This window comes from Castor canadensis, chromosome 8, assembly GCF_047511655.1.
Source record: "Castor canadensis chromosome 8, mCasCan1.hap1v2, whole genome shotgun sequence".
NCBI lineage: Eukaryota > Metazoa > Chordata > Mammalia > Rodentia > Castoridae > Castor > Castor canadensis.
In genome coordinates this window covers 67,055,809-67,127,897 of record NC_133393.1, presented here as the reverse complement: position 1 = coordinate 67,127,897, position 72,089 = coordinate 67,055,809, and positions in this window count along the sequence as shown.

Sequence of the window (72,089 nt, the reverse complement as noted above, 5' to 3'; positions counted from 1 at the left end):
AGGCCTATTTGGAGCAAACCCAGCCTATCTGCACTTTGAAACACCAAAGTTGCAGGAAGCATTCCTTTCCAAAACGGACACCATTCTCACTGGAATACAATGTGTTAGATGCTCCAGCTTCTAACATAGATGGTTTTCTTTGGAGAGATACATGGGTTTCTTCAACTCAGCTGAATATACTTTAAGGGAGCAAACAGAGTCTATCTCCACCTTCAACCACCTAAGTTCCAGGAAGTATTCCTTGAAAAACCTAACCGAATACTACAGGGAAACCATGTGGTAGAAGCTCCTGGTTCTAAGACAGATGATTTTCTTTCAAGAGATACATGTGTTTCTACAAGTTAGCTGAAGAGGCCAATTTGGAACAAAATGAGCCTTTCTCCACCGAAAAAATACTGATTCTCGGGAGTTATTCCTTTCAAAACCAAATTCAATTTGGACAGGGAAACAGTGTGCTAGATGCTCCTGCTTCAAACAGGGATTGTTTTCTTGCGAGAAATACCTGTGTTTCTTCACTGGAGCCGAGTAGGGCTATTTGGAATAAAATGAGCCTTTTCGACCTTGAAAACTGTGATTTGCAGGGATTACTCATTTCAAAAACTAATTCAGCTCTCAAAGTGAAACAATGTGCTCTGCTACAGCTTCTAGCATCCATGCTTTTCTTGGCAGAGGTACATGAATTTCTTCAACTCAGCTGGATAGCCCTAATAGACCAAACGCAGTCTATATTAACCCTTCCACACCTAAGATTCAGGAAGTTTTCCTTTACTAACTAATGCAGTTCTCACAGGAAAACAGTGTGCTTCTAACATGGATGGTTTTCCTTTGAGAGATACATGTGTTTCTTCAACTCAGCTGAAAAGGCATCTTTGGAGCAAAGAGAGACAATCTATCTTGAAATACCTTAGTTGCAGGAAGCATTGCATTGAAAACCTAAGTCAATACTCACAAGGAATCAATGATCTCGATGCTCCTGCATCTAATAGCGATGGTTTTCTTTGAGAGATACCTGTATTTCTTCCACTTGGCTGAATAGGTCTTTTTGGATCAAAATGAGCTTTTTTGCGCTTTGAAAACTATGAACTACAGGAAGCATTTCTTTCCAAACCTAACACAATTCTCATGAGGACAGAGATGCTGAATGCTGCATCTTCTAACTTAGAGGGTTTTCTTAGGAGAGATACAAGGGTTTCTTCACCTCAGCTGAATATACGTTAAGTTAACAAACAGAGTCTCTCCCCACCTTGAACCACCAAAGTTCCAGGAAGTATTCCTTTAAAAAACTAACCGAATTCTACAGGGAAACAATGTGGTAGAAGCTCCTGGTCATAAGACAGATAGATTTCTTTCCAGAGATACATGTGTTTCTTCAAGTTAGCTGAATAGGCCTATTTAGAACAACTTGAGCCTTTCTCCACCTAGAAAATTCTGATATGCAAGAGATACTCCTTTCAAAACCAAATTCAATTCTCACAGGGAAACAATGTGGTAGATGCTACATCTTTTAACACAGGTGGTTTTCTTTAAGGAGACAGATGTGTTCCTTCAACTCAATGGAAAATGCCTAGTTGCAGCCAATGGAATCGATCTCCACCTTGAAACACCTAAGTTGCGGGATGTGTCTTTTCAGAACAAACTGAATTCTCCCAGGAAAAGCATGTGCTACATTCTCCTGCATGGAACAATGAGGGATTTCCTTGAGAGACACATGTGTTGCATCACCTCACCAGAATAGGTGTATTTGAAGCACAAGGAGCCTTTCTCCCCTGTGAACATTTTTTTTTGCAGGAATTATTCCTGTCAAAACATAACACAAGCCTCACTGGAAAAAAGGTGCTACATGCTCCTGTTTCTAACACAGGTGGTTTTCTTTTGAGAGATACAAGGATTCCTTCAATTTAGCTGAATATGTCTATTTGCAACAAAATGAGCCCTTCTCCACCTGGAAAACTATCGTTCACAGGAATTATTCCTTTCAAAACTAACTCAATTGTCGGAGGGAGACAATGCAGAAGATGCTGCAGCTTCTCTCACAGATGGTTGTCTTTGGAGAGGTACATGTGTTCCCTCCCCTCAGTTGAATAGGCCTATTTGGAGCCAAAAGTGCCTATCTCCACCTTGAAGCACCTACTTTTCACGAAGTATTTCTTTCAAAAGTTAACTCAGTTATCACAGAGAAACAATGTGCTGCTAGCTTCTGTTTCTACACAGATGGAGTTCCTTCGAGAGATACATGTGTTTCTTCAAGTAAGATGAATTGGTGGATCTGCAGCCAAATGAGCCTTTTCCATCTTGAAAACTTTGGTTTGCAGGAAGTACTCCTTTCAAAACCTAACTGAGTTCTCATGGCCTAACAATGTGCTCGATGTGGCAGCCACTTTCATAGCTGGTTTTCTTTGGAGAGATGCATATGGTTCTTCAACTCAGGTGAAGAGGCCTATTTGGAGCAAAGTGAGGCTATTTCCACCTTGAAAGGCCGTGGTTGCAGGAAGTATTCTTTTCCAAAACGGACGCAATTCTCACAGGAAAACAATGTGCTACGTGCTCCTGCTTCCAACAGGGATGGTTTTCTTTCGAGAAATACCTGTGTTTCTTCAACTTAGCCAAGTCGGGCTATTTGGAATGAGATGACAGTTTTCGACCTTGAAAACTGTGAATTGCAGGAATTATTCTTCTGCAAATCCAATTCAACTCTCAAAGGGAAACATTGTGCTAGATGCTAGGGCTTCTACCATGCATACTTTTCTTTTAGAGGTACATGTACTTCCTCTACTCAGCTGAATAGCCCTAATGGACCAAACGCAGCCTATCTCCCCCTGCAAACACCTAAGATTCATGAAGAATTCCTTTCACAAACTAACACAGTTCTCACAGGAAAACATGTGCTTCTAACATGGGTGGTTTTCCTTTGAGAGATGTGTGTGTCTTCAACTTAGCTGAATAGGCCTATTTGAAATGAGGTGAGCCTCCTACTTTGAATATTGATATTTGAAGGGTGCGTTGCTTTAAAAAACTAAATGAATTCTCATAGTGAAACACTGTGCTAGATGTGGCAGTTTCTAACATTGAAGGATTTCTTTGCATACATGCATGTGTATCTGCAATTCACCCAAATAGGCCTATTTAGAGTAAGCACATGCTCTCTCCACCTTGAAACACCTAAGTGGCAGTAAGTATTCCTTTCAAAAATAACTCAAGTCTCAAAGGGAAACAACGTGCTAAACGCAAATGCTGCCATCACAGACGGTTTCCTTTGGAGAGGTACATGTGTTACATCTCCTTAGGTGAATAGGCCCATTCGGAGCAAAATGATCCTTTCTCCACTGTGAAAACGATGATTTGCAGGACGTATTCCTTTCAAAACGTAACTCAAGTCTCACAAGGAAACAAAGTGGTAGGTTCTTTGCATCTAACACAGATTTTTTTCTTTCGAGATACACACATGTTTCATCAACTTTCTTGAACTGGCCTATTTGCAAGAAAATGAGACTTTCTCCACCTTGAAAAGTAGGATTTGCAGGAGTTATTCTTCCCAAACCTATCTGAAGTCTCACAGGGAAACAATGTGCTTGAAACTCCTGCTTCTAACTCGGTGGTTTTCTTTCTAGGAATGCATGTGTTTCCTCCACTTAGTTGCCTAGGCCTATTTGGAACACAATGAGCCTATCTCCAACCTGAAAACTGTGATTAGCAGGATGTATTCCTTTCCAAAACTTCCTTAATTCTCAAAGGGAAACAATGTGCTAGAAGCTGCGGCTTCCAGCATAGGTGATTGTCTTGGCAGGGATACATGTGTTTCTTCAACTCACCTGAATAGGCCTACTTAGTGCAAAGAGAGACCTTGTGCACCTTGAAACAACTACATTGCAAGAAACAGTCCTTTCAAAAACTAATTTCATTGTCACAAGAACAAGGTGCTGAATGCTGCAGTTTCTAGCATACATGGTTTTCTTTCGGGAGGAACATGTGTTACTTCAACTCAGCTGAATAGGCCTATTTGGAGCAAACCCAGCCTATCTGCACTTTGAAACACCAAAGTTGCAGGAAGCATTCCTTTCCAAAACGGACACCATTCTCACTGGAATACAATGTGTTAGATGCTCCAGCTTCGAACATAGATGGTTTTCTTTGGAGAGATACATGGGTTTCTTCAACTCAGCTGAATATACTTTAAGGGAGCAAACAGAGTCTATCTCCACCTTCAACCACCTAAGTTCCAGGAAGTATTCCTTGAAAAACCTAACCGAATACTACAGGGAAACCATGTGGTAGAAGCTCCTGGTTCTAAGACAGATGATTTTCTTTCAAGAGATACATGTGTTTCTACAAGTTAGCTGAAGAGGCCAATTTGGAACAAAATGAGCCTTTCTCCACCGAAAAAATACTGATTCTCGGGAGTTATTCCTTTCAAAACCAAATTCAATTTGGACAGGGAAACAGTGTGCTAGATGCTCCTGCTTCAAACAGGGATTGTTTTCTTGCGAGAAATACCTGTGTTTCTTCACTGGAGCCGAGTAGGGCTATTTGGAATAAAATGAGCCTTTTCGACCTTGAAAACTGTGATTTGCAGGGATTACTCATTTCAAAAACTAATTCAGCTCTCAAAGTGAAACAATGTGCTCTGCTACAGCTTCTAGCATCCATGCTTTTCTTGGCAGAGGTACATGAATTTCTTCAACTCAGCTGGATAGCCCTAATAGACCAAACGCAGTCTATATTAACCCTTCCACACCTAAGATTCAGGAAGTTTTCCTTTACTAACTAATGCAGTTCTCACAGGAAAACAGTGTGCTTCTAACATGGATGGTTTTCCTTTGAGAGATACATGTGTTTCTTCAACTCAGCTGAAAAGGCATCTTTGGAGCAAAGAGAGACAATCTATCTTGAAATACCTTAGTTGCAGGAAGCATTGCATTGAAAACCTAAGTCAATACTCACAAGGAATCAATGATCTCGATGCTCCTGCATCTAATAGCGATGGTTTTCTTTGAGAGATACCTGTATTTCTTCCACTTGGCTGAATAGGTCTTTTTGGATCAAAATGAGCTTTTTTGCGCTTTGAAAACTATGAACTACAGGAAGCATTTCTTTCCAAACCTAACACAATTCTCATGAGGACAGAGATGCTGAATGCTGCATCTTCTAACTTAGAGGGTTTTCTTAGGAGAGATACAAGGGTTTCTTCACCTCAGCTGAATATACGTTAAGTTAACAAACAGAGTCTCTCCCCACCTTGAACCACCAAAGTTCCAGGAAGTATTCCTTTAAAAAACTAACCGAATTCTACAGGGAAACAATGTGGTAGAAGCTCCTGGTCATAAGACAGATAGATTTCTTTCCAGAGATACATGTGTTTCTTCAAGTTAGCTGAATAGGCCTATTTAGAACAACTTGAGCCTTTCTCCACCTAGAAAATTCTGATATGCAAGAGATACTCCTTTCAAAACCAAATTCAATTCTCACAGGGAAACAATGTGGTAGATGCTACATCTTTTAAAACTGGTGGTTTTCTTTAAGGAGACAGATGTGTTCCTTCAACTCAATGGAAAATGCCTAGTTGCAGCCAATGGAATCGATCTCCACCTTGAAACACCTAAGTTGCGGGATGTGTCTTTTCAGAACAAACTGAATTCTCCCAGGAAAAGCATGTGCTACATTCTCCTGCATGGAACAATGAGGGATTTCCTTGAGAGACACATGTGTTGCATCACCTCACCAGAATAGGTGTATTTGAAGCACAAGGAGCCTTTCTCCCCTGTGAACATTTTTTTTTGCAGGAATTATTCCTGTCAAAACATAACACAAGCCTCACTGGAAAAAAGGTGCTACATGCTCCTGTTTCTAACACAGGTGGTTTTCTTTTGAGGGATAGAAGGATTCCTTCAATTTAGCTGAATATGTCTATTTGCAACAAAATGAGCCCTTCTCCACCTGGAAAACTATCGTTCACAGGAATTATTCCTTTCAAAACTAACTCAATTGTCGGAGGGAGACAATGCAGAAGATGCTGCAGCTTCTCTCACAGATGGTTGTCTTTGGAGAGGTACATGTGTTCCCTCCCCTCAGTTGAATAGGCCTATTTGGAGCCAAAAGTGCCTATCTCCACCTTGAAGCACCTACTTTTCACGAAGTATTTCTTTCAAAAGTTAACTCAGTTATCACAGAGAAACAATGTGCTGCTAGCTTCTGTTTCTACACAGATGGAGTTCCTTCGAGAGATACATGTGTTTCTTCAAGTAAGATGAATTGGTGGATCTGCAGCCAAATGAGCCTTTTCCATCTTGAAAACTTTGGTTTGCAGGAAGTACTCCTTTCAAAACCTAACTGAGTTCTCATGGCCTAACAATGTGCTCGATGTGGCAGCCACTTTCATAGCTGGTTTTCTTTGGAGAGATGCATATGGTTCTTCAACTCAGGTGAAGAGGCCTATTTGGAGCAAAGTGAGGCTATTTCCACCTTGAAAGGCCGTGGTTGCAGGAAGTATTCTTTTCCAAAACGGACGCAATTCTCAAAGGAAAACAATGTGCTACGTGCTCCTGCTTCCAACAGGGATGGTTTTCTTTCGAGAAATACCTGTGTTTCTTCAACTTAGCCAAGTCGGACTATTTGGAATGAGATGACAGTTTTCGACCTTGAAAACTGTGAATTGCAGGAATTATTCTTCTGCAAATCCAATTCAACTCTCAAAGGGAAACATTGTGCTAGATGCTAGGGCTTCTACCATGCATACTTTTCTTTAGAGGTACATGTACTTCCTCTACTCAGCTGAATAGCCCTAATGGACCAAACGCAGCCTATCTCCCCCTGCAAACACCTAAGATTCATGAAGAATTCCTTTCACAAACTAACACAGTTCTCACAGGAAAACATGTGCTTCTAACATGGGTGGTTTTCCTTTGAGAGATGTGTGTGTCTTCAACTTAGCTGAATAGGCCTATTTGAAATGAGGTGAGCCTCCTACTTTGAATATTGATATTTGCAGGGTGCGTTGCTTTAAAAAACTAAATGAATTCTCATAGTGAAACACTGTGCTAGATGTGGCAGTTTCTAACATTGAAGGATTTCTTTGCATACATGCATGTGTATCTGCAATTCACCCAAATAGGCCTATTTAGAGTAAGCACATGCTCTCTCCACCTTGAAACACCTAAGTGGCAGTAAGTATTCCTTTCAAAAATAACTCAAGTCTCAAAGGGAAACAACGTGCTAAACGCAAATGCTGCCATCACAGACGGTTTCCTTTGGAGAGGTACATGTGTTACATCTCCTTAGGTGAATAGGCCCATTCGGAGCAAAATGATCCTTTCTCCACTGTGAAAACGATGATTTGCAGGACGTATTCCTTTCAAAACGTAACTCAAGTCTCACAAGGAAACAAAGTGGTAGGTTCTTTGCATCTAACACAGATTTTTTTCTTTCGAGATACACACATGTTTCATCAACTTTCTTGAACTGGCCTATTTGCAAGAAAATGAGACTTTCTCCACCTTGAAAAGTAGGATTTGCAGGAGTTATTCTTCCCAAACCTATCTGAAGTCTCACAGGGAAACAATGTGCTTGAAACTCCTGCTTCTAACTCGGTGGTTTTCTTTCTAGGAATGCATGTGTTTCCTCAACTTAGTTGCCTAGGCCTATTTGGAACACAATGAGCCTATCTCCAACCTGAAAACTGTGATTAGCAGGATGTATTCCTTTCCAAAACTTCCTTAATTCTCAAAGGGAAACAATGTGCTAGAAGCTGCGGCTTCCAGCATAGGTGATTGTCTTGGCAGGGATACATGTGTTTCTTCAACTCACCTGAATAGGCCTACTTAGTGCAAAGAGAGACCTTGTGCACCTTGAAACAACTACATTGCAAGAAACAGTCCTTTCAAAAACTAATTTCATTGTCACAAGAACAAGGTGCTGAATGCTGCAGTTTCTAGCATACATGGTTTTCTTTGGGGAGGAACATGTGTTACTTCAACTCAGCTGAATAGGCCTATTTGGAGCAAACCCAGCCTATCTGCACTTTGAAACACCAAAGTTGCAGGAAGCATTCCTTTCCAAAACGGACACCATTCTCACTGGAATACAATGTGTTAGATGCTCCAGCTTCTAACATAGATGGTTTTCTTTGGAGAGATACATGGGTTTCTTCAACTCAGCTGAATATACTTTAAGGGAGCAAACAGAGTCTATCTCCACCTTCAACCACCTAAGTTCCAGGAAGTATTCCTTGAAAAACCTAACCGAATACTACAGGGAAACCATGTGGTAGAAGCTCCTGGTTCTAAGACAGATGATTTTCTTTCAAGAGATACATGTGTTTCTACAAGTTAGCTGAAGAGGCCAATTTGGAACAAAATGAGCCTTTCTCCACCGAAAAAATACTGATTCTCGGGAGTTATTCCTTTCAAAACCAAATTCAATTTGGACAGGGAAACAGTGTGCTAGATGCTCCTGCTTCAAACAGGGATTGTTTTCTTGCGAGAAATACCTGTGTTTCTTCACTGGAGCCGAGTAGGGCTATTTGAAATAAAATGAGCCTTTTCGACCTTGAAAACTGTGATTTGCAGGGATTACTCATTTCAAAAACTAATTCAGCTCTCAAAGTGAAACAATGTGCTCTGCTACAGCTTCTAGCATCCATGCTTTTCTTGGCAGAGGTACATGAATTTCTTCAACTCAGCTGGATAGCCCTAATAGACCAAACGCAGTCTATATTAACCCTTCCACACCTAAGATTCAGGAAGTTTTCCTTTACTAACTAATGCAGTTCTCACAGGAAAACAGTGTGCTTCTAACATGGATGGTTTTCCTTTGAGAGATACATGTGTTTCTTCAACTCAGCTGAAAAGGCATCTTTGGAGCAAAGAGAGACAATCTATCTTGAAATACCTTAGTTGCAGGAAGCATTGCATTGAAAACCTAAGTCAATACTCACAAGGAATCAATGATCTCGATGCTCCTGCATCTAATAGCGATGGTTTTCTTTGAGAGATACCTGTATTTCTTCCACTTGGCTGAATAGGTCTTTTTGGATCAAAATGAGCTTTTTTGCGCTTTGAAAACTATGAACTACAGGAAGCATTTCTTTCCAAACCTAACACAATTCTCATGAGGACAGAGATGCTGAATGCTGCATCTTCTAACTTAGAGGGTTTTCTTAGGAGAGATACAAGGGTTTCTTCACCTCAGCTGAATATACGTTAAGTTAACAAACAGAGTCTCTCCCCACCTTGAACCACCAAAGTTCCAGGAAGTATTCCTTTAAAAAACTAACCGAATTCTACAGGGAAACAATGTGGTAGAAGCTCCTGGTCATAAGACAGATAGATTTCTTTCCAGAGATACATGTGTTTCTTCAAGTTAGCTGAATAGGCCTATTTAGAACAACGTGAGCCTTTCTCCACCTAGAAAATTCTGATATGCAAGAGATACTCCTTTCAAAACCAAATTCAATTCTCACAGGGAAACAATGTGGTAGATGCTACATCTTTTAACACAGGTGGTTTTCTTTAAGGAGACAGATGTGTTCCTTCAACTCAATGGAAAATGCTTAGTTGCAGCCAATGGAATCGATCTCCACCTTGAAACACCTAAGTTGCGGGATGTGTCTTTTCAGAACAAACTGAATTCTCCCAGGAAAAGCATGTGCTACATTCTCCTGCATGGAACAATGAGGGATTTCCCTGAGAGACACATGTGTTGCATCACCTCACCAGAATAGGTGTATTTGAAGCACAAGGAGCCTTTCTCCCCTGTGAACATTTTTTTTTGCAGGAATTATTCCTGTCAAAACATAACACAAGCCTCACTGGAAAAAAGGTGCTACATGCTCCTGTTTCTAACACAGGTGGTTTTCTTTTGAGGGATACAAGGATTCCTTCAATTTAGCTGAATATGTCTATTTGCAACAAAATGAGCACTTCTCCACCTGGAAAACTATCGTTCACAGGAATTATTCCTTTCAAAACTAACTCAATTGTCGGAGGGAGACAATGCAGAAGATGCTGCAGCTTCTCTCACAGATGGTTGTCTTTGGAGACGTACATGTGTTCCCTCCCCTCAGTTGAATAGGCCTATTTGGAGCCAAAAGTGCCTATCTCCACCTTGAAGCACCTACTTTTCACGAAGTATTTCTTTCAAAAGTTAACTCAGTTATCCCAGAGAAACAATGTGCTGCTAGCTTCTGTTTCTACACAGATGGAGTTCCTTCGAGAGATACATGTGTTTCTTCAAGTAAGATGAATTGGTGGATCTGCAGCCAAATGAGCCTTTTCCATCTTGAAAACTTTGGTTTGCAGGAAGTACTCCTTTCAAAACCTAACTGAGTTCTCATGGCCTGACAATGTGCTCGATGTGGCAGCCACTTTCATAGCTGGATTTCTTTGGAGAGATGCATATGGTTCTTCAACTCAGGTGAAGAGGCCTATTTGGAGCAAAGTGAGGCTATTTCCACCTTGAAAGGCCATGGTTGCAGGAAGTATTCTTTTCCAAAACGGACGCAATTCTCACAGGAAAACAATGTGCTACGTGCTCCTGCTTCCAACAGGGATGGTTTTCTTTCGAGAAATACCTGTGTTTCTTCAACTTAGCCAAGTCGGGCTATTTGGAATGAGATGACAGTTTTCGACCTTGAAAACTGTGAATTGCAGGAATTATTCTTCTGCAAATCCAATTCAACTCTCAAAGGGAAACATTGTGCTAGATGCTAGGGCTTCTACCATGCATACTTTTCTTTTAGAGGTACATGTACTTCCTCTACTCAGCTGAATAGCCCTAATGGACCAAACGCAGCCTATCTCCCCCTGCAAACACCTAAGATTCATGAAGAATTCCTTTCACAAACTAACACAGTTCTCACAGGAAAACATGTGCTTCTAACATGGGTGGTTTTCCTTTGAGAGATGTGTGTGTCTTCAACTTAGCTGAATAGGCCTATTTGAAATGAGGTGAGCCTCCTACTTTGAATATTGATATTTGCAGGGTGCGTTGCTTTAAAAAACTAAATGAATTCTCATAGTGAAACACTGTGCTAGATGTGGCAGTTTCTAACATTGAAGGATTTCTTTGCATACATGCATGTGTATCTGCAATTCACCCAAATAGGCCTATTTAGAGTAAGCACATGCTCTCTCCACCTTGAAACACCTAAGTGGCAGTAAGTATTCCTTTCAAAAATAACTCAAGTCTCAAAGGGAAACAACGTGCTAAACGCAAATGCTGCCATCACAGACGGTTTCCTTTGGAGAGGTACATGTGTTACATCTCCTTAGGTGAATAGGCCCATTCGGAGCAAAATGATCCTTTCTCCACTGTGAAAACGATGATTTGCAGGACGTATTCCTTTGAAAACGTAACTCAAGTCTCACAAGGAAACAAAGTGGTAGGTTCTTTGCATCTAACACAGATTTTTTTCTTTCGAGATACACACATGTTTCATCAACTTTCTTGAACTGGCCTATTTGCAAGAAAATGAGACTTTCTCCACCTTGAAAAGTAGGATTTGCAGGAGTTATTCTTCCCAAACCTATCTGAAGTCTCACAGGGAAACAATGTGCTTGAAACTCCTGCTTCTAACTCGGTGGTTTTCTTTCTAGGAATGCATGTGTTTCCTCCACTTAGTTGCCTAGGCCTATTTGGAACACAATGAGCCTATCTCCAACCTGAAAACTGTGATTAGCAGGATGTATTCCTTTCCAAAACTTCCTTAATTCTCAAAGGGAAACAATGTGCTAGAAGCTGCGGCTTCCACCATAGGTGATTGTCTTGGCAGGGATACATGTGTTTCTTCAACTCACCTGAATAGGCCTACTTAGTGCAAAGAGAGACCTTCTGCACCTTGAAACAACTACATTGCAAGAAACAGTCCTTTCAAAAACTAATTTCATTGTCACAAGAACAAGGTGCTGAATGCTGCAGTTTCTAGCATACATGGTTTTCTTTGGGGAGGAACATGTGTTACTTCAACTCAGCTGAATAGGCCTATTTGGAGCAAACCCAGCCTATCTGCACTTTGAAACACCAAAGTTGCAGGAAGCATTCCTTTCCAAAACGGACACCATTCTCACTGGAATACAATGTGTTAGATGCTCCAGCTTCGAACATAGATGGTTTTCTTTGGAGAGATACATGGGTTTCTTCAACTCAGCTGAATATACTTTAAGGGAGCAAACAGAGTCTATCTCCACCTTCAACCACCTAAGTTCCAGGAAGTATTCCTTGAAAAACCTAACCGAATACTACAGGGAAACCATGTGGTAGAAGCTCCTGGTTCTAAGACAGATGATTTTCTTTCAAGAGATACATGTGTTTCTACAAGTTAGCTGAAGAGGCCAATTTGGAACAAAATGAGCCTTTCTCCACCGAAAAAATACTGATTCTCGGGAGTTATTCCTTTCAAAACCAAATTCAATTTGGACAGGGAAACAGTGTGCTAGATGCTCCTGCTTCAAACAGGGATTGTTTTCTTGCGAGAAATACCTGTGTTTCTTCACTGGAGCCGAGTAGGGCTATTTGGAATAAAATGAGCCTTTTCGACCTTGAAAACTGTGATTTGCAGGGATTACTCATTTCAAAAACTAATTCAGCTCTCAAAGTGAAACAATGTGCTCTGCTACAGCTTCTAGCATCCATGCTTTTCTTGGCAGAGGTACATGAATTTCTTCAACTCAGCTGGATAGCCCTAATAAACCAAACGCAGTCTATATTAACCCTTCCACACCTAAGATTCAGGAAGTTTTCCTTTACTAACTAATGCAGTTCTCACAGGAAAACAGTGTGCTTCTAACATGGATGGTTTTCCTTTGAGAGATACATGTGTTTCTTCAACTCAGCTGAAAAGGCATCTTTGGAGCAAAGAGAGACAATCTATCTTGAAATACCTTAGTTGCAGGAAGCATTGCATTGAAAACCTAAGTCAATACTCACAAGGAATCAATGATCTCGATGCTCCTGCATCTAATAGCGATGGTTTTCTTTGAGAGATACCTGTATTTCTTCCACTTGGCTGAATAGGTCTTTTTGGATCAAAATGAGCTTTTTTGCGCTTTGAAAACTATGAACTACAGGAAGCATTTCTTTCCAAACCTAACACAATTCTCATGAGGACAGAGATGCTGAATGCTGCATCTTCTAACTTAGAGGGTTTTCTTAGGAGAGATACAAGGGTTTCTTCACCTCAGCTGAATATACGTTAAGTTAACAAACAGAGTCTCTCCCCACCTTGAACCACCAAAGTTCCAGGAAGTATTCCTTTAAAAAACTAACACAATTCTACAGGGAAACAATGTGGTAGAAGCTCCTGGTCATAAGACAGATAGATTTCTTTCCAGAGATACATGTGTTTCTTCAAGTTAGCTGAATAGGCCTATTTAGAACAACTTGAGCCTTTCTCCACCTAGAAAATTCTGATATGCAAGAGATACTCCTTTCAAAACCAAATTCAATTCTCACAGGGAAACAATGTGGTAGATGCTACATCTTTTAACACAGGTGGTTTTCTTTAAGGAGACAGATGTGTTCCTTCAACTCAATGGAAAATGCCTAGTTGCAGCCAATGGAATCGATCTCCACCTTGAAACACCTAAGTTGCGGGATGTGTCTTTTCAGAACAAACTGAATTCTCCCAGGAAAAGCATGTGCTACATTCTCCTGCATGGAACAATGAGGGATTTCCTTGAGAGACACATGTGTTGCATCACCTCACCAGAATAGGTGTATTTGAAGCACAAGGAGCCTTTCTCCCCTGTGAACATTTTTTTTTGCAGGAATTATTCCTGTCAAAACATAACACAAGCCTCACTGGAAAAAAGGTGCTACATGCTCCTGTTTCTAACACAGGTGGTTTTCTTTTGAGGGATAGAAGGATTCCTTCAATATAGCTGAATATGTCTATTTGCAACAAAATGAGCCCTTCTCCACCTGGAAAACTATCGTTCACAGGAATTATTCCTTTCAAAACTAACTCAATTGTCGGAGGGAGACAATGCAGAAGATGCTGCAGCTTCTCTCACAGATGGTTGTCTTTGGAGAGGTACATGTGTTCCCTCCCCTCAGTTGAATAGGTCTATTTGGAGCCAAAAGTGCCTATCTCCACCTTGAAGCACCTACTTTTCACGAAGTATTTCTTTCAAAAGTTAACTCAGTTATCACAGAGAAACAATGTGCTGCTAGCTTCTGTTTCTACACAGATGGAGTTCCTTCGAGAGATACATGTGTTTCTTCAAGTAAGATGAATTGCTGGATCTGCAGCCAAATGAGCCTTTTCCATCTTGAAAACTTTGGTTTGCAGGAAGTACTCCTTTCAAAACCTAACTGAGTTCTCATGGCCTAACAATGTGCTCGATGTGGCAGCCACTTTCATAGCTGGTTTTCTTTGGAGAGATGCATATGGTTCTTCAACTCAGGTGAAGAGGCCTATTTGGAGCAAAGTGAGGCTATTTCCACCTTGAAAGGCCATGGTTGCAGGAAGTATTCTTTTCCAAAACGGACGCAATTCTCACAGGAAAACAATGTGCTACGTGCTCCTGCTTCCAACAGGGATGGTTTTCTTTCGAGAAATACCTGTGTTTCTTCAACTTAGCCAAGTCGGGCTATTTGGAATGAGATGACAGTTTTCGACCTTGAAAACTGTGAATTGCAGGAATTATTCTTCTGCAAATCCAATTCAACTCTCAAAGGGAAACATTGTGCTAGATGCTAGGGCTTCTACCATGCATACTTTTCTTTTAGAGGTACATGTACTTCCTCTACTCAGCTGAATAGCCCTAATGGACCAAACGCAGCCTATCTCCCCCTGCAAACACCTAAGATTCATGAAGAATTCCTTTCACAAACTAACACAGTTCTCACAGGAAAACATGTGCTTCTAACATGGGTGGTTTTCCTTTGAGAGATGTGTGTGTCTTCAACTTAGCTGAATAGGCCTATTTGAAATGAGGTGAGCCTCCTACTTTGAATATTGATATTTGCAGGGTGCGTTGCTTTAAAAAACTAAATGAATTTTCATAGTGAAACACTGTGCTAGATGTGGCAGTTTCTAACATTGAAGGATTTCTTTGCATACATGCATGTGTACCTGCTATTCACCCAAATAGGCCTATTTAGAGTAAGCACATGCTCTCTCCACCTTGAAACACCTAAGTGGCAGTAAGTATTCCTTTCAAAAATAACTCAAGTCTCAAAGGGAAACAACGTGCTAAACGCAAATGCTGCCATCACAGACGGTTTCCTTTGGAGAGGTACATGTGTTACATCTCCTTAGGTGAATAGGCCCATTCGGAGCAAAATGATCCTTTCTCCACTGTGAAAACGATGATTTGCAGGACGTATTCCTTTCAAAACGTAACTCAAGTCTCACAAGGAAACAAAGTGGTAGGTTCTTTGCATCTAACACAGATTTTTTTCTTTCGAGATACACACATGTTTCATCAACTTTCTTGAACTGGCCTATTTGCAAGAAAATGAGACTTTCTCCACCTTGAAAAGTAGGATTTGCAGGAGTTATTCTTCCCAAACCTATCTGAAGTCTCACAGGGAAACAATGTGCTTGAAACTCCTGCTTCTAACTCGGTGGTTTTCTTTCTAGGAATGCATGTGTTTCCTCCACTTAGTTGCCTAGGCCTATTTGGAACACAATGAGCCTATCTCCAACCTGAAAACTGTGATTAGCAGGATGTATTCCTTTCCAAAACTTCCTTAATTCTCAAAGGGAAACAATGTGCTAGAAGCTGCGGCTTCCAGCATAGGTGATTGTCTTGGCAGGGATACATGTGTTTCTTCAACTCACCTGAATAGGCCTACTTAGTGCAAAGAGAGACCTTCTGCACCTTGAAACAACTACATTGCAAGAAACAGTCCTTTCAAAAACTAATTTCATTGTCACAAGAACAAGGTGCTGAATGCTGCAGTTTCTAGCATACATGGTTTTCTTTGGGGAGGAACATGTGTTACTTCAACTCAGCTGAATAGGCCTATTTGGAGCAAACCCAGCCTATCTGCACTTTGAAACACCAAAGTTGCAGGAAGCATTCCTTTCCAAAACGGACACCATTCTCACTGGAATACAATGTGTTAGATGCTCCAGCTTCTAACATAGATGGTTTTCTTTGGAGAGATACATGGGTTTCTTCAACTCAGCTGAATATACTTTAAGGGAGCAAACAGAGTCTATCTCCACCTTCAACCACCTAAGTTCCAGGAAGTATTCCTTGAAAAACCTAACCGAATACTACAGGGAAACCATGTGGTAGAAGCTCCTGGTTCTAAGACAGATGATTTTCTTTCAAGAGATACATGTGTTTCTACAAGTTAGCTGAAGAGGCCAATTTGGAACAAAATGAGCCTTTCTCCACCGAAAAAATACTGATTCTCGGGAGTTATTCCTTTCAAAACCAAATTCAATTTGGACAGGGAAACAGTGTGCTAGATGCTCCTGCTTCAAACAGGGATTGTTTTCTTGCGAGAAATACCTGTGTTTCTTCACTGGAGCCGAGTAGGGCTATTTGGAATAAAATGAGCCTTTTCGACCTTGAAAACTGTGATTTGCAGGGATTACTCATTTCAAAAACTAATTCAGCTGTCAAAGTGAAACAATGTGCTCTGCTACAGCTTCTAGCATCCATGCTTTTCTTGGCAGAGGTACATGAATTTCTTCAACTCAGCTGGATAGCCCTAATAGACCAAACGCAGTCTATATTAACCCTTCCACACCTAAGATTCAGGAAGTTTTCCTTTACTAACTAATGCAGTTCTCACAGGAAAACAGTGTGCTTCTAACATGGATGGTTTTCCTTTGAGAGATACATGTGTTTCTTCAACTCAGCTGAAAAGGCATCTTTGGAGCAAAGAGAGACAATCTATCTTGAAATACCTTAGTTGCAGGAAGCATTGCATTGAGAACCTAAGTCAATACTCACAAGGAATCAATGATCTCGATGCTCCTGCATCTAATAGCGATGGTTTTCTTTGAGAGATACCTGTATTTCTTCCACTTGGCTGAATAGGTCTTTTTGGATCAAAATGAGCTTTTTTGCGCTTTGAAAACTATGAACTACAGGAAGCATTTCTTTCCAAACCTAACACAATTCTCATGAGGACAGAGATGCTGAATGCTGCATCTTCTAACTTAGAGGGTTTTCTTAGGAGAGATACAAGGGTTTCTTCACCTCAGCTGAATATACGTTAAGTTAACAAACAGAGTCTCTCCCCACCTTGAACCACCAAAGTTCCAGGAAGTATTCCTTTAAAAAACTAACCGAATTCTACAGGGAAACAATGTGGTAGAAGCTCCTGGTCATAAGACAGATAGATTTCTTTCCAGAGATACATGTGTTTCTTCAAGTTAGCTGAATAGGCCTATTTAGAACAACTTGAGCCTTTCTCCACCTAGAAAATTCTGATATGCAAGAGATACTCCTTTCAAAACCAAATTCAATTCTCACAGGGAAACAATGTGGTAGATGCTACATCTTTTAACACAGGTGGTTTTCTTTAAGGAGACAGATGTGTTCCTTCAACTCAATGGAAAATGCCTAGTTGCAGCCAATGGAATCGATCTCCACCTTGAAACACCTAAGTTGCGGGATGTGTCTTTTCAGAACAAACTGAATTCTCCCAGGAAAAGCATGTGCTACATTCTCCTGCATGGAACAATGAGGGATTTCCTTGAGAGACACATGTGTTGCATCACCTCACCAGAATAGGTGTATTTGAAGCACAAGGAGCCTTTCTCCCCTGTGAACATTTTTTTTTGCAGGAATTATTCCTGTCAAAACATAACACAAGCCTCACTGGAAAAAAGGTGCTACATGCTCCTGTTTCTAACACAGGTGGTTTTCTTTTGAGGGATAGAAGGATTCCTTCAATTTAGCTGAATATGTCTATTTGCAACAAAATGAGCCCTTCTCCACCTGGAAAACTATCGTTCACAGGAATTATTCCTTTCAAAACTAACTCAATTGTCGGAGGGAGACAATGCAGAAGATGCTGCAGCTTCTCTCACAGATGGTTGTCTTTGGAGAGGTACATGTGTTCCCTCCCCTCAGTTGAATAGGCCTATTTGGAGCCAAAAGTGCCTATCTCCACCTTGAAGCACCTACTTTTCACGAAGTATTTCTTTCAAAAGTTAACTCAGTTATCACAGAGAAACAATGTGCTGCTAGCTTCTGTTTCTACACAGATGGAGTTCCTTCGAGAGATACATGTGTTTCTTCAAGTAAGATGAATTGGTGGATCTGCAGCCAAATGAGCCTTTTCCATCTTGAAAACTTTGGTTTGCAGGAAGTACTCCTTTCAAAACCTAACTGAGTTCTCATGGCCTAACAATGTGCTCGATGTGGCAGCCACTTTCATAGCTGGTTTTCTTTGGAGAGATGCATATGGTTCTTCAACTCAGGTGAAGAGGCCTATTTGGAGCAAAGTGAGGCTATTTCCACCTTGAAAGGCCGTGGTTGCAGGAAGTATTCTTTTCCAAAACGGACGCAATTCTCAAAGGAAAACAATGTGCTATGTGCTCCTGCTTCCAACAGGGATGGTTTTCTTTCGAGAAATACCTGTGTTTCTTCAACTTAGCCAAGTCGGACTATTTGGAATGAGATGACAGTTTTCGACCTTGAAAACTGTGAATTGCAGGAATTATTCTTCTGCAAATCCAATTCAACTCTCAAAGGGAAACATTGTGCTAGATGCTAGGGCTTCTACCATGCATACTTTTCTTTTAGAGGTACATGTACTTCCTCTACTCAGCTGAATAGCCCTAATGGACCAAACGCAGCCTATCTCCCCCTGCAAACACCTAAGATTCATGAAGAATTCCTTTCACAAACTAACACAGTTCTCACAGGAAAACATGTGCTTCTAACATGGGTGGTTTTCCTTTGAGAGATGTGTGTGTCTTCAACTTAGCTGAATAGGCCTATTTGAAATGAGGTGAGCCTCCTACTTTGAATATTGATATTTGCAGGGTGCGTTGCTTTAAAAAACTAAATGAATTCTCATAGTGAAACACTGTGCTAGATGTGGCAGTTTCTAACATTGAAGGATTTCTTTGCATACATGCATGTGTATCTGCAATTCACCCAAATAGGCCTATTTAGAGTAAGCACATGCTCTCTCCACCTTGAAACACCTAAGTGGCAGTAAGTATTCCTTTCAAAAATAACTCAAGTCTCAAAGGGAAACAACGTGCTAAACGCAAATGCTGCCATCACAGACGGTTTCCTTTGGAGAGGTACATGTGTTACATCTCCTTAGGTGAATAGGCCCATTCGGAGCAAAATGATCCTTTCTCCACTGTGAAAACGATGATTTGCAGGACGTATTCCTTTCAAAACGTAACTCAAGTCTCACAAGGAAACAAAGTGGTAGGTTCTTTGCATCTAACACAGATTTTTTTCTTTCGAGATACACACATGTTTCATCAACTTTCTTGAACTGGCCTATTTGCAAGAAAATGAGACTTTCTCCACCTTGAAAAGTAGGATTTGCAGGAGTTATTCTTCCCAAACCTATCTGAAGTCTCACAGGGAAACAATGTGCTTGAAACTCCTGCTTCTAACTCGGTGGTTTTCTTTCTAGGAATGCATGTGTTTCCTCAACTTAGTTGCCTAGGCCTATTTGGAACACAATGAGCCTATCTCCAACCTGAAAACTGTGATTAGCAGGATGTATTCCTTTCCAAAACTTCCTTAATTCTCAAAGGGAAACAATGTGCTAGAAGCTGCGGCTTCCAGCATAGGTGATTGTCTTGGCAGGGATACATGTGTTTCTTCAACTCACCTGAATAGGCCTACTTAGTGCAAAGAGAGACCTTGTGCACCTTGAAACAACTACATTGCAAGAAACAGTCCTTTCAAAAACTAATTTCATTGTCACAAGAACAAGGTGCTGAATGCTGCAGTTTCTAGCATACATGGTTTTCTTTGGGGAGGAACATGTGTTACTTCAACTCAGCTGAATAGGCCTATTTGGAGCAAACCCAGCCTATCTGCACTTTGAAACACCAAAGTTGCAGGAAGCATTCCTTTCCAAAACGGACACCATTCTCACTGGAATACAATGTGTTAGATGCTCCAGCTTCTAACATAGATGGTTTTCTTTGGAGAGATACATGGGTTTCTTCAACTCAGCTGAATATACTTTAAGGGAGCAAACAGAGTCTATCTCCACCTTCAACCACCTAAGTTCCAGGAAGTATTCCTTGAAAAACCTAACCGAATACTACAGGGAAACCATGTGGTAGAAGCTCCTGGTTCTAAGACAGATGATTTTCTTTCAAGAGATACATGTGTTTCTACAAGTTAGCTGAAGAGGCCAATTTGGAACAAAATGAGCCTTTCTCCACCGAAAAAATACTGATTCTCGGGAGTTATTCCTTTCAAAACCAAATTCAATTTGGACAGGGAAACAGTGTGCTAGATGCTCCTGCTTCAAACAGGGATTGTTTTCTTGCGAGAAATACCTGTGTTTCTTCACTGGAGCCGAGTAGGGCTATTTGGAATAAAATGAGCCTTTTCGACCTTGAAAACTGTGATTTGCAGGGATTACTCATTTCAAAAACTAATTCAGCTGTCAAAGTGAAACAATGTGCTCTGCTACAGCTTCTAGCATCCATGCTTTTCTTGGCAGAGGTACATGAATTTCTTCAACTCAGCTGGATAGCCCTAATAGACCAAACGCAGTCTATATTAACCCTTCCACACCTAAGATTCAGGAAGTTTTCCTTTACTAACTAATGCAGTTCTCACAGGAAAACAGTGTGCTTCTAACATGGATGGTTTTCCTTTGAGAGATACATGTGTTTCTTCAACTCAGCTGAAAAGGCATCTTTGGAGCAAAGAGAGACAATCTATCTTGAAATACCTTAGTTGCAGGAAGCATTGCATTGAAAACCTAAGTCAATACTCACAAGGAATCAATGATCTCGATGCTCCTGCATCTAATAGCGATGGTTTTCTTTGAGAGATACCTGTATTTCTTCCACTTGGCTGAATAGGTCTTTTTGGATCAAAATGAGCTTTTTTGCGCTTTGAAAACTATGAACTACAGGAAGCATTTCTTTCCAAACCTAACACAATTCTCATGAGGACAGAGATGCTGAATGCTGCATCTTCTAACTTAGAGGGTTTTCTTAGGAGAGATACAAGGGTTTCTTCACCTCAGCTGAATATACGTTAAGTTAACAAACAGAGTCTCTCCCCACCTTGAACCACCAAAGTTCCAGGAAGTATTCCTTTAAAAAACTAACCGAATTCTACAGGGAAACAATGTGGTAGAAGCTCCTGGTCATAAGACAGATAGATTTCTTTCCAGAGATACATGTGTTTCTTCAAGTTAGCTGAATAGGCCTATTTAGAACAACTTGAGCCTTTCTCCACCTAGAAAATTCTGATATGCAAGAGATACTCCTTTCAAAACCAAATTCAATTCTCACAGGGAAACAATGTGGTAGATGCTACATCTTTTAACACAGGTGGTTTTCTTTAAGGAGACAGATGTGTTCCTTCAACTCAATGGAAAATGCCTAGTTGCAGCCAATGGAATCGATCTCCACCTTGAAACACCTAAGTTGCGGGATGTGTCTTTTCAGAACAAACTGAATTCTCCCAGGAAAAGCATGTGCTACATTCTCCTGCATGGAACAATGAGGGATTTCCCTGAGAGACACATGTGTTGCATCACCTCACCAGAATAGGTGTATTTGAAGCACAAGGAGCCTTTCTCCCCTGTGAACATTTTTTTTTGCAGGAATTATTCCTGTCAAAACATAACACAAGCCTCACTGGAAAAAAGGTGCTACATGCTCCTGTTTCTAACACAGGTGGTTTTCTTTTGAGGGATACAAGGATTCCTTCAATTTAGCTGAATATGTCTATTTGCAACAAAATGAGCACTTCTCCACCTGGAAAACTATCGTTCACAGGAATTATTCCTTTCAAAACTAACTCAATTGTCGGAGGGAGACAATGCAGAAGATGCTGCAGCTTCTCTCACAGATGGTTGTCTTTGGAGACGTACATGTGTTCCCTCCCCTCAGTTGAATAGGCCTATTTGGAGCCAAAAGTGCCTATCTCCACCTTGAAGCACCTACTTTTCACGAAGTATTTCTTTCAAAAGTTAACTCAGTTATCCCAGAGAAACAATGTGCTGCTAGCTTCTGTTTCTACACAAATGGAGTTCCTTCGAGAGATACATGTGTTTCTTCAAGTAAGATGAATTGGTGGATCTGCAGCCAAATGAGCCTTTTCCATCTTGAAAACTTTGGTTTGCAGGAAGTACTCCTTTCAAAACCTAACTGAGTTCTCATGGCCTAACAATGTGCTCGATGTGGCAGCCACTTTCATAGCTGGATTTCTTTGGAGAGATGCATATGGTTCTTCAACTCAGGTGAAGAGGCCTATTTGGAGCAAAGTGAGGCTATTTCCACCTTGAAAGGCCGTGGTTGCAGGAAGTATTCTTTTCCAAAACGGACGCAATTCTCACAGGAAAACAATGTGCTACGTGCTCCTGCTTCCAACAGGGATGGTTTTCTTTCGAGAAATACCTGTGTTTCTTCAACTTAGCCAAGTCGGGCTATTTGGAATGAGATGACAGTTTTCGACCTTGAAAACTGTGAATTGCAGGAATTATTCTTCTGCAAATCCAATTCAACTCTCAAAGGGAAACATTGTGCTAGATGCTAGGGCTTCTACCATGCATACTTTTCTTTTAGAGGTACATGTACTTCCTCTACTCAGCTGAATAGCCCTAATGGACCAAACGCAGCCTATCTCCCCCTGCAAACACCTAAGATTCATGAAGAATTCCTTTCACAAACTAACACAGTTCTCACAGGAAAACATGTGCTTCTAACATGGGTGGTTTTCCTTTGAGAGATGTGTGTGTCTTCAACTTAGCTGAATAGGCCTATTTGAAATGAGGTGAGCCTCCTACTTTGAATATTGATATTTGCAGGGTGCGTTGCTTTAAAAAACTAAATGAATTCTCATAGTGAAACACTGTGCTAGATGTGGCAGTTTCTAACATTGAAGGATTTCTTTGCATACATGCATGTGTATCTGCAATTCACCCAAATAGGCCTATTTAGAGTAAGCACATGCTCTCTCCACCTTGAAACACCTAAGTGGCAGTAAGTATTCCTTTCAAAAATAACTCAAGTCTCAAAGGGAAACAACGTGCTAAACGCAAATGCTGCCATCACAGACGGTTTCCTTTGGAGAGGTACATGTGTTACATCTCCTTAGGTGAATAGGCCCATTCGGAGCAAAATGATCCTTTCTCCACTGTGAAAACGATGATTTGCAGGACGTATTCCTTTGAAAACGTAACTCAAGTCTCACAAGGAAACAAAGTGGTAGGTTCTTTGCATCTAACACAGATTTTTTTCTTTCGAGATACACACATGTTTCATCAACTTTCTTGAACTGGCCTATTTGCAAGAAAATGAGACTTTCTCCACCTTGAAAAGTAGGATTTGCAGGAGTTATTCTTCCCAAACCTATCTGAAGTCTCACAGGGAAACAATGTGCTTGAAACTCCTGCTTCTAACTCGGTGGTTTTCTTTCTAGGAATGCATGTGTTTCCTCCACTTAGTTGCCTAGGCCTATTTGGAACACAATGAGCCTATCTCCAACCTGAAAACTGTGATTAGCAGGATGTATTCCTTTCCAAAACTTCCTTAATTCTCAAAGGGAAACAATGTGCTAGAAGCTGCGGCTTCCAGCATAGGTGATTGTCTTGGCAGGGATACATGTGTTTCTTCAACTCACCTGAATAGGCCTACTTAGTGCAAAGAGAGACCTTCTGCACCTTGAAACAACTACATTGCAAGAAACAGTCCTTTCAAAAACTAATTTCATTGTCACAAGAACAAGGTGCTGAATGCTGCAGTTTCTAGCATACATGGTTTTCTTTGGGGAGGAACATGTGTTACTTCAACTCAGCTGAATAGGCCTATTTGGAGCAAACCCAGCCTATCTGCACTTTGAAACACCAAAGTTGCAGGAAGCATTCCTTTCCAAAACGGACACCATTCTCACTGGAATACAATGTGTTAGATGCTCCAGCTTCTAACATAGATGGTTTTCTTTGGAGAGATACATGGGTTTCTTCAACTCAGCTGAATATACTTTAAGGGAGCAAACAGAGTCTATCTCCACCTTCAACCACCTAAGTTCCAGGAAGTATTCCTTGAAAAACCTAACCGAATACTACAGGGAAACCATGTGGTAGAAGCTCCTGGTTCTAAGACAGATGATTTTCTTTCAAGAGATACATGTGTTTCTACAAGTTAGCTGAAGAGGCCAATTTGGAACAAAATGAGCCTTTCTCCACCGAAAAAATACTGATTCTCGGGAGTTATTCCTTTCAAAACCAAATTCAATTTGGACAGGGAAACAGTGTGCTAGATGCTCCTGCTTCAAACAGGGATTGTTTTCTTGCGAGAAATACCTGTGTTTCTTCACTGGAGCCGAGTAGGGCTATTTGGAATAAAATGAGCCTTTTCGACCTTGAAAACTGTGATTTGCAAGGATTACTCATTTCAAAAACTAATTCAGCTGTCAAAATGAAACAATGTGCTCTGCTACAGCTTCTAGCATCCATGCTTTTCTTGGCAGAGGTACATGAATTTCTTCAACTCAGCTGGATAGCCCTAATAGACCAAACGCAGTCTATATTAACCCTTCCACACCTAAGATTCAGGAAGTTTTCCTTTACTAACTAATGCAGTTCTCACAGGAAAACAGTGTGCTTCTAACATGGATGGTTTTCCTTTGAGAGATACATGTGTTTCTTCAACTCAGCTGAAAAGGCATCTTTGGAGCAAAGAGAGACAATCTATCTTGAAATACCTTAGTTGCAGGAAGCATTGCATTGAAAACCTAAGTCAATACTCACAAGGAATCAATGATCTCGATGCTCCTGCATCTAATAGCGATGGTTTTCTTTGAGAGATACCTGTATTTCTTCCACTTGGCTGAATAGGTCTTTTTGGATCAAAATGAGCTTTTTTGCGCTTTGAAAACTATGAACTACAGGAAGCATTTCTTTCCAAACCTAACACAATTCTCATGAGGACAGAGATGCTGAATGCTGCATCTTCTAACTTAGAGGGTTTTCTTAGGAGAGATACAAGGGTTTCTTCACCTCAGCTGAATATACGTTAAGTTAACAAACAGAGTCTCTCCCCACCTTGAACCACCAAAGTTCCAGGAAGTATTCCTTTAAAAAACTAACCGAATTCTACAGGGAAACAATGTGGTAGAAGCTCCTGGTCATAAGACAGATAGATTTCTTTCCAGAGATACATGTGTTTCTTCAAGTTAGCTGAATAGGCCTATTTAGAACAACTTGAGCCTTTCTCCACCTAGAAAATTCTGATATGCAAGAGATACTCCTTTCAAAACCAAATTCAATTCTCACAGGGAAACAATGTGGTAGATGCTACATCTTTTAACACAGGTGGTTTTCTTTAAGGAGACAGATGTGTTCCTTCAACTCAATGGAAAATGCCTAGTTGCAGCCAATGGAATCGATCTCCACCTTGAAACACCTAAGTTGCGGGATGTGTCTTTTCAGAACAAACTGAATTCTCCCAGGAAAAGCATGTGCTACATTCTCCTGCATGGAACAATGAGGGATTTCCTTGAGAGACACATGTGTTGCATCACCTCACCAGAATAGGTGTATTTGAAGCACAAGGAGCCTTTCTCCCCTGTGAACATTTTTTTTTGCAGGAATTATTCCTGTCAAAACATAACACAAGCCTCACTGGAAAAAAGGTGCTACATGCTCCTGTTTCTAACACAGGTGGTTTTCTTTTGAGGGATAGAAGTTTTCCTTCAATTTAGCTGAATATGTCTATTTGCAACAAAATGAGCCCTTCTCCACCTGGAAAACTATCGTTCACAGGAATTATTCCTTTCAAAACTAACTCAATTGTCGGAGGGAGACAATGCAGAAGATGCTGCAGCTTCTCTCACAGATGGTTGTCTTTGGAGAGGTACATGTGTTCCCTCCCCTCAGTTGAATAGGCCTATTTGGAGCCAAAAGTGCCTATCTCCACCTTGAAGCACCTACTTTTCACGAAGTATTTCTTTCAAAAGTTAACTCAGTTATCACAGAGAAACAATGTGCTGCTAGCTTCTGTTTCTACACAGATGGAGTTCCTTCGAGAGATACATGTGTTTCTTCAAGTAAGATGAATTGGTGGATCTGCAGCCAAATGAGCCTTTTCCATCTTGAAAACTTTGGTTTGCAGGAAGTACTCCTTTCAAAACCTAACTGAGTTCTCATGGCCTAACAATGTGCTCGATGTGGCAGCCACTTTCATAGCTGGTTTTCTTTGGAGAGATGCATATGGTTCTTCAACTCAGGTGAAGAGGCCTATTTGGAGCAAAGTGAGGCTATTTCCACCTTGAAAGGCCGTGGTTGCAGGAAGTATTCTTTTCCAAAACGGACGCAATTCTCACAGGAAAACAATGTGCTATGTGCTCCTGCTTCCAACAGGGATGGTTTTCTTTCGAGAAATACCTGTGTTTCTTCAACTTAGCCAAGTCGGACTATTTGGAATGAGATGACAGTTTTCGACCTTGAAAACTGTGAATTGCAGGAATTATTCTTCTGCAAATCTTCTTCAACTCTCAAAGGGAAACATTGTGCTAGATGCTAGGGCTTCTACCATGCATACTTTTCTTTTAGAGGTACATGTACTTCCTCTATTCAGCTGAATAGCCGTAATGGACCAAACGCAGCCTATCTCCCCCTGCAAACACCTAAGATTCATGAAGAATTCCTTTCACAAACTAACACAGTTCTCACAGGAAAACATGTGCTTCTAACATGGGTGGTTTTCCTTTGAGAGATGTGTGTGTCTTCAACTTAGCTGAATAGGCCTATTTGAAATGAGGTGAGCCTCCTACTTTGAATATTGATATTTGCAGGGTGCGTTGCTTTAAAAAACTAAATGAATTCTCATAGTGAAACACTGTGCTAGATGTGGCAGTTTCTAACATTGAAGGATTTCTTTGCATACATGCATGTGTATCTGCAATTCACCCAAATAGGCCTATTTAGAGTAAGCACATGCTCTCTCCACCTTGAAACACCTAAGTGGCAGTAAGTATTCCTTTCAAAAATAACTCAAGTCTCAAAGGGAAACAACGTGCTAAACGCAAATGCTGCCATCACAGACGGTTTCCTTTGGAGAGGTACATGTGTTACATCTCCTTAGGTGAATAGGCCCATTCGGAGCAAAATGATCCTTTCTCCACTGTGAAAACGATGATTTGCAGGACGTATTCCTTTGAAAACGTAACTCAAGTCTCACAAGGAAACAAAGTGGTAGGTTCTTTGCATCTAACACAGATTTTTTTCTTTCGAGATACACACATGTTTCATCAACTTTCTTGAACTGGCCTATTTGCAAGAAAATGAGACTTTCTCCACCTTGAAAAGTAGGATTTGCAGGAGTTATTCTTCCCAAACCTATCTGAAGTCTCACAGGGAAACAATGTGCTTGAAACTCCTGCTTCTAACTCGGTGGTTTTCTTTCTAGGAATGCATGTGTTTCCTCCACTTAGTTGCCTAGGCCTATTTGGAACACAATGAGCCTATCTCCAACCTGAAAACTGTGATTAGCAGGATGTATTCCTTTCCAAAACTTCCTTAATTCTCAAAGGGAAACAATGTGCTAGAAGCTGCGGCTTCCAGCATAGGTGATTGTCTTGGCAGGGATACATGTGTTTCTTCAACTCACCTGAATAGGCCTACTTAGTGCAAAGAGAGACCTTCTGCACCTTGAAACAACTACATTGCAAGAAACAGTCCTTTCAAAAACTAATTTCATTGTCACAAGAACAAGGTGCTGAATGCTGCAGTTTCTAGCATACATGGTTTTCTTTGGGGAGGAACATGTGTTACTTCAACTCAGCTGAATAGGCCTATTTGGAGCAAACCCAGCCTATCTGCACTTTGAAACACCAAAGTTGCAGGAAGCATTCCTTTCCAAAACGGACACGATTCTCACTGGAATACAATGTGTTAGATGCTCCAGCTTCGAACATAGATGGTTTTCTTTGGAGAGATACATGGGTTTCTTCAACTCAGCTGAATATACTTTAAGGGAGCAAACAGAGTCTATCTCCACCTTCAACCACCTAAGTTCCAGGAAGTATTCCTTGAAAAACCTAACCGAATACTACAGGGAAACCATGTGGTAGAAGCTCCTGGTTCTAAGACAGATGATTTTCTTTCAAGAGATACATGTGTTTCTACAAGTTAGCTGAAGAGGCCAATTTGGAACAAAATGAGCCTTTCTCCACCGAAAAAATACTGATTCTCGGGAGTTATTCCTTTCAAAACCAAATTCAATTTGGACAGGGAAACAGTGTGCTAGATGCTCCTGCTTCAAACAGGGATTGTTTTCTTGCGAGAAATACCTGTGTTTCTTCACTGGAGCCGAGTAGGGCTATTTGGAATAAAATGAGCCTTTTCGACCTTGAAAACTGTGATTTGCAGGGATTACTCATTTCAAAAACTAATTCAGCTCTCAAAGTGAAACAATGTGCTCTGCTACAGCTTCTAGCATCCATGCTTTTCTTGGCAGAGGTACATGAATTTCTTCAACTCAGCTGGATAGCCCTAATAGACCAAACGCAGTCTATATTAACCCTTCCACACCTAAGATTCAGGAAGTTTTCCTTTACTAACTAATGCAGTTCTCACAGGAAAACAGTGTGCTTCTAACATGGATGGTTTTCCTTTGAGAGATACATGTGTTTCTTCAACTCAGCTGAAAAGGCATCTTTGGAGCAAAGAGAGACAATCTATCTTGAAATACCTTAGTTGCAGGAAGCATTGCATTGAAAACCTAAGTCAATACTCACAAGGAATCAATGATCTCGATGCTCCTGCATCTAATAGCGATGGTTTTCTTTGAGAGATACCTGTATTTCTTCCACTTGGCTGAATAGGTCTTTTTGGATCAAAATGAGCTTTTTTGCGCTTTGAAAACTATGAACTACAGGAAGCATTTCTTTCCAAACCTAACACAATTCTCATGAGGACAGAGATGCTGAATGCTGCATCTTCTAACTTAGAGGGTTTTCTTAGGAGAGATACAAGGGTTTCTTCACCTCAGCTGAATATACGTTAAGTTAACAAACAGAGTCTCTCCCCACCTTGAACCACCAAAGTTCCAGGAAGTATTCCTTTAAAAAACTAACCGAATTCTACAGGGAAACAATGTGGTAGAAGCTCCTGGTCATAAGACAGATAGATTTCTTTCCAGAGATACATGTGTTTCTTCAAGTTAGCTGAATAGGCCTATTTAGAACAACTTGAGCCTTTCTCCACCTAGAAAATTCTGATATGCAAGAGATACTCCTTTCAAAACCAAATTCAATTCTCACAGGGAAACAATTTGGTAGATGCTACATCTTTTAACACAGGTGGTTTTCTTTAAGGAGACAGATGTGTTCCTTCAACTCAATGGAAAATGCCTAGTTGCAGCCAATGGAATCGATCTCCACCTTGAAACACCTAAGTTGCGGGATGTGTCTTTTCAGAACAAACTGAATTCTCCCAGGAAAAGCATGTGCTACATTCTCCTGCATGGAACAATGAGGGATTTCCCTGAGAGACACATGTGTTGCATCACCTCACCAGAATAGGTGTATTTGAAGCACAAGGAGCCTTTCTCCCCTGTGAACATTTTTTTTTGCAGGAATTATTCCTGTCAAAACATAACACAAGCCTCACTGGAAAAAAGGTGCTACATGCTCCTGTTTCTAACACAGGTGGTTTTCTTTTGAGGGATACAAGGATTCCTTCAATTTAGCTGAATATGTCTATTTGCAACAAAATGAGCACTTCTCCACCTGGAAAACTATCGTTCACAGGAATTATTCCTTTCAAAACTAACTCAATTGTCGGAGGGAGACAATGCAGAAGATGCTGCAGCTTCTCTCACAGATGGTTGTCTTTGGAGACGTACATGTGTTCCCTCCCCTCAGTTGAATAGGCCTATTTGGAGCCAAAAGTGCCTATCTCCACCTTGAAGCACCTACTTTTCACGAAGTATTTCTTTCAAAAGTTAACTCAGTTATCCCAGAGAAACAATGTGCTGCTAGCTTCTGTTTCTACACAGATGGAGTTCCTTCGAGAGATACATGTGTTTCTTCAAGTAAGATGAATTGGTGGATCTGCAGCCAAATGAGCCTTTTCCATCTTGAAAACTTTGGTTTGCAGGAAGTACTCCTTTCAAAACCTAACTGAGTTCTCATGGCCTAACAATGTGCTCGATGTGGCAGCCACTTTCATAGCTGGATTTCTTTGGAGAGATGCATATGGTTCTTCAACTCAGGTGAAGAGGCCTATTTGGAGCAAAGTGAGGCTATTTCCACCTTGAAAGGCCGTGGTTGCAGGAAGTATTCTTTTCCAAAACGGACGCAATTCTCACAGGAAAACAATGTGCTACGTGCTCCTGCTTCCAACAGGGATGGTTTTCTTTCGAGAAATACCTGTGTTTCTTCAACTTAGCCAAGTCGGGCTATTTGGAATGAGATGACAGTTTTCGACCTTGAAAACTGTGAATTGCAGGAATTATTCTTCTGCAAATCCAATTCAACTCTCAAAGGGAAACATTGTGCTAGATGCTAGGGCTTCTACCATGCATACTTTTCTTTTAGAGGTACATGTACTTCCTCTACTCAGCTGAATAGCCCTAATGGACCAAACGCAGCCTATCTCCCCCTGCAAACACCTAAGATTCATGAAGAATTCCTTTCACAAACTAACACAGTTCTCACAGGAAAACATGTGCTTCTAACATGGGTGGTTTTCCTTTGAGAGATGTGTGTGTCTTCAACTTAGCTGAATAGGCCTATTTGAAATGAGGTGAGCCTCCTACTTTGAATATTGATATTTGCAGGGTGCGTTGCTTTAAAAAACTAAATGAATTCTCATAGTGAAACACTGTGCTAGATGTGGCAGTTTCTAACATTGAAGGATTTCTTTGCATACATGCATGTGTATCTGCAATTCACCCAAATAGGCCTATTTAGAGTAAGCACATGCTCTCTCCACCTTGAAACACCTAAGTGGCAGTAAGTATTCCTTTCAAAAATAACTCAAGTCTCAAAGGGAAACAACGTGCTAAACGCAAATGCTGCCATCACAGACGGTTTCCTTTGGAGAGGTACATGTGTTACATCTCCTTAGGTGAATAGGCCCATTCGGAGCAAAATGATCCTTTCTCCACTGTGAAAACGATGATTTGCAGGACGTATTCCTTTGAAAACGTAACTCAAGTCTCACAAGGAAACAAAGTGGTAGGTTCTTTGCATCTAACACAGATTTTTTTCTTTCGAGATACACACATGTTTCATCAACTTTCTTGAACTGGCCTATTTGCAAGAAAATGAGACTTTCTCCACCTTGAAAAGTAGGATTTGCAGGAGTTATTCTTCCCAAACCTATCTGAAGTCTCACAGGGAAACAATGTGCTTGAAACTCCTGCTTCTAACTCGGTGGTTTTCTTTCTAGGAATGCATGTGTTTCCTCCACTTAGTTGCCTAGGCCTATTTGGAACACAATGAGCCTATCTCCAACCTGAAAACTGTGATTAGCAGGATGTATTCCTTTCCAAAACTTCCTTAATTCTCAAAGGGAAACAATGTGCTAGAAGCTGCGGCTTCCAGCATAGGTGATTGTCTTGGCAGGGATACATGTGTTTCTTCAACTCACCTGAATAGGCCTACTTAGTGCAAAGAGAGACCTTCTGCACCTTGAAACAACTACATTGCAAGAAACAGTCCTTTCAAAAACTAATTTCATTGTCACAAGAACAAGGTGCTGAATGCTGCAGTTTCTAGCATACATGGTTTTCTTTGGGGAGGAACATGTGTTACTTCAACTCAGCTGAATAGGCCTATTTGGAGCAAACCCAGCCTATCTGCACTTTGAAACACCAAAGTTGCAGGAAGCATTCCTTTCCAAAACGGACACGATTCTCACTGGAATACAATGTGTTAGATGCTCCAGCTTCGAACATAGATGGTTTTCTTTGGAGAGATACATGGGTTTCTGCAACTCAGCTGAATATACTTTAAGGGAGCAAACAGAGTCTATCTCCACCTTCAACCACCTAAGTTCCAGGAAGTATTCCTTGAAAAACCTAACCGAATACTACAGGGAAACCATGTGGTAGAAGCTCCTGGTTCTAAGACAGATGATTTTCTTTCAAGAGATACATGTGTTTCTACAAGTTAGCTGAAGAGGCCAATTTGGAACAAAATGAGCCTTTCTCCACCGAAAAAATACTGATTCTCGGGAGTTATTCCTTTCAAAACCAAATTCAATTTGGACAGGGAAACAGTGTGCTAGATGCTCCTGCTTCAAACAGGGATTGTTTTCTTGCGAGAAATACCTGTGTTTCTTCACTGGAGCCGAGTAGGGCTATTTGGAATAAAATGAGCCTTTTCGACCTTGAAAACTGTGATTTGCAGGGATTACTCATTTCAAAAACTAATTCAGCTCTCAAAGTGAAACAATGTGCTCTGCTACAGCTTCTAGCATCCATGCTTTTCTTGGCAGAGGTACATGAATTTCTTCAACTCAGCTGGATAGCCCTAATAGACCAAACGCAGTCTATATTAACCCTTCCACACCTAAGATTCAGGAAGTTTTCCTTTACTAACTAATGCAGTTCTCACAGGAAAACAGTGTGCTTCTAACATGGATGGTTTTCCTTTGAGAGATACATGTGTTTCTTCAACTCAGCTGAAAAGGCATCTTTGGAGCAAAGAGAGACAATCTATCTTGAAATACCTTAGTTGCAGGAAGCATTGCATTGAAAACCTAAGTCAATACTCACAAGGAATCAATGATCTCGATGCTCCTGCATCTAATAGCGATGGTTTTCTTTGAGAGATACCTGTATTTCTTCCACTTGGCTGAATAGGTCTTTTTGGATCAAAATGAGCTTTTTTGCGCTTTGAAAACTATGAACTACAGGAAGCATTTCTTTCCAAACCTAACACAATTCTCATGAGGACAGAGATGCTGAATGCTGCATCTTCTAACTTAGAGGGTTTTCTTAGGAGAGATACAAGGGTTTCTTCACCTCAGCTGAATATACGTTAAGTTAACAAACAGAGTCTCTCCCCACCTTGAACCACCAAAGTTCCAGGAAGTATTCCTTTAAAAAACTAACCGAATTCTACAGGGAAACAATGTGGTAGAAGCTCCTGGTCATAAGACAGATAGATTTCTTTCCAGAGATACATGTGTTTCTTCAAGTTAGCTGAATAGGCCTATTTAGAACAACTTGAGCCTTTCTCCACCTAGAAAATTCTGATATGCAAGAGATACTCCTTTCAAAACCAAATTCAATTCTCACAGGGAAACAATTTGGTAGATGCTACATCTTTTAACACAGGTGGTTTTCTTTAAGGAGACAGATGTGTTCCTTCAACTCAATGGAAAATGCCTAGTTGCAGCCAATGGAATCGATCTCCACCTTGAAACACCTAAGTTGCGGGATGTGTCTTTTCAGAACAAACTGAATTCTCCCAGGAAAAGCATGTGCTACATTCTCCTGCATGGAACAATGAGGGATTTCCCTGAGAGACACATGTGTTGCATCACCTCACCAGAATAGGTGTATTTGAAGCACAAGGAGCCTTTCTCCCCTGTGAACATTTTTTTTTGCAGGAATTATTCCTGTCAAAACATAACACAAGCCTCACTGGAAAAAAGGTGCTACATGCTCCTGTTTCTAACACAGGTGGTTTTCTTTTGAGGGATACAAGGATTCCTTCAATTTAGCTGAATATGTCTATTTGCAACAAAATGAGCACTTCTCCACCTGGAAAACTATCGTTCACAGGAATTATTCCTTTCAAAACTAACTCAATTGTCGGAGGGAGACAATGCAGAAGATGCTGCAGCTTCTCTCACAGATGGTTGTCTTTGGAGACGTACATGTGTTCCCTCCCCTCAGTTGAATAGGCCTATTTGGAGCCAAAAGTGCCTATCTCCACCTTGAAGCACCTACTTTTCACGAAGTATTTCTTTCAAAAGTTAACTCAGTTATCCCAGAGAAACAATGTGCTGCTAGCTTCTGTTTCTACACAGATGGAGTTCCTTCGAGAGATACATGTGTTTCTTCAAGTAAGATGAATTGGTGGATCTGCAGCCAAATGAGCCTTTTCCATCTTGAAAACTTTGGTTTGCAGGAAGTACTCCTTTCAAAACCTAACTGAGTTCTCATGGCCTAACAATGTGCTCGATGTGGCAGCCACTTTCATAGCTGGATTTCTTTGGAGAGATGCATATGGTTCTTCAACTCAGGTGAAGAGGCCTATTTGGAGCAAAGTGAGGCTATTTCCACCTTGAAAGGCCGTGGTTGCAGGAAGTATTCTTTTCCAAAACGGACGCAATTCTCACAGGAAAACAATGTGCTACGTGCTCCTGCTTCCAACAGGGATGGTTTTCTTTCGAGAAATACCTGTGTTTCTTCAACTTAGCCAAGTCGGGCTATTTGGAATGAGATGACAGTTTTCGACCTTGAAAACTGTGAATTGCAGGAATTATTCTTCTGCAAATCCAATTCAACTCTCAAAGGGAAACATTGTGCTAGATGCTAGGGCTTCTACCATGCATACTTTTCTTTTAGAGGTACATGTACTTCCTCTACTCAGCTGAATAGCCCTAATGGACCAAACGCAGCCTATCTCCCCCTGCAAACACCTAAGATTCATGAAGAATTCCTTTCACAAACTAACACAGTTCTCACAGGAAAACATGTGCTTCTAACATGGGTGGTTTTCCTTTGAGAGATGTGTGTGTCTTCAACTTAGCTGAATAGGCCTATTTGAAATGAGGTGAGCCTCCTACTTTGAATATTGATATTTGCAGGGTGCGTTGCTTTAAAAAACTAAATGAATTCTCATAGTGAAACACTGTGCTAGATGTGGCAGTTTCTAACATTGAAGGATTTCTTTGCATACATGCATGTGTATCTGCAATTCACCCAAATAGGCCTATTTAGAGTAAGCACATGCTCTCTCCACCTTGAAACACCTAAGTGGCAGTAAGTATTCCTTTCAAAAATAACTCAAGTCTCAAAGGGAAACAACGTGCTAAACGCAAATGCTGCCATCACAGACGGTTTCCTTTGGAGAGGTACATGTGTTACATCTCCTTAGGTGAATAGGCCCATTCGGAGCAAAATGATCCTTTCTCCACTGTGAAAACGATGATTTGCAGGACGTATTCCTTTGAAAACGTAACTCAAGTCTCACAAGGAAACAAAGTGGTAGGTTCTTTGCATCTAACACAGATTTTTTTCTTTCGAGATACACACATGTTTCATCAACTTTCTTGAACTGGCCTATTTGCAAGAAAATGAGACTTTCTCCACCTTGAAAAGTAGGATTTGCAGGAGTTATTCTTCCCAAACCTATCTGAAGTCTCACAGGGAAACAATGTGCTTGAAACTCCTGCTTCTAACTCGGTGGTTTTCTTTCTAGGAATGCATGTGTTTCCTCCACTTAGTTGCCTAGGCCTATTTGGAACACAATGAGCCTATCTCCAACCTGAAAACTGTGATTAGCAGGATGTATTCCTTTCCAAAACTTCCTTAATTCTCAAAGGGAAACAATGTGCTAGAAGCTGCGGCTTCCAGCATAGGTGATTGTCTTGGCAGGGATACATGTGTTTCTTCAACTCACCTGAATAGGCCTACTTAGTGCAAAGAGAGACCTTCTGCACCTTGAAACAACTACATTGCAAGAAACAGTCCTTTCAAAAACTAATTTCATTGTCACAAGAACAAGGTGCTGAATGCTGCAGTTTCTAGCATACATGGTTTTCTTTGGGGAGGAACATGTGTTACTTCAACTCAGCTGAATAGGCCTATTTGGAGCAAACCCAGCCTATCTGCACTTTGAAACACCAAAGTTGCAGGAAGCATTCCTTTCCAAAACGGACACGATTCTCACTGGAATACAATGTGTTAGATGCTCCAGCTTCGAACATAGATGGTTTTCTTTGGAGAGATACATGGGTTTCTTCAACTCAGCTGAATATACTTTAAGGGAGCAAACAGAGTCTATCTCCACCTTCAACCACCTAAGTTCCAGGAAGTATTCCTTGAAAAACCTAACCGAATACTACAGGGAAACCATGTGGTAGAAGCTCCTGGTTCTAAGACAGATGATTTTCTTTCAAGAGATACATGTGTTTCTACAAGTTAGCTGAAGAGGCCAATTTGGAACAAAATGAGCCTTTCTCCACCGAAAAAATACTGATTCTCGGGAGTTATTCCTTTCAAAACCAAATTCAATTTGGACAGGGAAACAGTGTGCTAGATGCTCCTGCTTCAAACAGGGATTGTTTTCTTGCGAGAAATACCTGTGTTTCTTCACTGGAGCCGAGTAGGGCTATTTGGAATAAAATGAGCCTTTTCGACCTTGAAAACTGTGATTTGCAGGGATTACTCATTTCAAAAACTAATTCAGCTCTCAAAGTGAAACAATGTGCTCTGCTACAGCTTCTAGCATACATGCTTTTCTTTGAAGAAGTACATGAATTTCTTCAACTCAGCTGGATAGCCCTAATAGACCAAACGCAGTCTATATTAACCCTTCCACACCTAAGATTCAGGAAGTTTTCCTTTACTAACTAATGCAGTTCTCACAGGAAAACAGTGTGCTTCTAACATGGGTGGTTTTCCTTTGAGAGATACATGTGTTTCTTCAACTCAGCTGAAAAGGCATCTTTGGAGCAAAGAGAGACAATCTATCTTGAAATACCTTAGTTGCAGGAAGCATTGCATTGAGAACCTAAGTCAATACTCACAAGGAATCAATGATCTCGATGCTCCTGCATCTAATAGCGATGGTTTTCTTTGAGAGATACCTGTATTTCTTCCACTTGGCTGAATAGGTCTTTTTGGATCAAAATGAGCTTTTTTGCGCTTTGAAAACTATGAACTACAGGAAGCATTTCTTTCCAAACCTAACACAATTCTCATTAGGACAGAGATGCTGAATGCTGCATCTTCTAACTTAGAGGGTTTTCTTAGGAGAGATACAAGGGTTTCTTCTCCTCAGCTGAATATACGTTAAGTTAACAAACAGAGTCTCTCCCCACCTTGAACCACCAAAGTTCCAGGAAGTATTCCTTTAAAAAACTAACCGAATTCTACAGGGAAACAATGTGGTAGAAACTCCTGGTCATAAGACAGATAGATTTCTTTCCAGAGATACATGTGTTTCTTCAAGTTAGCTGAATAGGCCTATTTAGAACAACTTGAGCCTTTCTCCACCTAGAAAATTCTGATATGCAAGAGATATTCCTTTCAAAACCAAATTCAATTCTCACAGGGAAACAATGTGGTAGATGCTACATCTTTTAAAACAGGAGATTTTCTTTAAGGAGACAGATGTGTTCCTTCAACTCAATGGAAAATGCCTAGTTGCAGCCAATGGAATCGATCTCCACCTTGAAACACCTAAGTTGCGGGATGTGTCTTTTCAGAACAAACTGAATTCTCCCAGGAAAAGCATGTGCTACATTCTCCTGCATGGAACAATGAGGGATTTCCTTGAGAGACACATGTGTTGCATCACCTCACCAGAATAGGTGTATTTGAAGCAAAAGGAGCCTTTCTCCCCTGTGAACATTTTTTTTTGCAGGAATTATTCCTGTCAAAACATAACACAACCCTCACTGGAAAAAAGGTGCTACATGCTCCTGTTTCTAACACAGGTGGTTTTCTTTTGAGGGATACAAGGATTCCTTCAATTTAGCTGAATAGGTCTACTTGCAACAAAATGAGCCCTTCTCCACCTGGAAAACTATCGTTCACAGGAATTATTCCTTTCAAAACTAACTCAATTGTCGGAGGGAGACAATGCAGAAGATGCTGCAGCTTCTCTCACAGATGGTTGTCTTTGGAGAGGTACATGTGTTCCCTCCCCTCAGTTGAATAGGCCTATTTGGAGCCAAAAGTGCCTATCTCCACCTTGAAGCACCTACTTTTCACGAAGTATTTCTTTCAAAAGTTAACTCAGTTATCACAGAGAAACAATGTGCTGCTAGCTTCTGTTTCTACACAGATGGAGTTCCTTCGAGAGATACATGGGTTTCTTCAAGTAAGATGAATTGCTGGATCTGCAGCCAAATGAGCCTTTTCCATCTTGAAAACTTTGGTTTGCAGGAAGTACTCCTTTCAAAACCTAACTGAGTTCTCATGGCCTAACAATGTGCTCGATGTGGCAGCCACTTTCATAGCTGGTTTTCTTTGGAGAGATGCATATGGTTCTTCAACTCAGGTGAAGAGGCCTATTTGGAGCAAAGTGAGGCTATTTCCACCTTGAAAGGCCGTGGTTGCAGGAAGTATTCTTTTCCAAAACGGACGCAATTCTCACAGGAAAACAATGTGCTAGGTGCTCCTGCTTCCAACAGGGATGGTTTTCTTTCGAGAAATACCTGTGTTTCTTCAACTTAGCCAAGTCGGGCTATTTGGAATGAGATGACACTTTTCGACCTTGAAAACTGTGAATTGCAGGAATTATTCTTCTGCAAATCCAATTCAACTCTCAAAGGGAAACATTGTGCTAGATGCTAGGGCTTCTACCATGCATACTTTTCTTTTAGAGGTACATGTACTTCCTCTACTCAGCTGAATAGCCCTAATGGACCAAACGCAGCCTATCTCCCCCTGCAAACACCTAAGATTCATGAAGAATTCCTTTCACAAACTAACACAGTTCTCACAGGAAAACATGTGCTTCTAACATGGGTGGTTTTCCTTTGAGAGATGTGTGTGTCTTCAACTTAGCTGAATAGGCCTATTTGAAATGAGGTGAGCCTCCTACTTTGAATATTGATATTTGCAGGGTGCGTTGCTTTAAAAAACTAAATGAATTCTCATAGTGAAACACTGTGCTAGATGTGGCAGTTTCTAACATTGAAGGATTTCTTTGCATACATGCATGTGTATCTGCAATTCACCCAAATAGGCCTATTTAGAGTAAGCACATGCTCTCTCCACCTTGAAACACCTAAGTGGCAGTAAGTATTCCTTTCAAAAATAACTCAAGTCTCAAAGGGAAACAACGTGCTAAACGCAAATGCTGCCATCACAGACGGTTTCCTTTGGAGAGGTACATGTGTTACATCTCCTTAGGTGAGTAGGCCCATTCGGAGCAAAATGATCCTTTCTCCACTGTGAAAACGATGATTTGCAGGACGTATTCCTTTCAAAACGTAACTCAAGTCTCACAAGGAAACAAAGTGGTAGGTTCTTTGCATCTAACACAGATTTTTTTCTTTCGAGATACACACATGTTTCATCAACTTTCTTGAACTGGCCTATTTGCAAGAAAATGAGACTTTCTCCACCTTGAAAAGTAGGATTTGCAGGAGTTATTCTTCCCAAACCTATCTGAAGTCTCACAGGGAAACAATGTGCTTGAAACTCCTGCTTCTAACTCGGTGGTTTTCTTTCTAGGAATGCATGTGTTTCCTCCACTTAGTTGCCTAGGCCTATTTGGAACACAATGAGCCTATCTCCAACCTGAAAACTGTGATTAGCAGGATGTATTCCTTTCCAAAACTTCCTTAATTCTCAAAGGGAAACAATGTGCTAGAAGCTGCGGCTTCCAGCATAGGTGATTGTCTTGGCAGGGATACATGTGTTTCTTCAACTCACCTGAATAGGCCTACTTAGTGCAAAGAGAGACCTTGTGCACCTTGAAACAACTACATTGCAAGAAACAGTCCTTTCAAAAACTAATTTCATTGTCACAAGAACAAGGTGCTGAATGCTGCAGTTTCTAGCATACATGGTTTTCTTTGGGGAGGAACATGTGTTACTTCAACTCAGCTGAATAGGCCTATTTGGAGCAAACCCAGCCTATCTGCACTTTGAAACACCAAAGTTGCAGGAAGCATTCCTTTCCAAAACGGACACCATTCTCACTGGAATACAATGTGTTAGATGCTCCAGCTTCTAACATAGATGGTTTTCTTTGGAGAGATACATGGGTTTCTTCAACTCAGCTGAATATACTTTAAGGGAGCAAACAGAGTCTATCTCCACCTTCAACCACCTAAGTTCCAGGAAGTATTCCTTGAAAAACCTAACCGAATACTACAGGGAAACCATGTGGTAGAAGCTCCTGGTTCTAAGACAGATGATTTTCTTTCAAGAGATACATGTGTTTCTACAAGTTAGCTGAAGAGGCCAATTTGGAACAAAATGAGCCTTTCTCCACCGAAAAAATACTGATTCTCGGAAGTTATTCCTTTCAAAACCAAATTCAATTTGGACAGGGAAACAGTGTGCTAGATGCTCCTGCTTCAAACAGGGATTGTTTTCTTGCGAGAAATACCTGTGTTTCTTCACTGGAGCCGAGTAGGGCTATTTGGAATAAAATGAGCCTTTTCGACCTTGAAAACTGTGATTTGCAGGGATTACTCATTTCAAAAACTAATTCAGCTCTCAAAGTGAAACAATGTGCTCTGCTACAGCTTCTAGCATACATGCTTTTCTTTGAAGAAGTACATGAATTTCTTCAACTCAGCTGGATAGCCCTAATAGACCAAACGCAGTCTATATTAACCCTTCCACACCTAAGATTCAGGAAGTTTTCCTTTACTAACTAATGCAGTTCTCACAGGAAAACAGTGTGCTTCTAACATGGATGGTTTTCCTTTGAGAGATACAAGTGTTTCTTAAACTCAGCTGAAAAGGCATCTTTGGAGCAAAGAGAGACAATCTATCTTGAAATACCTTAGTTGCAGGAAGCATTGCATTGAGAACCTAAGTCAATACTCACAAGGAATCAATGATCTCGATGCTCCTGCATCTAATAGCGATGGTTTTCTTTGAGAGATACCTGTATTTCTTCCATTTGGCTGAATAGGTCTTTTTGGATCAAAATGAGCTTTTTTGCGCTTTGAAAACTATGAACTACAGGAAGCATTTCTTTCCAAACCTAACACAATTCTCATTAGGACAGAGATGCTGAATGCTGCATCTTCTAACTTAGAGGGTTTTCTTAGGAGAGATACAAGGGTTTCTTCACCTCAGCTGAATATACGTTAAGTTAACAAACAGAGTCTCTCCCCACCTTGAACCACCAAAGTTCCAGGAAGTATTCCTTTAAAAAACTAACCGAATTCTACAGGGAAACAATGTGGTAGAAGCTCCTGGTCATAAGACAGATAGATTTCTTTCCAGAGATACATGTGTTTCTTCAAGTTAGCTGAATAGGCCTATTTAGAACAACTTGAGCCTTTCTCCACCTAGAAAATTCTGATATGCAAGAGATATTCCTTTCAAAACCAAATTCAATTCTCACAGGGAAACAATGTGGTAGATGCTACATCTTTTAAAACAGGAGATTTTCTTTAAGGAGACAGATGTGTTCCTTCAACTCAATGGAAAATGCCTAGTTGCAGCCAATGGAATCGATCTCCACCTTGAAACACCTAAGTTGCGGGATGTGTCTTTTCAGAACAAACTGAATTCTCCCAGGAAAAGCATGTGCTACATTCTCCTGCATGGAACAATGAGGGATTTCCTTGAGAGACACATGTGTTGCATCACCTCACCAGAATAGGTGTATTTGAAGCACAAGGAGCCTTTCTCCCCTGTGAACATTTTTTTTTGCAGGAATTATTCCTGTCAAAACATAACACATGCCTCACTGGAAAAAAGGTGCTACATGCTCCTGTTTCTAACACAGGTGGTTTTCTTTTGAGGGATACAAGGATTCCTTCAATTTAGCTGAATAGGTCTACTTGCAACAAAATGAGCCCTTCTCCACCTGGAAAACTATCGTTCACAGGAATTATTCCTTTCAAAACTAACTCAATTGTCGGAGGGAGACAATGCAGAAGATGCTGCAGCTTCTCTCACAGATGGTTGTCTTTGGAGAGGTACATGTGTTCCCTCCCCTCAGTTGAATAGGCCTATTTGGAGTCAAAAGTGCCTATCTCCACCTTGAAGCACCTACTTTTCACGAAGTATTTCTTTCAAAAGTTAACTCAGTTATCACAGAGAAACAATGTGCTGCTAGCTTCTGTTTCTACACAGATGGAGTTCCTTCGAGAGATACATGTGTTTCTTCAAGTAAGATGAATTGCTGGATCTGCAGCCAAATGAGCCTTTTCCATCTTGAAAACTTTGGTTTGCAGGAAGTACTCCTTTCAAAACCTAACTGAGTTCTCATGGCCTAACAATGTGCTCGATGTGGCAGCCACTTTCATAGCTGGTTTTCTTTGGAGAGATGCATATGGTTCTTCAACTCAGGTGAAGAGGCCTATTTGGAGCAAAGTGAGGCTATTTCCACCTTGAAAGGCCGTGGTTGCAGGAAGTATTCTTTTCCAAAACTTAGCAATTCTCACAGGAAAACAATGTGCTAGGTGCTCCTGCTTCCAACAGGGATGGTTTTCTTTCGAGAAATACCTGTGTTTCTTCAACTTAGCCAAGTCGGGCTATTTGGAATGAGATGACAGTTTTCGACCTTGAAAACTGTGAATTGCAGGAATTATTCTTCTGCAAATCCAATTCAACTCTCAAAGGGAAACATTGTGCTAGATGCTAGGGCTTCTACCATGCATACTTTTCTTTTAGAGGTACATGTACTTCCTCTACTCAGCTGAATAGCCCTAATGGACCAAACGCAGCCTATCTCCCCCTGCAAACACCTAAGATTCATGAAGAATTCCTTTCACAAACTAACACAGTTCTCACAGGAACACATGTGCTTCTAACATGGGTGGTTTTCCTTTGAGAGATGTGTGTGTCTTCAACTTAGCTGAATAGGCCTATTTGAAATGAGGTGAGCCTCCTACTTTGAATATTGATATTTGCAGGGTGCGTTGCTTTAAAAAACTAAATGAATTCTCATAGTGAAACACTGTGCTAGATGTGGCAGTTTCTAACATTGAAGGATTTCTTTGCATACATGCATGTGTATCTGCAATTCACCCAAATAGGCCTATTTAGAGTAAGCACATGCTCTCTCCACCTTGAAACACCTAAGTGGCAGTAAGTATTCCTTTCAAAAATAACTCAAGTCTCAAAGGGAAACAACGTGCTAAACGCAAATGCTGCCATCACAGACGGTTTCCTTTGGAGAGGTACATGTGTTACATCTCCTTAGGTGAATAGGCCCATTCGGAGCAAAATGATCCTTTCTCCACTGTGAAAACGATGATTTGCAGGACGTATTCCTTTCAAAACGTAACTCAAGTCTCACAAGGAAACAAAGTGGTAGGTTCTTTGCATCTAACACAGATTTTTTTCTTTCGAGATACACACATGTTTCATCAACTTTCTTGAACTGGCCTATTTGCAAGAAAATGAGACTTTCTCCACCTTGAAAAGTAGGATTTGCAGGAGTTATTCTTCCCAAACCTATCTGAAGTCTCACAGGGAAACAATGTGCTTGAAACTCCTGCTTCTAACTCGGTGGTTTTCTTTCTAGGAATGCATGTGTTTCCTCCACTTAGTTGCCTAGGCCTATTTGGAACACAATGAGCCTATCTCCAACCTGAAAACTGTGATTAGCAGGATGTATTCCTTTCCAAAACTTCCTTAATTCTCAAAGGGAAACAATGTGCTAGAAGCTGCGGCTTCCAGCATAGGTGATTGTCTTGGCAGGGATACATGTGTTTCTTCAACTCACCTGAATAGGCCTACTTAGTGCAAAGAGAGACCTTGTGCACCTTGAAACAACTACATTGCAAGAAACAGTCCTTTCAAAAACTAATTTCATTGTCACAAGAACAAGGTGCTGAATGCTGCAGTTTCTAGCATACATGGTTTTCTTTGGGGAGGAACATGTGTTACTTCAACTCAGCTGAATAGGCCTATTTGGAGCAAACCCAGCCTATCTGCACTTTGAAACACCAAAGTTGCAGGAAGCATTCCTTTCCAAAACGGACACCATTCTCACTGGAATACAATGTGTTAGATGCTCCAGCTTCTAACATAGATGGTTTTCTTTGGAGAGATACATGGGTTTCTTCAACTCAGCTGAATATACTTTAAGGGAGCAAACAGAGTCTATCTCCACCTTCAACCACCTAAGTTCCAGGAAGTATTCCTTGAAAAACCTAACCGAATACTACAGGGAAACCATGTGGTAGAAGCTCCTGGTTCTAAGACGATGATTTTCTTTCAAGAGATACATGTGTTTCTACAAGTTAGCTGAAGAGGCCAATTTGGAACAAAATGAGCCTTTCTCCACCGAAAAAATACTGATTCTCGGGAGTTATTCCTTTCAAAACCAAATTCAATTTGGACAGGGAAACAGTGTGCTAGATGCTCCTGCTTCAAACAGGGATTGTTTTCTTGCGAGAAATACCTGTGTTTCTTCACTGGAGCCGAGTAGGGCTATTTGGAATAAAATGCGCCTTTTCGACCTTGAAAACTGTGATTTGCAGGGATTACTCATTTCAAAAACTAATTCAGCTCTCAAAGTGAAACAATGTGCTCTGCTACAGCTTCTAGCATCCATGCTTTTCTTGGCAGAGGTACATGAATTTCTTCAACTCAGCTGGATAGCCCTAATAGACCAAACGCAGTCTATATTAACCCTTCCACACCTAAGATTCAGGAAGTTTTCCTTTACTAACTAATGCAGTTCTCACAGGAAAACAGTGTGCTTCTAACATGGATGGTTTTCCTTTGAGAGATACATGTGTTTCTTCAACTCAGCTGAAAAGGCATCTTTGGAGCAAAGAGAGACAATCTATCTTGAAATACCTTAGTTGCAGGAAGCATTGCATTGAAAACCTAAGTCAATACTCACAAGGAATCAATGAACGATGCTCCTGCATCTAATAGCGATGGTTTTCTTTGAGAGATACCTGTATTTCTTCCATTTGGCTGAATAGGTCTTTTTGGATCAAAATGAGCTTTTTTGCGCTTTGAAAACTATGAACTACAGGAAGCATTTCTTTCCAAACCTAACACAATTCTCATGAGGACAGAGATGCTGAATGCTGCATCTTCTAACTTAGAGGGTTTTCTTAGGAGAGATACAAGGGTTTCTTCACCTCAGCTGAATATACGTTAAGTTAACAAACAGAGTCTCTCCCCACCTTGAACCACCAAAGTTCCAGGAAGTAATCCTTTAAAAAACTAACCGAATTCTACAGGGAAACAATGTGGTAGAAGCTCCTGGTCATAAGACAGATAGATTTCTTTCCAGAGATACATGTGTTTCTTCAAGTTAGCTGAATAGGCCTATTTAGAACAACTTGAGCCTTTCTCCACCTAGAAAATTCTGATATGCAAGAGATACTCCTTTCAAAACCAAATTCAATTCTCACAGGGAAACAATGTGGTAGATGCTACATCTTTTAACACAGGTGGTTTTCTTTAAGGAGACAGATGTGTTCCTTCAACTCAATGGAAAATGCCTAGTTGCAGCCAATGGAATCGATCTCCACCTTGAAACACCTAAGTTGCGGGATGTGTCTTTTCAGAACAAACTGAATTCTCCCAGGAAAAGCAGGTGCTACATTCTCCTCCATGGAACAATGAGGGATTTCCTTGAGAGACACATGTGTTGCATCACCTCACCAGAATAGGTGTATTTGAAGCACAAGGAGCCTTTCTCCCCTGTGAACATTTTTTTTTGTAGGAATTATTCCTGTCAAAACATAACACAAGCCTCACTGGAAAAAAGGTGCTACATGCTCCTGTTTCTAACACAGGTGGTTTTCTTTTGAGGGATACAAGGATTCCTTCAATTTAGCTGAATATGTCTATTTGCAACAAAATGAGCCCTTCTCCACCTGGAAAACTATCGTTCACAGGAATTATTCCTTTCAAAACTAACTCAATTGTCGGAGGGAGACAATGCAGAAGATGCTGCAGCTTCTCTCACAGATGGTTGTCTTTGGAGAGGTACATGTGTTCCCTCCCCTCAGTTGAATAGGCCTATTTGGAGCCAAAAGTGCCTATCTCCACCTTGAAGCACCTACTTTTCACGAAGTATTTCTTTCAAAAGTTAACTCAGTTATCACAGAGAAACAATGTGCTGCTAGCTTCTGTTTCTACACAGATGGAGTTCCTTCGAGAGATACATGTGTTTCTTCAAGTAAGATGAATTGCTGGATCTGCAGCCAAATGAGCCTTTTCCATCTTGAAAACTTTGGTTTGCAGGAAGTACTCCTTTCAAAACCTAACTGAGTTCTCATGGCCTAACAATGTGCTCGATGTGGCAGCCACTTTCATAGCTGGTTTTCTTTGGAGAGATGCATATGGTTCTTCAACTCAGGTGAAGAGGCCTATTTGGAGCAAAGTGAGGCTATTTCCACCTTGAAAGGCCGTGGTTGCAGGAAGTATTCTTTTCCAAAACGGACACAATTCTCACAGGAAAACAATGTGCTAGGTGCTCCTGCTTCCAACAGGGATGGTTTTCTTTCGAGAAATACCTGTGTTTCTTCAACTTAGCCAAGTCGGGCTATTTGGAATGAGATGACAGTTTTCGACCTTGAAAACTGTGAATTGCAGGAATTATTCTTCTGCAAATCCAATTCAACTCTCAAAGGGAAACATTGTGCTAGATGCTAGGGCTTCTACCATGCATACTTTTCTTTTAGAGGTACATGTACTTCCTCTACTCAGCTGAATAGCCCTAATGGACCAAACGCAGCCTATCTCCCCCTGCAAACACCTAAGATTCATGAAGAATTCCTTTCAAAAACTAACACAGTTCTCACAGGAAAACATGTGCTTCTAACATGGGTGGTTTTCCTTTGAGAGATGTGTGTGTCTTCAACTTAGCTGAATAGGCCTATTTGAAATGAGGTGAGCCTCCTACTTTGAATATTGATATTTGCAGGGAGCGTTGCTTTAAAAAACTAAATGAATTCTCATAGTGAAACACTGTGCTAGATGTGGCAGTTTCTAACATGGAAGGATTTCTTTGCATACATGCATGTGTATCTGCAATTCACCCAAATAGGCCTATTTAGAGTAAGCACATGCTCTCTCCACCTTGAAACACCTAAGTGGCAGTAAGTATTCCTTTCAAAAATAACTCAAGTCTCAAAGGGAAACAACGTGCTAAACGCAAATGCTGCCATCACAGACGGTTTCCTTTGGAGAGGTACATGTGTTACATCTCCTTAGGTGAATAGGCCCATTCGGAGCAAAATGATCCTTTCTCCACTGTGAAAACGATGATTTGCAGGACGTATTCCTTTCAAAACGTAACTCAAGTCTCACAAGGAAACAAAGTGGTAGGTTCTTTGCATCTAACACAGATTTTTTTCTTTCGAGATACACACATGTTTCATCAACTTTCTTGAACTGGCCTATTTGCAAGAAAATGAGACTTTCTCCACCTTGAAAAGTAGGATTTGCAGGAGTTATTCTTCCCAAACCTATCTGAAGTCTCACAGGGAAACAATGTGCTTGAAACTCCTGCTTCTAACTCGGTGGTTTTCTTTCTAGGAATGCATGTGTTTCCTCAACTTAGTTGCCTAGGCCTATTTGGAACACAATGAGCCTATCTCCAACCTGAAAACTGTGATTAGCAGGATGTATTCCTTTCCAAAACTTCCTTAATTCTCAAAGGGAAACATTGTGCTAGAAGCTGCGGCTTCCAGCATAGGTGATTGTCTTGGCAGGGATACATGTGTTTCTTCAACTCACCTGAATAGGCCTACTTAGTGCAAAGAGAGACCTTGTGCACCTTGAAACAACTACATTGCAAGAAACAGTCCTTTCAAAAACTAATTTCATTGTCACAAGAACAAGGTGCTGAATGCTGCAGTTTCTACCATACATGGTTTTCTTTGGGGAGGAACATGTGTTACTTCAACTCAGCTGAATAGGCCTATTTGGAGCAAACCCAGCCTATCTGCACTTTGAAACACCAAAGTTGCAGGAAGCATTCCTTTCCAAAACGGACACCATTCTCACTGGAATACAATGTGTTAGATGCTCCAGCTTCTAACATAGATGGTTTTCTTTGGAGAGATACATGGGTTTCTTCAACTCAGCTGAATATACTTTAAGGGAGCAAACAGAGTCTATCTCCACCTTCAACCACCTAAGTTCCAGGAAGTATTCCTTGAAAAACCTAACCGAATACTACAGGGAAACCATGTGGTAGAAGCTCCTGGTTCTAAGACAGATGATTTTCTTTCAAGAGATACATGTGTTTCTACAAGTTAGCTGAAGAGGCCAATTTGGAACAAAATGAGCCTTTCTCCACCGAAAAAATACTGATTCTCGGGAGTTATTCCTTTCAAAACCAAATTCAATTTGGACAGGGAAACAGTGTGCTAGATGCTCCTGCTTCAAACAGGGATTGTTTTCTTGCGAGAAATACCTGTGTTTCTTCACTGGAGCCGAGTAGGGCTATTTGGAATAAAATGAGCCTTTTCGACCTTGAAAACTGTGATTTGCAGGGATTACTCATTTCAAAAACTAATTCAGCTCTCAAAGTGAAACAATGTGCTCTGCTACAGCTTCTAGCATCCATGCTTTTCTTGGCAGAGGTACATGAATTTCTTCAACTCAGCTGGATAGCCCTAATAGACCAAACGCAGTCTATATTAACCCTTCCACACCTAAGATTCAGGAAGTTTTCCTTTACTAACTAATGCAGTTCTCACAGGAAAACAGTGTGCTTCTAACATGGATGGTTTTCCTTTGAGAGATACATGTGTTTCTTCAACTCAGCTGAAAAGGCATCTTTGGAGCAAAGAGAGACAATCTATCTTGAAATACCTTAGTTGCAGGAAGCATTGCATTGAAAACCTAAGTCAATACTCACAAGGAATCAATGATCTCGATGCTCCTGCATCTAATAGCGATGGTTTTCTTTGAGAGATACCTGTATTTCTTCCACTTGGCTGAATAGGTCTTTTTGGATCAAAATGAGCTTTTTTGCGCTTTGAAAACTATGAACTACAGGAAGCATTTCTTTCCAAACCTAACACAATTCTCATGAGGACAGAGATGCTGAATGCTGCATCTTCTAACTTAGAGGGTTTTCTTAGGAGAGATACAAGGGTTTCTTCACCTCAGCTGAATATACGTTAAGTTAACAAACAGAGTCTCTCCCCACCTTGAACCACCAAAGTTCCAGGAAGTATTCCTTTAAAAAACTAACCGAATTCTACAGGGAAACAATGTGGTAGAAGCTCCTGGTCATAAGACAGATAGATTTCTTTCCAGAGATACATGTGTTTCTTCAAGTTAGCTGAATAGGCCTATTTAGAACAACTTGAGCCTTTCTCTACCTAGAAAATTCTGATATGCAAGAGATACTCCTTTCAAAACCAAATTCCATTCTCACAGGGAAACAATGTGGTAGATGCTACATCTTTTAACACAGGTGGTTTTCTTTAAGGAGACAGATGTGTTCCTTCAACTCAATGGAAAATGCCGAGTTGCAGCCAATGGAATCGATCTCCACCTTGAAACACCTAAGTTGCAGGATGTGTCTTTTCAGAACAAACTGAATTCTCCCAGGAAAAGCATGTGCTACATTCTCCTGCATGGAACAATGAGGGATTTCCTTGAGAGACACATGTGTTGCATCACCTCACCAGAATAGGTGTATTTGAAGCACAAGGAGCCTTTCTCCCCTGTGAACATTTTGTTTTGCAGGAATTATTCCTGTCAAAACATAACACAAGCCTCACTGGAAAAAAGGTGCTACATGCTCCTGTTTCTAACACAGGTGGTTTTCTTTTGAGGGATACAAGGATTCCTTCAATTTAGCTGAATAGGTCTATTTGCAACAAAATGAGCCCTTCCCCACCTGGAAAACTATCGTTCACAGGAATTATTCCTTTCAAAACTAACTCAATTGTCGGAGGGAGACAATGCAGAGATGCTGCAGCTTCTCTCACAGATGGTTGTCTTTGGAGAGGTACATGTGTTCCCTCCCCTCAGTTGAATAGGCCTATTTGGAGCAAAAAGTGCCTATCTCCACCTTGAAGCACCTACTTTTCACGAAGTATTTCTTTCAAAAGTTAACTCAGTTATCACAGAGAAACAATGTGCTGCTAGCTTCTGTTTCTACACAGATGGAGTTCCTTCGAGAGATACATGTGTTTCTTCAAGTAAGATGAATTGGTGGATCTGCAGCCAAATGAGCCTTTTCCATCTTGAAAACTGTGGTTTGCAGGAAGTACTCCTTTCAAAACCTAACTGAGTTCTCATGGCCTAACAATGTGCTCGATGTGGCAGCCACTTTCATAGCTGGTTTTCTTTGGAGAGATGCATATGGTTCTTCAACTCAGGTGAAGAGGCCTATTTGGAGCAAAGTGAGGCTATTTCCACCTTGAAAGGCCGTGGTTGCAGGAAGTATTCTTTTCCAAAACGGACGCAATTCTCACAGGAAAACAATGTGCTAGGTGCTCCTGCTTCCAACAGGGATGGTTTTCTTTCGAGAAATACCTGTGTTTCTTCAACTTAGCCAAGTCGGGCTATTTGGAATGAGATGACACTTTTCGACCTTGAAAACTGTGAATTGCAGGAATTATTCTTCTGCAAATCCAATTCAACTCTCAAAGGGAAACATTGTGCTAGATGCTAGGGCTTCTACCATGCATACCTTTCTTTTAGAGGTACATGTACTTCCTCTACTCAGCTGAATAGCCCTAATGGACCAAACGCAGCCTATCTCCCCCTGCAAACACCTAAGATTCATGAAGAATTCCTTTCGCAAACTAACACAGTTCTCACAGGAAAACATGTGCTTCTAACATGGGTGGTTTTCCTTTGAGAGATGTGTGTGTCTTCAACTTAGCTGAATAGGCCTATTTGAAATGAGGTGAGCCTCCTACTTTGAATATTGATATTTGCAGGGAGCGTTGCTTTAAAAAACTAAATGAATTCTCATAGTGAAACACTGTGCTAGATGTGGCAGTTTCTAACATTGAAGGATTTCTTTGCATACATGCATGTGTATCTGCAATTCACCCAAATAGGCCTATTTAGAGTAAGCACATGCTCTCTCCACCTTGAAACACCTAAGTGGCAGTAAGTATTCCTTTCAAAAATAACTCAAGTCTCAAAGGGAAACAACGTGCTAAACGCAAATGCTGCCATCACAGACGGTTTCCTTTGGAGAGGTACATGTGTTACATCTCCTTAGGTGAATAGGCCCATTCGGAGCAAAATGATCCTTTCTCCACTGTGAAAACGATGATTTGCAGGACGTATTCCTTTCAAAACGTAACTCAAGTCTCACAAGGAAACAAAGTGGTAGGTTCTTTGCCTCTAACACAGATTTTTTTCTTTCGAGATACACACATGTTTCATCAACTTTCTTGAACTGGCCTATTTGCAAGAAAATGAGACTTGCTCCACCTTGAAAAGTAGGATTTGCAGGAGTTATTCTTCCCAAACCTATCTGAAGTCTCACAGGGAAACAATGTGCTTGAAACTCCTGCTTCTAACTCGGTGGTTTTCTTTCTAGGAATGCATGTGTTTCCTCAACTTAGTTGCCTAGGCCTATTTGGAACACAATGAGCCTATCTCCAACCTGAAAACTGTGATTAGCAGGATGTATTCCTTTCCAAAACTTCCTTAATTCTCAAAGGGAAACAATGTGCTAGAAGCTGCGGCTTCCAGCATAGGTGATTGTCTTGGCAGGGATACATGTGTTTCTTCAACTCACCTGAATAGGCCTACTTAGTGCAAAGAGAGACCTTGTGCACCTTGAAACAACTACATTGCAAGAAACAGTCCTTTCAAAAACTAATTTCATTGTCACAAGAACAAGGTGCTGAATGCTGCAGTTTCTAGCATACATGGTTTTCTTTGGGGAGGAACATGTGTTACTTCAACTCAGCTGAATAGGCCTATTTGGAGCAAACCCAGCCTATCTGCACTTTGAAACACCAAAGTTGCAGGAAGCATTCCTTTCCAAAACGGACACCATTCTCACTGGAATACAATGTGTTAGATGCTCCAGCTTCTAACATAGATGGTTTTCTTTGGAGAGATACATGGGTTTCTTCAACTCAGCTGAATATACTTTAAGGGAGCAAACAGAGTCTATCTCCACCTTCAACCACCTAAGTTCCAGGAAGTATTCCTTGAAAAACCTAACCGAATACTACAGGGAAACCATGTGGTAGAAGCTCCTGGTTCTAAGACAGATGATTTTCTTTCAAGAGATACATGTGTTTCTACAAGTTAGCTGAAGAGGCCAATTTGGAACAAAATGAGCCTTTCTCCACCGAAAAAATACTGATTCTCGGGAGTTATTCCTTTCAAAACCAAATTCAATTTGGACAGGGAAACAGTGTGCTAGATGCTCCTGCTTCAAACAGGGATTGTTTTCTTGCGAGAAATACCTGTGTTTCTTCACTGGAGCCGAGTAGGGCTATTTGGAATAAAATGAGCCTTTTCGACCTTGAAAACTGTGATTTGCAGGGATTACTCATTTCAAAAACTAATTCAGCTCTCAAAGTGAAACAATGTGCTCTGCTACAGCTTCTAGCATCCATGCTTTTCTTGGCAGAGGTACATGAATTTCTTCAACTCAGCTGGATAGCCCTAATAGACCAAACGCAGTCTATATTAACCCTTCCACACCTAAGATTCAGGAAGTTTTCCTTTACTAACTAATGCAGTTCTCACAGGAAAACAGTGTGCTTCTAACATGGATGGTTTTCCTTTGAGAGATACATGTGTTTCTTCAACTCAGCTGAAAAGGCATCTTTGGAGCAAAGAGAGACAATCTATCTTGAAATACCTTAGTTGCAGGAAGCATTGCATTGAAAACCTAAGTCAATACTCACAAGGAATCAATGATCTCGATGCTCCTGCATCTAATAGCGATGGTTTTCTTTGAGAGATACCTGTATTTCTTCCACTTGGCTGAATAGGTCTTTTTGGATCAAAATGAGCTTCTTTGCGCTTTGAAAACTATGAACTACAGGAAGCATTTCTTTCCAAACCTAACACAATTCTCATGAGGACAGAGATGCTGAATGCTGCATCTTCTAACTTAGAGGGTTTTCTTAGGAGAGATACAAGGGTTTCTTCACCTCAGCTGAATATACGTTAAGTTAACAAACAGAGTCTCTCCCCACCTTGAACCACCAAAGTTCCAGGAAGTATTCCTTTAAAAAACTAACCGAATTCTACAGGGAAACAATGTGGTAGAAGCTCCTGGTCATAAGACAGATAGATTTCTTTCCAGAGATACATGTGTTTCTTCAAGTTAGCTGAATAGGCCTATTTAGAACAACTTGAGCCTTTCTCCACCTAGAAAATTCTGATATGCAAGAGATACTCCTTTCAAAACCAAATTCCATTCTCACAGGGAAACAATGTGGTAGATGCTACATCTTTTAACACAGGTGGTTTTCTTTAAGGAGACAGATGTGTTCCTTCAACTCAATGGAAAATGCCGAGTTGCAGCCAATGGAATCGATCTCCACCTTGAAACACCTAAGTTGCAGGATGTGTCTTTTCAGAACAAACTGAATTCTCCCAGGAAAAGCATGTGCTACATTCTCCTGCATGGAACAATGAGGGATTTCCTTGAGAGACACATGTGTTGCATCACCTCACCAGAATAGGTGTATTTGAAGCACAAGGAGCCTTTCTCCCCTGTGAACATTTTGTTTTGCAGGAATTATTCCTGTCAAAACATAACACAAGCCTCACTGGAAAAAAGGTGCTACATGCTCCTGTTTCTAACACAGGTGGTTTTCTTTTGAGGGATACAAGGATTCCTTCAATTTAGCTGAATAGGTCTATTTGCAACAAAATGAGCCCTTCCCCACCTGGAAAACTATCGTTCACAGGAATTATTCCTTTCAAAACTAACTCAATTGTCGGAGGGAGACAATGCAGAGATGCTGCAGCTTCTCTCACAGATGGTTGTCTTTGGAGAGGTACATGTGTTCCCTCCCCTCAGTTGAATAGGCCTATTTGGAGCAAAAAGTGCCTATCTCCACCTTGAAGCACCTACTTTTCACGAAGTATTTCTTTCAAAAGTTAACTCAGTTATCACAGAGAAACAATGTGCTGCTAGCTTCTGTTTCTACACAGATGGAGTTCCTTCGAGAGATACATGTGTTTCTTCAAGTAAGATGAATTGGTGGATCTGCAGCCAAATGAGCCTTTTCCATCTTGAAAACTTTGGTTTGCAGGAAGTACTCCTTTCAAAACCTAACTGAGTTCTCATGGCCTAACAATGTGCTCGATGTGGCAGCCACTTTCATAGCTGGTTTTCTTTGGAGAGATGCATATGGTTCTTCAACTCAGGTGAAGAGGCCTATTTGGAGCAAAGTGAGGCTATTTCCACCTTGAAAGGCCGTGGTTGCAGGAAGTATTCTTTTCCAAAACTTAGCAATTCTCACAGGAAAACAATGTGCTAGGTGCTCCTGCTTCCAACAGGGATGGTTTTCTTTCGAGAAATACCTGTGTTTCTTCAACTTAGCCAAGTAGGGCTATTTGGAATGAGATGACAGTTTTCGACCTTGAAAACTGTGAATTGCAGGAATTATTCTTCTGCAAATCCAATTCAACTCTCAAAGGGAAACATTGTGCTAGATGCTAGGGCTTCTACCATGCATACTTTTCTTTTAGAGGTACATGTACTTCCTCTACTCAGCTGAATAGCCCTAATGGACCAAACGCAGCCTATCTCCCCCTGCAAACACCTAAGATTCATGAAGAATTCCTTTCACAAACTAACACAGTTCTCACAGGAAAACATGTGCTTCTAACATGGGTGGTTTTCCTTTGAGAGATGTGTGTGTCTTCAACTTAGCTGAATAGGCCTATTTGAAATGAGGTGAGCCTCCTACTTTGAATATTGATATTTGCAGGGTGCGTTGCTTTAAAAAACTAAATGAATTCTCATAGTGAAAACACTGTGCTAGATGTGGCAGTTTCTAACATTGAAGGACTTCTTTGCATACATGCATGTGTATCTGCAATTCACCCAAATAGGCCTATTTAGAGTAAGCACATGCTCTCTCCACCTTGAAACACCTAAGTGGCAGTAAGTATTCCTTTCAAAAATAACTCAAGTCTCAAAGGGAAACAACGTGCTAAACGCAAATGCTGCCATCACAGACGGTTTCCTTTGGAGAGGTACATGTGTTACATCTCCTTAGGTGAATAGGCCCATTCGGAGCAAAATGATCCTTTCTCCACTGTGAAAACGATGATTTGCAGGACGTATTCCTTTCAAAACGTAACTCAAGTCTCACAAGGAAACAAAGTGGTAGGTTCTTTGCCTCTAACACAGATTTTTTTCTTTCGAGATACACACATGTTTCATCAACTTTCTTGAACTGGCCTATTTGCAAGAAAATGAGACTTTCTCCACCTTGAAAAGTAGGATTTGCAGGAGTTATTCTTCCCAAACCTATCTGAAGTCTCACAGGGAAACAATGTGCTTGAAACTCCTGCTTCTAACTCGGTGGTTTTCTTTCTAGGAATGCATGTGTTTCCTCCACTTAGTTGCCTAGGCCTATTTGGAACACAATGAGCCTATCTCCAACCTGAAAACTGTGATTAGCAGGATGTATTCCTTTCCAAAACTTCCTTAATTCTCAAAGGGAAACAATGTGCTAGAAGCTGCGGCTTCCACCATAGGTGATTGTCTTGGCAGGGATACATGTGTTTCTTCAACTCACCTGAATAGGCCTACTTAGTGCAAAGAGAGACCTTCTGCACCTTGAAACAACTACATTGCAAGAAACAGTCCTTTCAAAAACTAATTTCATTGTCACAAGAACAAGGTGCTGAATGCTGCAGTTTCTAGCATACATGGTTTTCTTTGGGGAGGAACATGTGTTACTTCAACTCAGCTGAATAGGCCTATTTGGAGCAAACCCAGCCTATCTGCACTTTGAAACACCCAAGTTGCAGGAAGCATTCCTTTCCAAAACGGACACCATTCTCACTGGAATACAATGTGTTAGATGCTCCAGCTTCTAACATAGATGGTTTTCTTTGGAGAGATACATGGGTTTCTTCAACTCAGCTGAATATACTTTAAGGGAGCAAACAGAGTCTATCTCCACCTTCAACCACCTAAGTTCCAGGAAGTATTCCTTGAAAAACCTAACCGAATACTACAGGGAAACCATGTGGTAGAAGCTCCTGGTTCTAAGACAGATGATTTTCTTTCAAGAGATACATGTGTTTCTACAAGTTAGCTGAAGAGGCCAATTTGGAACAAAATGAGCCTTTCTCCACCGAAAAAATACTGATTCTCGGGAGTTATTCCTTTCAAAACCAAATTCAATTTGGACAGGGAAACAGTGTGCTAGATGCTCCTGCTTCAAACAGGGATTGTTTTCTTGCGAGAAATACCTGTGTTTCTTCACTGGAGCCGAGTAGGGCTATTTGGAATAAAATGAGCCTTTTCGACCTTGAAAACTGTGATTTGCAGGGATTACTCATTTCAAAAACTAATTCAGCTCTCAAAGTGAAACAATGTGCTCTGCTACAGCTTCTAGCATCCATGCTTTTCTTTGAAGAAGTACATGAATTTCTTCAACTCAGCTGGATAGCCCTAATAGACCAAACGCAGTCTATATTAACCCTTCCACACCTAAGTTTCAGGAAGTTTTCCTTTACTAACTAATGCAGTTCTCACAGGAAAACAGTGTGCTTCTAACATGGATGGTTTTCCTTTGAGAGATACATGTGTTTCTTCAACTCAGCTGAAAAGGCATCTTTGGAGCAAAGAGAGACAATCTATCTTGAAATACCTTAGTTGCAGGAAGCATTGCATTGAGAACCTAAGTCAATACTCACAAGGAATCAATGATCTCGATGCTCCTGCATCTAATAGCGATGGTTTTCTTTGAGAGATACCTGTATTTCTTCCATTTGGCTGAATAGGTCTTTTTGGATCAAAATGAGCTTTTTTGCGCTTTGAAAACTATGAACTATAGGAAGCATTTCTTTCCAAACCTAACACAATTCTCATTAGGACAGAGATGCTGAATGCTGCATCTTCTAACTTAGAGGGTTTTCTTAGGAGAGATACAAGGGTTTCTTCACCTCAGCTGAATATACCTTAAGTTAACAAACAGAGTCTCTCCCCACCTTGAACCACCAAAGTTCCAGGAAGTATTCCTTTAAAAAACTAACCGAATTCTACAGGGAAACAATGTGGTAGAAGCTCCTGGTCATAAGACAGATAGATTTCTTTCCAGAGATACATGTGTTTCTTCAAGTTAGCTGAATAGGCCTATTTAGAACAACTTGAGCCTTTCTCCACCTAGAAAATTCTGATATGCAAGGGATACTCCTTTCAAAACCAAATTCAATTCTCACCGGGAAACAATGTGGTAGATGCTACATCTTTTAAAACAGGTGGTTTTCTTTAAGGAGACAGATGTGTTCCTTCAACTCAATGGAAAATGCCTAGTTGCAGCCAATGGAATCGATCTCCACCTTGAAACACCTAAGTTGCGGGATGTGTCTTTGCAGAACAAACTGAATTCTCCCAGGAAAAGCATGTGCTACATTCTCCTGCATGGAACAATGAGGGATTTCCTTGAGAGACACATGTGTTGCATCACCTCACCAGAATAGGTGTATTTGAAGCAAAAGGAGCCTTTCTCCCCTGTGAACATTTTTTTTGCAGGAATTATTCCTGTCAAAACATAACACATGCCTCACTGGAAAAAAGGTGCTACATGCTCCTGTTTCTAACACAGGTGGTTTTCTTTTGAGGGATACAAGGATTCCTTCAATTTAGCTGAATAGGTCTACTTGCAACAAAATGAGCCCTTCTCCACCTGGAAAACTATCGTTCACAGGAATTATTCCTTTCAAAACTAACTCAATTGTCGGAGGGAGACAATGCAGAAGATGCTGCAGCTTCTCTCACAGATGGTTGTCTTTGGAGAGGTACATGTGTTCCCTCCCCTCAGTTGAATAGGCCTATTTGGAGCCAAAAGTGCCTATCTCCACCTTGAAGCACCTACTTTTCACGAAGTATTTCTTTCAAAAGTTAACTCAGTTATCACAGAGAAACAATGTGCTGCTAGCTTCTGTTTCTACACAGATGGAGTTCCTTCGAGAGATACATGTGTTTCTTCAAGTAAGATGAATTGGTGGATCTGCAGCCAAATGAGCCTTTTCCATCTTGAAAACTTTGGTTTGCAGGAAGTACTCCTTTCAAAACCTAACTGAGTTCTCATGGCCTAACAATGTGCTCGATGTGGCAGCCACTTTCATAGCTGGTTTTCTTTGGAGAGATGCATATGGTTCTTCAACTCAGGTGAAGAGGCCTATTTGGAGCAAAGTGAGGCTATTTCCACCTTGAAAGGCCGTGGTTGCAGGAAGTATTCTTTTCCAAAACTTAGCAATTCTCACAGGAAAACAATGTGCTAGGTGCTCCTGCTTCCAACAGGGATGGTTTTCTTTCGAGAAATACCTGTGTTTCTTCAACTTAGCCAAGTAGGGCTATTTGGAATGAGATGACAGTTTTCGACCTTGAAAACTGTGAATTGCAGGAATTATTCTTCTGCAAATCCAATTCAACTCTCAAAGGGAAACATTGTGCTAGATGCTAGGGCTTCTACCATGCATACTTTTCTTTTAGAGGTACATGTACTTCCTCTACTCAGCTGAATAGCCCTAATGGACCAAACGCAGCCTATCTCCCCCTGCAAACACCTAAGATTCATGAAGAATTCCTTTCAAAAACTAACACAGTTCTCACAGGAAAACATGTGCTTCTAACATGGGTGGTTTTCCTTTGAGAGATGTGTGTGTCTTCAACTTAGCTGAATAGGCCTATTTGAAATGAGGTGAGCCTCCTACTTTGAATATTGATATTTGCAGGGTGCGTTGCTTTAAAAAACTAAATGAATTCTCATAGTGAAACACTGTGCTAGATGTGGCAGTTTCTAACATTGAAGGATTTCTTTGCATACATGCATGTGTATCTGCAATTCACCCAAATAGGCCTATTTAGAGTAAGCACATGCTCTCTCCACCTTGAAACACCTAAGTGGCAGTAAGTATTCCTTTCAAAAATAACTCAAGTCTCAAAGGGAAACAACGTGCTAAACGCAAATGCTGCCATCACAGACGGTTTCCTTTGGAGAGGTACATGTGTTACATCTCCTTAGGTGAGTAGGCCCATTCGGAGCAAAATGATCCTTTCTCCACTGTGAAAACGATGATTTGCAGGACGTATTCCTTTCAAAACGTAACTCAAGTCTCACAAGGAAACAAAGTGGTAGGTTCTTTGCATCTAACACAGATTTTTTTCTTTCGAGATACACACATGTTTCATCAACTTTCTTGAACTGGCCTATTTGCAAGAAAATGAGACTTTCTCCACCTTGAAAAGTAGGATTTGCAGGAGTTATTCTTCCCAAACCTATCTGAAGTCTCACAGGGAAACAATGTGCTTGAAACTCCTGCTTCTAACTCGGTGGTTTTCTTTCTAGGAATGCATGTGTTTCCTCAACTTAGTTGCCTAGGCCTATTTGGAACACAATGAGCCTATCTCCAACCTGAAAACTGTGATTAGCAGGATGTATTCCTTTCCAAAACTTCCTTAATTCTCAAAGGGAAACAATGTGCTAGAAGCTGCGGCTTCCAGCATAGGTGATTGTCTTGGCAGGGATACATGTGTTTCTTCAACTCACCTGAATAGGCCTACTTAGTGCAAAGAGAGACCTGCTGCACCTTGAAACAACTACATTGCAAGAAACAGTCCTTTCAAAAACTAATTTCATTGTCACAAGAACAAGGTGCTGAATGCTGCAGTTTCTAGCATACATGGTTTTCTTTGGGGAGGAACATGTGTTACTTCAACTCAGCTGAATAGGCCTATTTGGAGCAAACCCAGCCTATCTGCACTTTGAAACACCAAAGTTGCAGGAAGCATTCCTTTCCAAAACGGACACCATTCTCACTGGAATACAATGTGTTAGATGCTCCAGCTTCTAACATAGATGGTTTTCTTTGGAGAGATACATGGGTTTCTTCAACTCAGCTGAATATACTTTAAGGGAGCAAACAGAGTCTATCTCCACCTTCAACCACCTAAGTTCCAGGAAGTATTCCTTGAAAAACCTAACCGAATACTACAGGGAAACCATGTGGTAGAAGCTCCTGGTTCTAAGACAGATGATTTTCTTTCAAGAGATACATGTGTTTCTACAAGTTAGCTGAAGAGGCCAATTTGGAACAAAATGAGCCTTTGTCCACCGAAAAAATACTGATTCTCGGAAGTTATTCCTTTCAAAACCAAATTCAATTTGGACAGGGAAACAGTGTGCTAGATGCTCCTGCTTCAAACAGGGATTGTTTTCTTGCGAGAAATACCTGTGTTTCTTCACTGGAGCCGAGTAGGGCTATTTGGAATAAAATGAGCCTTTTCGACCTTGAAAACTGTGATTTGCAAGGATTACTCATTTCAACAACTAATTCAGCTCTCAAAGTGAAACAATGTGCTCTGCTACAGCTTCTAGCATACATGCTTTTCTTTGAAGAAGTACATGAATTTCTTCAACTCAGCTGGATAGCCCTAATAGACCAAACGCAGTCTATATTAACCCTTCCACACCTAAGATTCAGGAAGTTTTCCTTTACTAACTAATGCAGTTCTCACAGGAAAACAGTGTGCTTCTAACATGGATGGTTCTTCTTTGAGAGATACATGTGTTTCTTCAACTCAGCTGAAAAGGCATCTTTGGAGCAAAGAGAGACAATCTATCTTGAAATACCTTAGTTGCAGGAAGCATTGCATTGAAAACCTAAGTCAATACTCACAAGGAATCAATGATCTCGATGCTCCTGCATCTAATAGCGATGGTTTTCTTGGAGAGATACCTGTATTTCTTCCACTTGGCTGAATAGGTCTTTTTGGATCAAAATGAGCTTTTTTGCGCTTTGAAAACTATGAACTACAGGAAGCATTTCTTTCCAAACCTAACACAATTCTCATTAGGACAGAGATGCTGAATGCTGCATCTTCTAACTTAGAGGGTTTTCTTAGGAGAGATACAAGGGTTTCTTCACCTCAGCTGAATATACGTTAAGTTAACAAACAGAGTCTCTCCCCACCTTGAACCACCAAAGTTCCAGGAAGTATTCCTTTAAAAAACTAACCGAATTCTACAGGGAAACAATGTGGTAGAAGCTCCTGGTCATAAGACAGATAGATTTCTTTCCAGAGATACATTTGTTTCTTCAAGTTAGCTGAATAGGCCTATTTAGAACAACTTGAGCCTTTCTCCACCTAGAAAATTCTGATATGCAAGAGATATTCCTTTCAAAACCAAATTCAATTCTCACAGGGAAACAATGTGGTAGATGCTACATCTTTTAAAACAGGAGATTTTCTTTAAGGAGACAGATGTGTTCCTTCAACTCAATGGAAAATGTCTAGTTGCAGCCAATGGAATCGATCTCCACCTTGAAACACCTAAGTTGCGGGATGTGTCTTTTCAGAACAAACTGAATTCTCCCAGGAAAAGCATGTGCTACATTCTCCTGCATGGAACAATGAGGGATTTCCTTGAGAGACACATGTGTTGCATCACCTCACCAGAATAGGTGTATTTGAAGCAAAAGGAGCCTTTCTCCCCTGTGAACATTTTTTTTGCAGGAATTATTCCTGTCAAAACATAACACAAGCCTCACTGGAAAAAAGGTGCTACATGCTCCTGTTTCTAACACAGGTGGTTTTCTTTTGAGGGATACAAGGATTCCTTCAATTTAGCTGAATAGGTCTACTTGCAACAAAATGAGCCCTTCTCCACCTGGAAAACTATCGTTCACAGGAATTATTCCTTTCAAAACTAACTCAATTGTCGGAGGGAGACAATGCAGATGATGCTGCAGCTTCTCTCACAGATGGTTGTCTTTGGAGAGGTACATGTGTTCCCTCCCCTCAGTTGAATAGGCCTATTTGGAGCCAAAAGTGCCTATCTCCACCTTGAAGCACCTACTTTTCACGAAGTATTTCTTTCAAAAGTTAACTCAGTTATCACAGAGAAACAATGTGCTGCTAGCTTCTGTTTCTACACAGATGGAGTTCCTTCGAGAGATACATGTGTTTCTTCAAGTAAGATGAATTGGTGGATCTGCAGCCAAATGAGCCTTTTCCATCTTGAAAACTTTGGTTTGCAGGAAGTACTCCTTTCAAAACCTAACTGAGTTCTCATGGCCTAACAATGTGCTCGATGTGGCAGCCACTTTCATAGCTGGTTTTCTTTGGAGAGATGCATATGGTTCTTCAACTCAGGTGAAGAGGCCTATTTGGAGCAAAGTGAGGCTATTTCCACCTTGAAAGGCCGTGGTTGCATGAAGTATTCTTTTCCAAAACTTAGCAATTCTCACAGGAAAACAATGTGCTAGCTGCTCCTGCTTCCAACAGGGATGGTTTTCTTTCGAGAAATACCTGTGTTTCTTCAACTTAGCCAAGTCGGGCTATTTGGAATGAGATGACAGTTTTCGAAATTGAAAACTGTGAATTGCAGGAGTTATTCTTCTGCAAATCCAATTCAACTCTCGAAGGGAAACATTGTGCTAGATGCTAGGGCTTCTACCATGCATACTTTTCTTTTAGAGGTACATGTACTTCCTCTACTCAGCTGAATAGCCCTAATGGACCAAACGCAGCCTATCTCCCCCTGCAAACACCTAAGATTCATGAAGAATTCCTTTCAAAAACTAACACAGTTCTCACAGGAAAACATGTGCTTCTAACATGGGTGGTTTTCCTTTGAGAGATGTGTGTGTCTTCAACTTAGCTGAATAGGCCTATTTGAAATGAGGTGAGCCTCCTACTTTGAATATTGATATTTGCAGGGTGCGTTGCTTTAAAAAACTAAATGAATTCTCATAGTGAAACACTGTGTTAGATGTGGCAGTTTCTAACATTGAAGGATTTCTTTGCATACATGCATGTGTATCTGCAATTCACAGAAATAGGCCTATTTAGAGTAAGCACATGCTCTCTCCACCTTGAAACACCTAAGTGGCAGTAAGTATTCCTTTCAAAAATAACTCAAGTCTCAAAGGGAAACAACGTGCTAAACGCAAATGCTGCCATCACACACGGTTTCCTTTGGAGAGGTACATGTGTTACATCTCCTTAGGTGAATAGGCCCATTCGGAGCAAAATGATCCTTTCTCCACTGTGAAAACGATGATTTGCAGGACGTATTCCTTTCAAAACGTAACTCAAGTCTCACAAGGAAACAAAGTGGTAGGTTCTTTGCATCTAACACAGATTTTTTCTTTCGAGATACACACATGTTTCATCAACTTTCTTGAACTGGCGTATTTGCAAGAAAAAGAGACTTTCTCCACCTTGAAAAGTAGGATTTGCAGGAGTTATTCTTCCCAAACCTATCTGAAGTCTCACAGGGAAACAATGTGCTTGAAACTCTTGCTTCTAACTCGGTGGTTTTCTTTCTAGGAATGCATGTGTTTCCTCCACTTAGTTGCCTAGGCCTATTTGGAACACAATGAGCCTATCTCCAACCTGAAAACTGTGATTAGCAGGATGTATTCCTTTCCAAAACTTCCTTAATTCTCAAAGGGAAACAATGTGCTAGAAGCTGCGGCTTCCAGCATAGGTGATTGTCTTGGCAGGGATACATGTGTTTCTTCAACTCACCTGAATAGGCCTACTTAGTGCAAAGAGAGACCTTCTGCACCTTGAAACAACTACATTGCAAGAAACAGTCCTTTCAAAAACTAATTTCATTGTCACAAGAACAAGGTGCTGAATGCTGCAGTTTCTAGCATACATGGTTTTCTTTGGGGAGGAACATGTGTTACTTCAACTCAGCTGAATAGGCCTATTTGGAGCAAACCCAGCCTATCTGCACTTTGAAACACCAAAGTTGCAGGAAGCATTCCTTTCCAAAACGGACACCATTCTCACTGGAATACAATGTGTTAGATGCTCCAGCTTCTAACATAGATGGTTTTCTTTGGAGAGATACATGGGTTTCTTCAACTCAGCTGAATATACTTTAAGGGAGCAAACAGAGTCTATCTCCACCTTCAACCACCTAAGTTCCAGGAAGTATTCCTTGAAAAACCTAACCGAATACTACAGGGAAACCATGTGGTAGAAGCTCCTGGTTCTAAGACAGATGATTTTCTTTCAAGAGATACATGTGTTTCTACAAGTTAGCTGAAGAGGCCAATTTGGAACAAAATGAGCCTTTCTCCACCGAAAAAATACTGATTCTCGGGAGTTATTCCTTTCAAAACCAAATTCAATTTGGACAGGGAAACAGTGTGCTAGATGCTCCTGCTTCAAACAGGGATTGTTTTCTTGCGAGAAATACCTGTGTTTCTTCACTGGAGCCGAGTAGGGCTATTTGGAATAAAATGAGCCTTTTCGACCTTAAAAACTGTGATTTGCAGGGATTACTCATTTCAAAAACTAATTCAGCTCTCAAAGTGAAACAATGTGCTCTGCTACAGCTTCTAGCATACATGCTTTTCTTTGAAGAAGTACATGAATTTCTCCAACTCAGCCGGATAGCCCTAATAGACCAAACGCAGTCTATATTAACCCTTCCACACCTAAGATTCAGGAAGTTTTCCTTTACTAACTAATGCAGTTCTCACAGGAAAACAGTGTGCTTCTAAGTTGGATGGTTTTCCTTTGAGAGATACATGTGTTTCTTCAACTCAGCTGAAAAGGCATCTTTGGAGCAAAGAGAGACAATCTATCTTGAAATACCGTAGTTGCAGGAAGCATTGCATTGAGAACCTAAGTCAATACTCACAGGGAATCAATGATCTCGATGCTCCTGCATCTAATAGCGATGGTTTTCTTTGAGAGATACCTGAATTTCTTCCACTTGGCTGAATAGGTCTTTTTGGATCAAAATGAGCTTTTTTGCGCTTTGAAAACTATGAACGACAGGAAGCATTTCTTTCCAAACCTAACACAATTCTCATTAGGACAGAGATGCTGAATGCTGCATCTTCTAACTTAGAGGGTTTTCTTAGGAGGGATACAAGGGTTTCTTCACCTCAGCTGAATATACGTTAAGTTAACAAAAAGAGTCTCTCCCCACCTTGAACCACCAAAGTTCCAGGAAGTATTCCTTTAAAAAACTAACCCAATTCTACAGGGAAACAATGTGGTAGAAGCTCCTGGTCATAAGACAGATAGATTTCTTTCCAGAGATACATGTGTTTCTTCAAGTTAGCTGAATAGGCCTATTTAGAACAACTTGAGCCTTTCTCCACCTAGAAAATTCTGATATGCAAGGGATACTCCTTTCAAAACCAAATTCAATTCTCACCGGGAAACAATGTGGTAGATGCTACATCTTTTAAAACAGGTGGTTTTCTTTAAGGAGACAGATGTGTTCCTTCAACTCAATGGAAAATGCCTAGTTGCAGCCAATGGAATCGATCTCCACCTTGAAACACCTAAGTTGCAGGATGTGTCTTTTCAGAACAAATTGAATTCTCCCAGGAAAAGCATGTGCTACATTCTCCTGCATGGAACAATGAGGGATTTCCTTGAGAGACACATGTGTTGCATCACCTCACCAGAATAGGTGTATTTGAAGCACAAGGAGCCTTTCTCGCCTGTGAACATTTTGTTTTGCAGGAATTATTCCTGTCAAAACATAACACAAGCCTCACTGGAAAAAAGGTGCTACATGCTCCTGTTTCTAACACAGGTGGTTTTCTTTTGAGGGATACAAGGATTCCTTCAATTTAGCTGAATAGGTCTATTTGCAACAAAATGAGCCCTTCTCCACCTGGAAAACTATCGTTCACAGGAATTATTCCTTTCAAAACTAACTCAATTGTCGGAGGGAGACAATGCAGAAGATGCTGCAGCTTCTCTCACAGATGGTTGTCTTTGGAGAGGTACATGTGTTCCCTCCCCTCAGTTGAATAGGCCTATTTGGAGCCAAAAGTGCCTATCTCCACCTTGAAGCACCTACTTTTCACGAAGTATTTCTTTCAAAAGTTAACTCAGTTATCACAGAGAAACAATGTGCTGCTAGCTTCTGTTTCTACACAGATGGAGTTCCTTCGAGAGATACATGTGTTTCTTCAAGTAAGATGAATTGCTGGATCTGCAGCCAAATGAGCCTTTTCCATCTTGAAAACTTTGGTTTGCAGGAAGTACTCCTTTCAAAACCTAACTGAGTTCTCATGGCCTAACAATGTGCTCGATGTGGCAGCCACTTTCATAGCTGGTTTTCTTTGGAGAGATGCGTATGGTTCTTCAACTCAGGTGAAGAGGCCTATTTGGAGCAAAGTGAGGCTATTTCCACCTTGAAAGGCCGTGGTTGCAGGAAGTATTCTTTTCCAAAACTTAGCAATTCTCACAGGAAAACAATGTGCTACGTGCTCCTGCTTCCAACAGGGATGGTTTTCTTTCGAGAAATAGCTGTGTTTCTTCAACTTAGCCAAGTCGGGCTATTTGGAATGAGATGACAATTTTCGACCTTGAAAACTGTGAATTGCAGGAATTATTCTTCTGCAAATCCAATTCAACTCTCGAAGGGAAACATTGTGCTAGATGCTAGGGCTTCTACCATGCATACTTTTCTTTTAGAGGTACATGTACTTCCTCTACTCAGCTGAATAGCCCTAATGGACCAAACGCAGCCTATCTCCCCCTGCAAACACCTAAGATTCATGAAGAATTCCTTTCAAAAACTAACACAGTTCTCACAGGCAAACATGTGCTTCTAACATGGGTGGTTTTCCTTTGAGAGATGTGTGTGTCTTCAACTTAGCTGAATAGGCCTATTTGAAATGAGGTGAGCCTCCTACTTTGAATATTGATATTTGCAGGGTGCGTTGCTTTAAAAAACTAAATGAATTCTCATAGTGAAACACTGTGCTAGATGTGGCAGTTTCTAACATTGAAGGATTTCTTTGCATACATGCATGTGTATCTGCAATTCACCCAAATAGGCCTATTTAGAGTAAGCACATGCTCTCTCCACCTTGAAACACCTAAGTGGCAGTAAGTATTCCTTTCAAAATTAACTCAAGTCTCAAAGGGAAACAACGTGCTAAACGCAAATGCTGCCATCACAGACGGTTTCCTTTGGAGAGGTACATGTGTTACATCTCCTTAGGTGAATAGGCCCATTCGGAGCAAAATGATCCTTTCTCCACTGTGAAAACGATTTGCAGGATGTATTCCTTTCAAAACGTAACTCAAGTCTCACAAGGAAACAAAGTGGTAGGTTCTTTGCATCTAACACAGATTTTTTTCTCTCGAGATATACACATGTTTCATCAACTTTCTTGAACTGGCCTATTTGCAAGAAAATGAGACTTTCTCCACCTTGAAAAGTAGGATTTGCAGGAGTTATTCTTCCCAAACCTATCTGAAGTCTCACAGGGAAACAATGTGCTTGAAACTCCTGCTTCTAACTCGGTGGTTTTCTTTCTAGGAATGCATGTGTTTCCTCCACTTAGTTGCCTAGGCCTATTTGGAACACAATGAGCCTATCTCCAACCTGAAAACTGTGATTAGCAGGATGTATTCCTTTCCAAAACTTCCTTAATTCTCAAAGGGAAACAATGTGCTAGAAGCTGCGGCTTCCACCATAGGTGATTGTCTTGGCAGGGATACATGTGTTTCTTCAACTCACCTGAATAGGCCTACTTAGTGCAAAGAGAGACCTTCTGCACCTTGAAACAACTACATTGCAAGAAGCAGTCCTTTCAAAAACTAATTTCATTGTCACAAGAACAAGGTGCTGAATGCTGCAGTTTCTAGCATACATGGTTTTCTTTGGGGAGGAACATGTGTTACTTCAACTCAGCTGAATAGGCCTATTTGGAGCAAACCCAGCCTATCTGCACTTTGAAACACCCAAGTTGCAGGAAGCATTCCTTTCCAAAACGGACACCATTCTCACTGGAATACAATGTGTTAGATGCTCCAGCTTCTAACATAGATGGTTTTCTTTGGAGAGATACATGGGTTTCTTCAACTCAGCTGAATATACTTTAAGGGAGCAAACAGAGTCTATCTCCACCTTCAACCACCTAAGTTCCAGGAAGTATTCCTTGAAAAACCTAACCGAATACTACAGGGAAACCATGTGGTAGAAGCTCCTGGTTCTAAGACGGATGATTTTCTTTCAAGAGATACATGTGTTTCTACAAGTTAGCTGAAGAGGCCAATTTGGAACAAAATGAGCCTTTCTCCACCGAAAAAATACTGATTCTCGGGAGTTATTCCTTTCAAAACCAAATTCAATTTGGACAGGGAAACAGTGTGCTAGATGCTCCTGCTTCAAACAGGGATTGTTTTCTTGCGAGAAATACCTGTGTTTCTTCACTGGAGCCGAGTAGGGCTATTTGGAATAAAATGAGCCTTTTCGACCTTGAAAACTGTGATTTGCAGGGATTACTCATTTCAAAAACTAATTCAGCTCTCAAAGTGAAACAATGTGCTCTGCTACAGCTTCTAGCATCCATGCTTTTCTTGGCAGAGGTACATGAATTTCTTCAACTCAGCTGGATAGCCCTAATAGACCAAACGCAGTCTATATTAACCCTTCTACACCTAAGATTCAGGAAGTTTTCCTTTACTAACTAATGCAGTTCTCACAGGAAAACAGTGTGCTTCTAAGATGGATGGTTTTCCTTTGATAGATACATGTGTTTCTTCAACTCAGCTGAAAAGGCATCTTTGGAGCAAAGAGAGACAATCTATCTTGAAATACCGTAGTTGCAGGAAGCATTGCATTGAGAACCTAAGTCAATACTCACAGGGAATCAATGATCTCGATGCTCCTGCATCTAATAGCGATGGTTTTCTTTGAGAGATACCTGTATTTCTTCCACTTGGCTGAATAGGTCTTTTTGGATCAAAATGAGCTTTTTTGCGCTTTGAAAACTATGAACGACAGGAAGCATTTCTTTCCAAACCTAACACAATTCTCATTAGGACAGAGATGCTGAATGCTGCATCTTCTAACTTAGAGGGTTTTCTTAGGAGAGATACAAGGGTTTCCTCACCTCAGCTGAATATACGTTAAGTTAACAAACAGAGTCTCTCCCCACCTTGAACCACCAAAGTTCCAGGAAGTATTCCTTTAAAAAACTAACCGAATTCTACAGGGAAACAATGTGGTAGAAGCTCCTGGTCATAAGACAGATAGATTTCTTTCCAGAGATACATTTGTTTCTTCAAGTTAGCTGAATAGGCCTATTTAGAACAACTTGAGCCTTTCTCCACCTAGAAAATTCTGATATGCAAGAGATATTCCTTTCAAAACCAAATTCAATTCTCACAGGGAAACAATGTGGTAGATGCTACATCTTTTAAAACAGGAGATTTTCTTTAAGGAGACAGATGTGTTCCTTCAACTCAATGGAAAATGTCTAGTTGCAGCCAATGGAATCGATCTCCACCTTGAAACACCTAAGTTGCGGGATGTGTCTTTTCAGAACAAACTGAATTCTCCCAGGAAAAGCATGTGCTACATTCTCCTGCATGGAACAATGAGGGATTTCCTTGAGAGACACATGTGTTGCATCACCTCACCAGAATAGGTGTATTTGAAGCAAAAGGAGCCTTTCTCCCCTGTGAACATTTTTTTTGCAGGAATTATTCCTGTCAAAACATAACACAAGCCTCACTGGAAAAAAGGTGCTACATGCTCCTGTTTCTAACACAGGTGGTTTTCTTTTGAGGGATACAAGGATTCCTTCAATTTAGCTGAATAGGTCTACTTGCAACAAAATGAGCCCTTCTCCACCTGGAAAACTATCGTTCACAGGAATTATTCCTTTCAAAACTAACTCAATTGTCGGAGGGAGACAATGCAGATGATGCTGCAGCTTCTCTCACAGATGGTTGTCTTTGGAGAGGTACATGTGTTCCCTCCCCTCAGTTGAATAGGCCTATTTGGAGCCAAAAGTGCCTATCTCCACCTTGAAGCACCTACTTTTCACGAAGTATTTCTTTCAAAAGTTAACTCAGTTATCACAGAGAAACAATGTGCTGCTAGCTTCTGTTTCTACACAGATGGAGTTCCTTCGAGAGATACATGTGTTTCTTCAAGTAAGATGAATTGGTGGATCTGCAGCCAAATGAGCCTTTTCCATCTTGAAAACTTTGGTTTGCAGGAAGTACTCCTTTCAAAACCTAACTGAGTTCTCATGGCCTAACAATGTGCTCGATGTGGCAGCCACTTTCATAGCTGGTTTTCTTTGGAGAGATGCATATGGTTCTTCAACTCAGGTGAAGAGGCCTATTTGGAGCAAAGTGAGGCTATTTCCACCTTGAAAGGCCGTGGTTGCATGAAGTATTCTTTTCCAAAACTTAGCAATTCTCACAGGAAAACAATGTGCTAGCTGCTCCTGCTTCCAACAGGGATGGTTTTCTTTCGAGAAATACCTGTGTTTCTTCAACTTAGCCAAGTCGGGCTATTTGGAATGAGATGACAGTTTTCGAAATTGAAAACTGTGAATTGCAGGAGTTATTCTTCTGCAAATCCAATTCAACTCTCGAAGGGAAACATTGTGCTAGATGCTAGGGCTTCTACCATGCATACTTTTCTTTTAGAGGTACATGTACTTCCTCTACTCAGCTGAATAGCCCTAATGGACCAAACGCAGCCTATCTCCCCCTGCAAACACCTAAGATTCATGAAGAATTCCTTTCAAAAACTAACACAGTTCTCACAGGAAAACATGTGCTTCTAACATGGGTGGTTTTCCTTTGAGAGATGTGTGTGTCTTCAACTTAGCTGAATAGGCCTATTTGAAATGAGGTGAGCCTCCTACTTTGAATATTGATATTTGCAGGGTGCGTTGCTTTAAAAAACTAAATGAATTCTCATAGTGAAACACTGTGTTAGATGTGGCAGTTTCTAACATTGAAGGATTTCTTTGCATACATGCATGTGTATCTGCAATTCACAGAAATAGGCCTATTTAGAGTAAGCACATGCTCTCTCCACCTTGAAACACCTAAGTGGCAGTAAGTATTCCTTTCAAAAATAACTCAAGTCTCAAAGGGAAACAACGTGCTAAACGCAAATGCTGCCATCACACACGGTTTCCTTTGGAGAGGTACATGTGTTACATCTCCTTAGGTGAATAGGCCCATTCGGAGCAAAATGATCCTTTCTCCACTGTGAAAACGATGATTTGCAGGACGTATTCCTTTCAAAACGTAACTCAAGTCTCACAAGGAAACAAAGTGGTAGGTTCTTTGCATCTAACACAGATTTTTTCTTTCGAGATACACACATGTTTCATCAACTTTCTTGAACTGGCGTATTTGCAAGAAAAAGAGACTTTCTCCACCTTGAAAAGTAGGATTTGCAGGAGTTATTCTTCCCAAACCTATCTGAAGTCTCACAGGGAAACAATGTGCTTGAAACTCTTGCTTCTAACTCGGTGGTTTTCTTTCTAGGAATGCATGTGTTTCCTCCACTTAGTTGCCTAGGCCTATTTGGAACACAATGAGCCTATCTCCAACCTGAAAACTGTGATTAGCAGGATGTATTCCTTTCCAAAACTTCCTTAATTCTCAAAGGGAAACAATGTGCTAGAAGCTGCGGCTTCCAGCATAGGTGATTGTCTTGGCAGGGATACATGTGTTTCTTCAACTCACCTGAATAGGCCTACTTAGTGCAAAGAGAGACCTTCTGCACCTTGAAACAACTACATTGCAAGAAACAGTCCTTTCAAAAACTAATTTCATTGTCACAAGAACAAGGTGCTGAATGCTGCAGTTTCTAGCATACATGGTTTTCTTTGGGGAGGAACATGTGTTACTTCAACTCAGCTGAATAGGCCTATTTGGAGCAAACCCAGCCTATCTGCACTTTGAAACACCAAAGTTGCAGGAAGCATTCCTTTCCAAAACGGACACCATTCTCACTGGAATACAATGTGTTAGATGCTCCAGCTTCTAACATAGATGGTTTTCTTTGGAGAGATACATGGGTTTCTTCAACTCAGCTGAATATACTTTAAGGGAGCAAACAGAGTCTATCTCCACCTTCAACCACCTAAGTTCCAGGAAGTATTCCTTGAAAAACCTAACCGAATACTACAGGGAAACCATGTGGTAGAAGCTCCTGGTTCTAAGACAGAT